Raw genomic sequence first — 72,089 nt, 5'->3', positions numbered from 1 at the left:
ATCGGTATCGGTAAAAAAGCCAATATCGAGCATCCCTAGTTTTAACCCTTTCACTACCACACTACCAAAGGGTTAACCCTTTCACTGCGACAAGACAGCAGGTTAACCCTTTCACTGCCACACCACAAAGGGTTAACCAACCGTCTGTAGCGTGGTGGTGAAAGGGTTAACCTTCTGTAGTGTGGTTGTGAGAGTGTTAACCCTTTGGTATTGTGGTAGTGAAAGTTCTGAGTCATAACAAACTGTTTAAAGGTTTTAATCCTTTCACTACCACACTACCAAAGGGTTACCCCTTTCACAACCACACTACCAAAGGGTTAACCCTTTCACAACCACACTACAGAAGGTTATCCTTTCACTACCACACTACAGACGGTTAACCGTCTGTAGTGTGGTAGTGAAAGGTTAACCTTCTGTAGTGTGGTAGTGAAAGGGTTAACCTTCTGTAGTGTGGTAGTGAAAGGGTTACCGTCTGTAGTGTGGTAGTGAAAGGTTAACCGTCTGTAGTGTGGTAGTGAAAGGTTAACCTTCTGTAGTGTGGTAGTGAAAGGTTAACCGTCTGTGCGAACATGCGTGCGCACACATATACTATCGATCATCTAGCGTTTATTTGAAAACAATTCATAAATAGGCCGACAAATGACAACGTTCTGGAATATTCCAGTAAAAGGCGATTATCATAGACATGGGTTGTTTTTCCCCGGAAAACGGGGAAAATGCTATCAAACGGAAATGAAGCGATAAAAATACAATCTGCCTTGCCAATGTTGACTGGAAAATGAGTCTTTGATAAGCGACGGGCAGATTAGACACATAGCCATAATTTAAAACATAGATTAGGCGATATTAACCTTAACATTGGGAGTGGATGGTGGCATCAGGGGGGTAAAAAGGAAAACCCGGCGTGGCATACAAAGTGTTAACCCTGTATCTGCATGTTGTGGTTTTGTTTTGTTTGGAGGTGGTAACCCTTTATCTGCATGTTGTGGTTTTGTTTTGTTTTGGAGGTGGTAACCCTTTATCTGCATGTTGTGGTTTTGTTTTGTTTTGGAGGTGGTAACCCTTTATCTGCATGTTGTGGTTTTGTTTTGGAGGTGGTTAACCCTTTGCCTGCATGTTGTGGTTTTGTTTTGGAGGTGGTTAACCCTTTACCTGCATGTTGTGCTGTGGTTTTGTTCTGGAGGTGGTTAACTCTTTACCTGCATGCTGTGGTTTTGTTTTGGAGGTGGTTAACCCTTTACCTGCATGATGTGGTGTGGTTTTGCTTTGTTTTGGAGGTGGTTAACCCTTTACCTGCATGATGTGGTGTGGTTTTGCTTTGTTTTGGAGGTAGTTAACCCTTTATCTGCATGTTGTGGTTTTGTTTTGTTTTGGAGGTGGTTAACCCTTTACCTGCATGATGTGGTGTGGTTTTGCTTTGTTTTGGAGGTGGTTAACCCTTTACCTGCATGATGTGGTGTGGTTTTGCTTTGTTTTGGAGGTGGTTAACCCTTTACCTGCATGATGTGGTGTGGTTTTGCTTTGTTTTGGAGGTAGTTAACCCTTTATCTGCATGTTGTGGTTTTGTTTTGTTTTGGAGGTGGTTAACCCTTTATCTGCATGTTGTGGTTTTGTTTTGTTTTGGAGGTGGTTAACCCTTTATCTGCATGTTGTGGTTTTATTTTGGAGGTGGTTAACCCTTTATCTGCATGTTGTGGGTTTTTTTTGTTTTGGAGGTGGTTAACCGTTTGCCTGCATGTTGTGGTTTTATTTAGTTTTGGAGGTGGTTAACCCTTTACCTGCATGTTGTGGTTTTATTTAGTTTTGGAGGTGGTTAACCGTTTGCCTGCATGTTGTGGTGTGGTTTTATTTTGGGGGTGGTTAACCCTTTACCTTTAACGTTTTTGGTTTTGTGACCCCGTTTCTACCGTTTGCGCCCTGTCTAAAGCTCCCCGGTTCGCTCAGAACCCGGCCAGAACTCTGACCACCAGACTTGGTAAGTGAGTTAATAGCTTTGCATCCACTACACACTACTGGCAAGAGTTTCCTACAACTTAATGTCCACAAATCTGAACTATCCCTTTAAGCCATTACATTATCATGTGACGGGTCACAGGTCATGACCTCTGACCTTATTGTTCTTATAGCGTTTACATGCTTGACTTCACCTAACCCCAAACGTTTTTTTACTTTCATTTGACCCAAAGGGGAACTCTTGGACTATGCTTTCACTGAGGAATTGACTTAAATCCCACGTCATGAATGGAAGCGGAAACGGATCAGCTAACCAAGCTGTTGGCCAAAAACACCTCTCCCGGATTCCACATCCGCTTCCATTCCTTTGTGCTAAGCTAGGCTAGCTGGTCCGTATCAACTTCCATGCCTTTGTGCTGAGCTAGGCTAGCTGGTCCGTATCCACTTCCATTCCTTTGTGCTAAGCTAGGCTAGCTTGCAGCCGGATAGCTTCCCACTGAACGCACAGAGAGGAATTTGGTATCTATCTTCTTGTCTGACCCTCGTGAAGACGGCAAGCGCATCTCCCATAATGTTGGCGTGTTCCTCTAACTAGTGTACATCATATGAGTTTATACCCCCCCCCCCCCCCTCCACACACACACACAGGGTACGTAATCTCTAGGGACATTTAAGCCTGGATATGAAACATAAAAGCTTCTTTGCAGAATGACATCAAAATGACCAGGCTGCTCTGAGTAGAACGCGGCCTGAAGACGCTGATGCATTTTGTTTTAGGTCAAGAGCATCTTTAATTATTCAAGGGCTCATATAATGCAAGACCATTATGTTGATCAAATCACAATAAGTGCATTTAGGATGGACACGCTGAGATTCATATAATTCTGTTATCGATTGTGACCGATGCTACATTATGACAAATACTAATATTTCCGTCATGAAATAATTATGAACAATCTCATTCAAATGCAGATGCAGACTGATGTTTAAATGGTCACAAACGTGTTTTTAAAGTAATGATACCTTAATAGAACCCCCCCCCCCCCCCCTTTTCCATGGGGAACACCTGCATTCCTCCTACGCAGAGAGTTGGATGACGTTCCACTTCTGTTTCAACTGTCTATCATCTCTGTCCAAACAGGAAGTAAACTAATCGGTGCTTCCTTTATTATTATTAAAAAACGATTAACATAGAATAAATTATATTATATTATCTTTCCCCCATTTTTTTTGCCTCTTTTCCTCTTCTATAGATAAGAACCGAAAATGTGTTGTAAAAGGTGTCCATGGAAACAACGATGAACGCAGCCATAAAGGTATGGTTTCCTTATGCAGATGATTCAGATCACTGCATAATTCATAAATGTTCAGACAAGATGAATGAATGAATGAATGATCTTTATTGTCATTGTCACATGAATGGTACAACACATTTTTAAATGCAGCCCTAGGTTCGTTCTAACAGTCACACAGTCCTAGATAATAACAACACAGTCCTAAAATACACAGATAGATACATGTTTGGTTACTTGTATATTCACCCACTTCAAAGTAATCGTCACATTCTCCGTCAAACTAATTTGATCGCGGATGTCCCGGATTTGGTACCGACATTGGCGCTCTTGGGCAGGTCGTGACACACAGGCGTGGAAACGTCGCAGCTTACGACTAACTGTATGGAATGTGGTTGTAATTTCATAATGTATTGCATGAGACTGGGATTATGTCTAGCTTTGTGTAATCCTCATTGTCTCTCATGTGGCCAATTATGAAACGCGACACAGCCAGGCTGGTATTATGACCAACAACGTGCAGCACATGTGACTGGTTTAAAGGTTAGAGAAATGGAAAGAAATCATATGGTATATGTGTGCATGCTTACCAACTGTTTCGCCTGTTTTATTGCAACACTACTATCACCGACATCTAAGAAGGGAGATCCCCCCTTGAATGGCCCTTCTAAGGTTTCTCTCCTCCACATTGCCTGTGGTGCATTTTCTTCTATTGCTAGGTTTTAGTGAGTTTTTCCTTACCTTCGTGTGGGGTATGTCTGGGTGTGTTGCATTTATTTTAAATCTGTTGGACTTCATGGTGTTTTTGTTTTGTTCTTGATTCATTGTGATGTTTCTTCTTGACTTGTTTAAAGAAGACGTGTCCGGCCCATGGGGACATTAACGTGTATTGTCGGGCCTTACAAATACATTTTATTTGAAATTTGATTTGGTATGTTTATCATAAATTAATAATAATAATAATAATAATAATAATAATAATAATAATAATAATAATAATAATAATAATAATAATAATAATAATAATAATAATAATAATAATAATAATAATAATAATTCATTACATTTTATATAGAGCTTTTCTAGACCCTCAACGCACTCCCCACAATGTAGGGTGGAAATGGCCTCCTTCACCACCCCTGGTAGCACCCAACCTTGGGCTATGCAGGCTCAATGGCTGCCATACATCACACTACACACTGACTACCATACATTGGCACCAGGCACGCATCACACTACACAATGGCTGAACGATTCAGGAGACAGGGATTGATATCAGCCAATTAAGGGGGAGGGATGATTAGGTGGCCTTGATGTCAGAGACCTGATTGGGAATTTTGCCAGGAACATCGGGGAACCCCCTACTCTTTGCGATAGGCGTCCTGGGTTCGTTAACGACCAAATTCAGTCAGGACCTCGGTTTAGCGTCTCATCCGAAGGACGGCATTCACAGCTAGGATTTTTTTAGCAGGGGGGCACAGGGGGGCATGAGCTAGTATGGGGGGGGGGGGGCAAAAAAAAGTAAGACTACGTATGACCAGTAAGCAGGGGTGTAGCTCCAGATTCTGGGCCCCATGAAAGAATGTATTTGTAGGCCCCCAGTGAATGCGAGCGCGCGTAAGCGTGCGAGCGAAATTTTGTTTTGCCATTTTTTTATTGATGAAAACGCATAATATGGTTTTTACCTATACATTCGGATCAGCAGTTCAGCACCTGCACTGTTGGTGGGTGAGCCTAGTAAAGGATGTCGCATTGCGTTCATCTTCAATTAATGGACCAATGCAATAGTCTACCAAAGTCCCCCCTCTCTCTCTATATATCTCACACACACACACACACACAGACACACACACCTCACACACACACACACACACACACACACACACACGCACACACACACACACACACACACACATTTTCAGCCATTGGGGTTCATAGAAAATATTGTATTGGCACCACTGCTGTACCAGTCTCTTTTTTTTCACATGAAAGACACAACAACACAATAATAATAAAAAGAATAATAATAATAATAATAATAATAATAATAATAATAATAATAATAATAATAATAATAATAATAATAATAATAATAATAATAATAATAATAATAATAATAATAATAATAATAATAATAATAATAATAATAATAATAATAATACATAAGACATTAGGACAGGACATTAACTTATTACAATAATGACAAGACAATAGAGATCAAATAGAATAAATAAAATAAAAACAGAATATAAAAATTTAATTATATTGCCAGACATTACAAAAGACATTCCTAATTACAACAATAATTGTTCAACCAAGGGCTGTCTAGCCAACCTAAAACATGTTAGCCATTGTAGTGCTGTACAAGTATTTTAAAGTGTTTTATCACTCAATAAATTAAATTAATAATAAACTCAATTAATTGTATCACTCTATCAAGTTGCCCCATGGGCCATGGCATGAAATTATTCATTCATATTAATTCAAGTATTTGCATGTGAGTGAAAGGTACATGCATCGTTTCAAATATTGTACTGCCACCAGTGCTGTGCTTATTTACATTTATACAACTGGTTACACTCACTCAATTATCAAGTTGCCCCATGACATGAAAGGGATTCAAGTATTTGCATGAATGCAAGGTACACATTGGTTCATACATAATAATATTGCCTCCACTGCTGTCAGACCAGAGTTGGCGCCAGAACCAATCTAACGGGGGGCATATGCATATGGTAACAGCGGGGGGGGCATACATTCCCATTCAAGAACTCAAACAGTAAAAAAAAAATTAAATAGGCTTCAGAAAACGAATTTCCCGCAAACCAACACACGCATTTCAAAACATGAGTGCGCATAAGAGATAAGACAGTCTCTCTCTCTCTCTCTCTCTCTCTCTCTCTCTCTCTCTCTCTCTCTCTCTCTCTCTCTCTCTCTCTCTCTCTCTCTCTCTCTCTCTCTCTCTCTCACACACAAACACACTTGCGCACACACACACTGAGTAGCCTATACTGTGCACCGTAAATGTCCAAACCCACCCTTCCCCCCACACACCCCCTCCCAATGTGCAGTTTCCTCCCCATCATATATTTTCTGTTAGGATCTCTGTTTAACAGTACTGTATATTTGCATATCTTGTATGTCACAAATGTAACAGTACTGTATACCTGTATGTCATAAATGTCATGATATATATCTGTATATATGTAGGTTGTGTATGTCATAAATGTCACCATGAATTGAAAATGGGGGACCCTGATGTAAACAAGACAAACATCTTTCTCTGGTCTGCATCCCCTTAACACATCCACCGCTGCCATAACTCAATAATCGATATGATTTGGGCGTTTATTTCGCCATACAAACCGGAAATGGATCTAGTCAATCTACGTCAAATAAGTGGGATCTTCTTCCTCCAGTCTCATCGGCGAACGGTAAGAGGACAGTAACGTTACTTTCAGCGTGATTGTTTATTATTATTAATGCAAACCTCTCTGATCAATATATCACCCATACTACATAAAGCATTTACTGACGATCACGGAATTATAAACAACCCCCCCCCCCCCCCCCGTTCATCCGCGCATGATGAGTCATAACGTTTAGGATCATGTACAGTTGAAATTTTTAATGAAGAGTGTATCGGCAACAAATGGCAGTTGATCATCTATATATGCGTTTATGCCTATAACTCACGTTCTAGGAATTACTGCAGAAAACGATAAAAACATATTTATATTCTAGGCGGTATTTTCGTATAAATCTATGAATGAAAAAGTATAACGTTCCTACATCCTGAACGATAGATAATCGATGTTGAATGGACCATACTAATGTCAATTTAGCAATACAATTTAAAAAGTTATAGCCCTGCAAAGAAGGTGAACACCTCCATAGGCTTAGAGTGGTGGCAGAGAGTGGTATGAGAGGGGCAAACTGCGTGGCAGTTAATGTGTTAACAATAGACCTATCGCTAAGCCACGCCCCCTTTGAAAAGTCGGACAAACAAAGTCGACCGTGAATGACTGTTGACGATGGCCGCAGGTAGCCCCTTTCCTGACTGTGATGCAAGCCTTGCTTCACAGTCACGAAAGGGGCTAGGCCGCCGGAGATTTACCACAGCAAGTAATAGACCTGTTTTTTAAAGATAACACAAATATTTTATCTAGAAGCAGACAGAGAGGGTTATAATATGCAGTGGAAAAGTATGTTCATGAGACACATTTACCTTAGACCTCCATGGTGATGCAAGCATTAGCTATATATAACGTTAGCTAGCTACTCTCAAGCATTACTTAGTTGACTTGATTGAAGATTACAAGAACTATGACGATAATGATTACTACTAGGGCTGTCCCCGACTAAGGATTTGGATGGTCGACTATGATTGGCAAAAATGTGCCGTTAGTCGACTATTGGTCGACTAAAAAAAAAAATATATATATATATATATATATATATATATATATAGTATAATATAAAAAATATATATATTTAATATATATATATTTTTTGTATCATTCCATTTGGGCTGTGGGGGGTGCTTAATGTCTGAAGGAGTCGACTGAAGGCTTCTTGTCCTCTGCAAAAGCATGCAATTGGTCCACTGATGGATACATCTTGATATTTGTCTAGTCTAGTGTGTTCATTAGATGGGTGAAATCCTCTTTCAGTGCCTCTGTGCCTGTTTTCGTAGGCAGTTATCTTCTGGTATGCGTGCCATTAGCGTTAGCCACACTTTTTAATATATTCGACTAAGAGGTTGGCTGGTCGACTACGGCTCCTTTCGACCGATTAGTCGACTAATCGACTAATAGGGGTCAGCCCTAATTACTACTATTGCTGATACATTTTAGTGGAGAGGGAGGAACTATATTCAAGTAGCAGCTAGTACGAGCAGTGTTCTCAAACAGTAGCCTATTTCTTTTCTCCCCTTCTCATTTCTGTTGAAACCATAGGGCACCAGGGTACTGTGCACACATCATTGGGCTCATGTACAGTTTAGACATTTCTCGTGCATAAAATGAAGACACTGCCTCCTGTACAAGTCGGCCACAGCAGTGGCATAAACCCAGAGGGAAGAAGGTAGCAGGCCAGCCTATAACCTCTGCAGTGGTGGCAAAAGTTATCCCCACCTACACTCCTAACAGGTCGTTTCAAAGCACAATAAAAACACAGATACATTTGGTAATAAAGGCAAAATGGTGCTCATTCACAGTTTATTGGAAAAAGATATTTGCACTGTCATGCAGTTTGATGTGAAAGAATAATAGCCTAGGCACAACATCCGATACATTTCTACAGTGAATAGTTAATACTATGCATAACACAGTTAACCGTAACATGTATCTTTCTGCCTTTAGTAAAGAGTCAGGAATCAGTGAGGAAATATATAAGACAGAGGAATGAGAGGCACACCTATAAGCTACATCGTTAACCAGACCCCTATAGGGAGAGCATCCTGACTGGCAATATCACCTCCTGGTTTGGGAATAGCACCGCACAAGACCGCAGCAGACTACAGAGAGTGGCCCGTTCAGCCGAACGCACAATTGGAGGGGGGCTTCCCACTCTCCAGAACATTTACAACAAGCGGTGCATGGGTAAGGCTAAGAGAATTATCAAAGACTCCAGCCACCCAAACAACTGCCTCTTTGAACTGCTGCGGTCAGGCAAGCGATACCGGAGTCTCATGGCAAGCACAGAAAGACTCAGAAGAAGCTTCTATCCCCAGGCCATCAGGTTGCTCAACGAACAATAACACTATGCAACAACCATCAAAAGCACTCACAGCACACACATCCACATGCACACACTCACTTTAAACAAACAACTCACTGCAGCACCCACTCTACACACTTTAGAACACCTAAACACACTTTATATTTATTGGCAAAGAATTTGCACTACAACCCATACCTCAGTACACCTTACTGTAAATTGTACCTAAATTGTACCTCATCCCATTTCTGCTTTGCACTATATAGTATATTGTAATTAGTATATTGTATAGTATATTGTATGGTAACTCAGTTACTTCTACTCTGCATTGAGCATTGTACATATGTACATACTGAACACTTGTGTCTACGTACGTGACTTCTATTTTATACTTGCTATACTTATTTTATTTTATACTTATCCTTTTGTCTAGCACAGTCTCTGGAGCGTAACAGAAAGAAGCATTTTGTATAAAAGTATTCTGTACTTCTGTATGACAACTAATAAAGAAACTTGAGAAACTTGAAATAGGTAGCAGTAGGTGGAAAGGACTACCCCATTTGTTGTGGCTTGAGCTATCAGGTAATGGTATTCTTGGCTGGAAGTTAGACAGCATGCTCACAACATACCAGATCTGGTTGATGTTTGTCAACCTTATGTTAGGGATCCTCTCTGACACAATTTTAAATTTCGTTATATTTGATATAGCACGTTCAACATGTATCCTGTGTGCAGCCACTTTTTTTTTTGTCAGGCAGACATCTGTAGAGGGCATCTGCCTTTTTCCTCTGACGAAGGGTGGGATGTTTATTTCAAGTCCAATTTCTTGTAGGTAATTTTCAATTAAAAATCCTTTATCTACCATAAGCCTATCCCCTTCCTGCAGATAGCCATGTTTAAGCAGATGTTTCATTAGCTTAATAAAGTTGCTCTGCCTAACTATTTCTTTGTCAGACATAGATCCAGTGAAAAGAGTTGAACAAAATATTACAGAACCTCGTGGATCACATGCTATGACGGATTTCAATGTGTTTGCAGACTTGTAGGTTGAGTAGCTTTGGAAGTTGGGGTTTGAATTTTTAACTCTGTACAGTCTAATATTGCCATCGTTGTAGGAAATTCCTCTCTGTACTTTCCTGGCATTTGTGCCATTATTACGTCTCTATGAGGCCATGCGGGTAGTTCCCCTAGAACTGTGAACATGTAGTCCACCCATGCGTTGAACAAAGTACCAACACTACGTTCATCAATCATAAATCTAAATGCCAAATCTTTTAAATCATAATTTTGTCTCAGTTTCATAAGAACAAGCAAGAGCTGCACACGCAGGGGCATTGTGTTAATTTGCCAATCACTTCTGCTATATGGGACTGAAGTTTATGTGCTGTTTCACTGCTAGGTATACTAAACACAGTACATAGATTGTTGAATTGATCATAAGTGAATCCAGTGGCATATTTGAAATAGGCTGGTACACGGCTGTGCTGCAAGACCTCTGGTGTTAATCTATTTGGTACTTGATTATGTCTCAGAACAGTATTTATACTCGTCAGTGATTTGATTTGTGCTTGTTGATTTCTCAATCTTTCATCTCGCTCCTCTTGTCCACCTTCCATTGGGGGAGCCTGCTCCACAGGCAGGCACTCCTCATCTGGAGGCTCCTCCGCACCCTGACCTTCTTAGAGAAGAGAGAAGAGTAAGAGGGGAGGAGCTGAGGGGGAGAGGTGAATGAGGAGAGAGGGATGAGGGGGAGAGGTGAATGAGGGGGGGAAGGAAATGAGAGGAGAGAGGGATAAGAGGAGACAAATTACTCCTTGATGTTTCAAATCTTTTCTCTCGCTGCAGCTCCCACTGTTGAAGCTCCCACAGACCAACCCAGCAACATCCCTGCCTGTATCCTCTTCCTGTACCAAGACCATTCATGTACCAAGACCAATAATATGTGATAAAGGTCAAACAGGCTTGCTTGAGGTGAAATGTCCCTTTGCAGCAAGGGACATGACGGTAGCAGAGGCAGCCACAGCCATAAAAGATTTCTATGTGCGTAAAGACGGAGAAGAAATGCACATCTCATAGAGGCACAACTGTTATTACCAAATTCAAGGGCATGCAACTACTACTTAGTGGACTCAACTTCTGTGACTTTGTACTTTTTACAAGAAGAGATATATATATTGAGAGAGTGCACAGAGATATTCAGTTCATCAATGACATGATTGTAAAGCTGCACACATTCCATGATGCTCACTTTAGTCCAAAAACATAAACCAGACCTCTTTCATTGTCACTCATGTCCTGTCTTGGGTTGACCTGTGTCGTCTCTGTGAGGGCAGTAACATCTCCAGCACACCTCATTCTGTGAAGAAAAACACAAAAAGCTGAGTATTAGCTAAGCATAGACAGATAATAATAATAGTTCATTTATGGAGCATATTTCATACATAAAATGCAGCTCAAAGTGGATTTTATTGACAACAAACATAACAACTTTGACAGATCAACATTTGTATTTGCCTTGTCAGGGATCAAACGAAAAGTCCAGGACTTATTTACATCGTTGTCCCTGTTGTTACTGGTTTCAAGTGGCACTATGGCATCTGAAGTGCATCGAGCATTCTTAGTGCATAATCTAAAGTGCATGTAGTAGTATTCATGTTTCAGTTTTTTTTATTATAAAAAAAAGCATCATTCATGCTCATTGGTGCATTAAAAACAATTATTTTCATCAACAAAGTGCATAGAGACATTACTCATCGTTCACCAGAGGTTCACCAGGTTCACCAGAGGTTCCTCCGGTGGTTATAACAAGTTTGTCCTCCCTGCTTAGCCTTATTTTTGAACCCATTAATATGGATTCTGTCTTGTTGCCTAGATGCAGTGACAACCTGTTGTCTGTTAGCCAGTTCTTTATACTATCAATGGTGGTCACTACATTAAATCTATAACTATAACTGTCCTTGTTGGTCATCATTTTCACTGTTATGCACCTGGCTGACTGTAACGTTACCCTTTTTTGGGTGAGTGTATTTTCTGAGCAGACACGAGAGGCAGGATGGGATCTGGATTTTCCAGAGTTGGCTTCCCATCTCTGAAGTGCTTTGGGGGGAAAAGACAGTTAGCAAAAGTTAGCTAAAAACACCAGCTAACTAGCGAGGACAAAAAGTCAGACAGCAAACCTTGATGTTGATAACACTGTAGCTAGCTAGCTGGCTAACAAGTTGGCAGCTAACGTTAGCTAGCTGGGCTGGATATACGCTAGCTAGTTGGCAGTCAAAGTCAAACGTTAGCAAACTAATAGTTTGGTCTACGTGTCTAATACATGCCATCAAATATTATGTCTTTATGAATTGACCTTACCTTTGAGCAAACATAAGTGTTCTTGGTAATGGTCTTCACATTCAGTTGTGTATGTGGTCGACGACACAGTATAATCCACCGCTTGCATTTCCCGAGTTTTCTTTTGGGCTTCAGAAAAGGTATGAAATATACTCCTCCATCCAGTCTTTCAGGGTACCTGGTGTCCAAATTACAGGTACCCCACGCACAGCGTTTCACCATCAGATATTAGGTAGATAATAACATATAAACTGAACTCTTCATAGTGGTTTCGATCACAGACGTTTGGTTTGATGCGCCCCACAAATGGCTTTTCTGGTGATGTCCGACTTTTCTGCCAGTGGGGATTTTCGCTGTGATATGATTGGACAAATTCTATTTGGGGCGTGGTTTAGCGACAGGTCTATTGTGTGTATTGAGCCGTACTGTATTGTACCCATTCTGCAATCTGTTAATAAAGTTTTCAATCAATTCAATCAACAGTGTCAGAGCATCTGCAAAATGAAACCACAAGTGACAAGCCTACGCATATTTAAGTAGGTACAGTACAACTATCACCATTGCCATCAATAAATATTCTTAAATAATAGCCCGAGGCTGGGCTTAACAAGTCAAAATATTCTTAATAATAATAAGGGCCAAGGCTGCCATGGCTTAAATTAAACATTATGACTTACCATTAGAAGAGTTGGAGGCGCGCGAGTGGCACTGAACCTCCTCGGGATGGTGTCCTTCCACTCAGTTGTACATCTTTCTCAAACGGCAGCTGAACCAATTGGGCCTTTCGTTTGTTGAGCATTGTCCGTCTGTGGTCCGAAAAAACATTCCGTAGCATTGAGAACGAGTTCTCGCACATTGCGGTGGAGGCGCAGAAAGTTAATCCATGCTTGAACGCAGTCAATAGTACACTGGGCATTGCCCCCACTAAAATGCTGGCAGGGTATGGTTGTAAAACCATTTGTTTGGGTTGCTCAGTCCCGAGATCATTTAACGGTGTGGATCATGATGGCTAACCTGCCATGTTAGCTTCTGCTGCATTAACAGATGCACCTGCACCGGGCGCTTCTTGGCAGACTTCATGGCACCTTACCGAAAGCTCTTCAGAGGTGCTGGTTTCTCCAACGTTAGATGTTGGAGGACCAGGAGGAGGCATTGGAGGAGGCAGTGAAGAAGGTGCCCCTGCCCCACCATTTTCGTATGTCCATCTCCTTGTGTCATATTTTACCATCCCTGACGGTGACAGACGGACCCTCTATAAATTGTAGTTTACGCGCGCACTCACGCAGTCATGCTCTGACTACCCATCAGCCATCAACTCAATGTGACAAATTACGTAATAACAAATTCAAACACACACCAATCAGCAATCAAACATACACTTCTTTTAAGACTTTTTTTTTGTTTAATTTCGTTTAATAATAGGCTAAATAGCCTATTTATAAAGGAAAACATCTGACTTTTACTATAATAAAAATGATTACAAAAAAAAGAAAACACTATTAAATTAAATTTCAACTGGGGTGGCACCTCAGGGGCACCTGAGATTTCAGGGGGGGCACGTGCCCCAGGTGCCCCAGTGATAAAATCGCCAGTGTATACGGTGTCCCTATTGTTTTTTTATTTTAAAAGCTGGTTGCTACATTTGTGCTTCTATCAGACCTAAATATAATATACTGGTTACGTTCACACTATATTCTGCAGCACTTCACAACACTATACACATCAAACAGCCCAGAGGCAGTAAAAAAAAGACTAAACTGCACCAGCACACACACACACACACACACACACACACACACACACACACACACACACACACACACACACACACACACACACACACACACACACACACACACACACACACACACACACACACACGTGGAGGCTGCTGACCAAATTTTTAGGTGAAGCACAAATTATCATATTATATTATATATTAAATTATATTTTGTATACATCCCCAACGCTGCAACACCCCCATTCCTCCCAGGTGTCAGGCTCCTCACTCGCTTCCATTCATTTTGGGGACCATGTTTAAATATCATACTTCTGAAGTATAAACAAACTATACTGCTGTGACGATTTCAATAAAACAGTCAATGGTATGCAAAACTGTACATTGGAACATCTAACATGTATTATTTACCACCTTCCTCTGCACGAGGCCACAGATGGGTTTTATGTAACACAAGGACAATGAATGAATGAATGAATGAATGAATGAATGAATGAATGAATGAATGAATGAATGAATGAATGAATGAATGAATGAATGAATGAAAACTTTATTTAACAGATTGCAGAATGGGTACAATACAGTACGGCTCAATACACACAATTGTTAAGGGGATGCAGACCAGAGAAAGACTTTCGTCTTGTTTACATCAGGGTCCCCCATTTTCAATTCATCATAACATGCCATACAGATAGACAGTACTGCTACATCTATATATGACATACAGAGATATAGACAGTACTGCTACATCCAGACATTTATGACATACCAGATCTACAAATATACATTACTGTCAGAATGCAGGTAGGTGAATTCCAATGGTTGAAGGCAATCACAGAGACAGAGAGTGTTTACTCTTGAACAGGTTCGACTTTAATAGTAAGAACACAGAGTAAATTCTAAGAGAGAGCAAGTGCTAAAAGCACAAGAGTAAAATAAGGTAAATGGGAGCTTATTGGAGGTCCAGAGTAGAACCGTCCGCGTTATCCCCGAACGCAATTAGTGAAGACCTGACAATGGACAAGCAGAAGAGAGGTATGTTAAATAGAGACAAAATACCAACATTCCACACACACCCCCGTGACAGCCAATCAGGAACCACCCCTAAGTGACAGCACTAATTGACAGGGAAATGACAGGTGACAAGCCCAGTGACAAATGCCAGGAATGTGGGTGGTCACCGACCGAGGTCGGTGTCCAGAACGTAACAGTACCCTCCCCCGACGAACGGCACCAGACGTTCACCTAGGAGCCTCGGGATTCAGCCGCCGGAAATCAACGATCAGGCTGGGATCTAAAATATCCCTTTGAGGCACCCAAGAACGCTCTTCTATCCCGTACCCCTCCCAATCCACCAAGAACTGAAACCCCCTACCCCTCCGCCTACAACCCAGTATCCTCCGCACCGTGTAAATGGGTTGACCGCCAATAAACCGGGGCGGAGGAACCACAGGCAGTGGCGGGGCCAAGGGCGATGAGAGGAATGGCTTCAACAGGGACACATGAAACGTCGGATGAACCCTCATAGAGCTCGGAAGTCGTAGCTTGTAAGCCACTGGATTAACCCGATGAATCACTTTAAATGGTCCTATAAAGCGAGGAGCCAGCTTCTTGGATTCCACCCGGAGAGGGAGATCCCGGGTGGAAAGCCAAACCCGCTGCCCTGGGCGGTAAACTGGAGCCGGACGACGCTTACGGTTAGCCTGCCGTTGGGTACTAACCGAAACCTTCTGTAGCGCCTTCCGAACCTGTTTCCACGTCCTGCGACAGCGAGCCACATGTGCCTGGGCCGAGGGCACCTCCGCCTCCTGCTCCTGCTCGGGAAACAGAGGAGGTTGAAAACCATACTGGCACTGAAAGGGAGACATACCGGTAGAAGAGGAGAGAAGGGTATTATGCGCGTACTCAGCCCAAGCCAACCTCCTACTCCACGTTGCCGGACAACCGGCAACGTAACACCTCAAGACCCCCTCCAAATCCTGGTGGACCCTCTCCGTCTGCCCGTTCGACTGTGGATGGAACCCAGACGACAGACTGACAGAGGCGCCGAGGCCGGCGGCAAACGCCTTCCAGAACCTGGAGGCGAACTGAGGACCCCGGTCCGACACGATATCTACTGGCAGCCCGTGGACCCGAAAGACATGCTGTATAATTAAATCAGCAGTCTCCCGGGCCGAAGGAAGCTTGGGGAGAGGGACAAAGTGAGCCGCCTTAGAGAACCGATCCACCACCACCAAGATGGTGGTGAATCCGTCCGAAAGGGGAAGACCAGAAATAAAGTCCAGAGATATGTGTGACCAGGGTCGTTTAGGAATAGGAAGTGGTCGGAGGAGACCCGCCGGTGCCCGTCGAGAGGTCTTACTACGTGCGCACACCGGACAGGCCGCCACAAAGGAACGCGTATCCCCCTCCACTGTCGGCCACCAGAACCTCCTACGGATAAATTCCAGGGTCCTGGTTGCCCCTGGGTGGCTGGTGAGGGATGACACATGTGCCCACTGTAGCAAGCGTGAGCGCGCCACCTTGGGAACAAACGACCGTCCCGGAGGACCCCCACCAGGATCGGGCTCCCGCGTTAGCGCCGACCTTACCACCCCTTCTATGCCCCAAGACACGGGTGCCAAAATCAAGGCCGGTGGAATAATGGGATGGGGCTGCTCCTCCCGCCCAGGAAGATCAAACTGGCGCGACAACGCATCAGGTTTGATATTCTTGGAGCCGGGTCTATAGGAGATGGTATATCGAAATCGTGTGAAGAACAACGTCCACCTGGCCTGGCGAGCGTTAAGGCGTTTAGCCCCTTGGATGTAAGCCAAGTTCTTATGATCAGTCCAAATAATGAAAGGATGTGCCGCCCCCTCCAACCAATGTCTCCACTCCTCCAGTGCCAATTTGATCGCCAATAACTCCCGATTACCCACGTCGTAATTACGCTCGGCTGGTGACAGACGGCGAGAAAAAAAAGCACACAGGTGCACTTTCCCATCCTTTAAGCATCTCTGAGAGAGCACCCCCCCCACTGCGACGTCAGAGGCATCCACCTCCACAATGAACGGAACCTCCGCGTCATGGCGGATCAATACAGGAGCGGATGTAAAACGACGTTTAAGATCGCAGAAGGCCGACTCAGCCCTAGGCGACCATTCAAAGCCAGGGAGAGAGGCCTTAGTGAGAGCTGTTAAGGGATTGGCTAAGGCGCTAAAATTGCGAATAAAGCGCCTGTAAAAATTTGCAAAGCCCAAAAACCGTTGTAACCCCTTGAGCGACGAAGGCCGTGGCCAGTCCAAAACTGCACTCACCTTGGCTGGATCCATGCGCAGATCGCCCTTCGTCAACACAAAGCCCAGGAAGGACACGGTGTCCGTGTGAAACACACACTTCTCAGCCTTAACGAATAGTTGATGCTTGAGGAGACGGTCTAGCACCTCCCGAACGTGCATTTGGTGTTGCACCATATCGCGAGAAAAAATCAGGATATCATCTAAGTAGACAAACACCGACACCCCAATCAAGTCTCGCAGCACGTCGTTAACCAGGGCTTGGAAGACTGCCGGAGCATTAGCCAAACCAAAGGGCATGACCAAATACTCATAGTGCCCATTGGGTGTGTTAAATGCAGTCTTCCACTCGTCTCCCTCTCTAATCCTGACCAGGTTGTATGCATTACGTAAGTCAAGTTTAGAAAAGACCTGTGCCCCCTGTAAGCACTCAAAGGCCGTGTCCATGAGGGGTAAAGGATACCGGTTCTTGATGGAAACGTCATTCAATCCCCTATAATCAATGCATGGGCGCTGATCACCATCCTTTTTATCAACAAAAAAGAAGCCAGCGCCGGCAGGGGAAGTGGAAGGGCGTATGTGCCCCGCAAGCAATGCCTCCTCTATGTAGGTGTTCATGGCCAAGGTTTCGGGGCGTGAGAGAGAGAACATTCGCCCGCGAGGCGGGGAGGTACCGGGTAGAAGATTAATGGGACAGTCGTATGATCTATGAGGCGGAAGTGCTTTAGCACGCGTCTTGCTAAAAACGTCCGCCAGGTCCCAATAGATCTCAGGCACCCCTATTAAATCGAGATTAGAGGGTAGATCAGAATCTGCCACGCTCCCCACCATCCTGGAGAAAGAGGGAGGAGACAAAAGAGAAGAGGGGGGGGAGACAAGGGTTTGGGCAAACTCCCGCTGACGATCGACTTGACGTCGGCCGCCGTTGAGAGTTCGCCCGTGCTCCAATTAATGACACGAACACATGACGACAACCAGGGATGACCCAACACCATAACAGAATAGGGGGAAAAGATGACAAAAAAAGTAACCCATTCCCACTCCCCACCCTCCACCCGGATGTGTAGGGGAACTGTGCGCTGGGTGACGCTCCCACTGCCCAGGGGCCGACCGTCCAGGGCATAAACTGGTAAGGGAACCCCTAAATCCTCCACTGGGGTTCCCCACTCCTTCACCAATCCCACGTGAATAAAATTGCCCGCCGCCCCTGAGTCAATGAGAGCCTTAGTTCCCCTAATGTCACCCCCACAGTTGATCGCCACCTCAAAAAATTTACGAGAATCCGTGGTTTTGGCAGGAATGAGCCCACCTGCTGGCGCCTTTTCGAAGCCCGACGGCGCACCTTCCATCCCCGATTGGCGCCGAGCCGATACAGCCTGGACCCGACAGCTGCCGAAGCGGTGACCGGTGCAGCCGCACCGGAAGCAGCGTCGCTCTTTGATGAAGCGCTGCCTCTCGTTGTCCGAGAACGACAGCGCTCCAAGCTGCATGGATTCATCACCCAGTGGCCCACTCGTGTAATGCATGGAATTATCAACACCAGGAGAAGAAGGAAAACATACCTGGGGCTGGGTGTTGTTGACATGCTCCTTCTCCCTCTCCCGGTGCCGATTGTCCATCTTGATGGTGGTGTTGATCAGCACTTCCAGCTGCTCGGGGATCTCACGCGCGGAGAGAGCATCTCGCATCCGCGCTGAGAGTCCCCTGACGAACAGAACCACGCAGACGTTCTCCGCCCAAGCTGTCTCCCGAGCCAAGATCCGAAAATTGATAGCATAAGCTGCGACTGTGCGGAGGCCCTGCCGGCAGTCGAGAAGACGACCACCAGCCTCGAAGATCGAGAGTACCCGGGAAGTATCGAATACTCTTCTCAATTCCCGGGTAAAGGCGTCCAGACTGTCGCAGATTATCGCCCCTGCCTCTAATTCCGCCGTAGCCCAGGAGAGAGCTTGACCGGTGAGCAGTGTGATAATATACGCTACCTGCGCTGTCTCCGATGGAAATGATCGTGGTTGCAGCCGGAAAACGAGTAGACACTGGGTGATGAATTCCCGACAACCATCCGGTGATCCGTCATAGCGAGCGGGCGCCTGCAGATGTGGTTCGCGGGACCGCTCCTGGACCCCGAACACCCCCCGACTCTCCTCTGCGTGGAGCGCTGCTTCTCCCGCCGCCGACTGGACACCAGCCACTCCTTCTTGGGCTTGTCGGGCTGTAGCCAACGCCGACTGCGCCACCGCTTGGGATGATCCGACGACCCCATTGAGTCGGATTAACTCGGCGCTGACCAGCTGCTGATGTTCCTCCATCCGTGTCTGGGCTGCTCCCTGCGTCCGGAGCATCTCCATGATGGCCTCCATGGAATTCTGATGGTCAGGTCTTCTGTCAGGATGCAGGTAGGTGAATTCCAATGGTTGAAGGCAATCACAGAGACAGAGAGTGTTTACTCTTGAACAGGTTCGACTTTAATAGTAAGAACACAGAGTAAATTCTAAGAGAGAGCAAGTGCTAAAAGCACAAGAGTAAAATAAGGTAAATGGGAGCTTATTGGAGGTCCAGAGTAGAACCGTCCGCGTTATCCCCGAACGCAATTAGTGAAGACCTGACAATGGACAAGCAGAAGAGAGGTATGTTAAATAGAGACAAAATACCAACATTCCACACACACCCCCGTGACAGCCAATCAGGAACCACCCCTAAGTGACAGCACTAATTGACAGGGAAATGACAGGTGACAAGCCCAGTGACAAATGCCAGGAATGTGGGTGGTCACCGACCGAGGTCGGTGTCCAGAACGTAACACATTACTGTTTAAGAGTACAACGCCTGTCATATAGACCTATAGCGTTGTAAACTCTGATTAAGGAGAGGAGATGAGAGGAGAGGAGAGGAGAGGAGAGGAGAGGAGAGGAGAGGAGAGGAGAGGAGAGGAGAGGAGAGGAGGGGAGAGGAGAGGAGAGGAGAGGAGAGGAGAGGAGAGGAGAGGAGAGGAGAGGAGAGAGGAGTGTTACAGTAACGTTACACAAACTGACATTCTAAAGCCAAGACACTTACCCATAAAGACGGTATCTCGATCGATCTCATCTTTCGTTGAATAGTGGCGCTTCTCCATGTGACAAGTCCGACTCGAGCCGCGTGCATTAATCCCATGGAAAATGTAAACAATAGCCATGTGCATCGCGAGCCAGCTTGTTGCATCAAATTGATGTTTGGCTTTTGTCTCCCGAGTGAAGTTAGAACTACACTACTGTTACGGACACGTATTGTTCTCTAAACAATTCGGCTGGCTAACGTTAGCTCACGTTAGCTTCCAGGCTAAGCAAGCTTTCGTTTTACAAACACTACAACTTACTTTTTTCTGATCCAGATACATAAGTCTACTTCTTCATGTTGCTCAGTTGCTAATGTTGGCGCAAAGTTTAATTTAGCCTACTGAGTTGTTACAGCTGTACAGCTTACAAAACTACTAGTATCTTGCTCTTTCAATGCTGCCTTGCGCACAGTCAAAACAGTCCAGCTGCAGTTCTGTAGGTTAGGTTTAGCTGGGGCCAATCTCAAGTTTCTCAAGTTTCTTTATTAGTTGTCATACAGAAGTACAGAATACTTTTATACAAAATGCTTCTTTCTGTTACATTTTGTATAAAAGTATTCTGTACTTCTGTATGACAACTAATAAAGAAACTTGAGAAACTTGAGATTGGCCCCAGCTAAACCTAACCTACGGACCTGAAAGCTGGACTGTTTTGCCTGTGCAATGCAGCAATCTCTGATTGGATTTTCAAGGCTGTCAATCATTCAACCTCTGTGTATTGGATTGCAAGGCTGTCAATCATTCAATCCCCCATTCAATGGCAAGAGTTTAAATGCACAGACCGTGCTTAGATGATGTTAATAGCCTATTTTGATTGGCTATTATTTATTATTTATTTAATCCTGGGTCAACCTGTGCAGCCATCTGCATGAATATTTACTGCAGTCATTACTGCAGTGCAGGCCTGCTCAGAGCTGTACATTTTGGCCATTTATGAAAAAAAATTCACTGGCATTTTTTTACAGCGGAAAACATTTCTAATAAAAATAATAATAATAATTTTAAAAATATTATATATATATGTAAATTAATAATAATTATGAATTATGAGTGAATTTGTGTTTCACGTGTTGTCATAGAGAAACCTCCACTGAGTCACACACACACACACACACACACACGCACGCACGCACGCACGCACGCACGCACGCACGCACGCACGCACACACACACACACACACACACACACACACACACACTCACACTCACACTCACGCACACGCACATGCACACACAGAGACATACACACACACACACAGACAGACACACACTGTCCTACTAATGATGTTATTCAGTATCACCTTTGTGCTTGCCTTCCTTTTCTTTTTTTGTTTACATAATATTGGTTCCTTGCCACCTCTTCCTAAACATCTACTATTTGAAGTGAAAACAAACTTGGTGATTTATTTAAAGTTAAAAAATAAGTAGTTGGGTTACAGGTATGGGCAGGGTAATAAATGAAAGACATAAACATAAGCGATAAAATGTAATCTGAATATAAAAATACGAGAAAAATAAACAGTGTAAACAATATAATTAACACTTTAATCGCCATGGGTTAAATTCATAATTTACCATCCCTCGCCAGCTCTATTTGTCTATGGAGAAGTTCCCCTTCTTTGCAGGGCTATACCTTTTTAAATTCTATTGCTAAATTGCCATTATTATGGCCCATTCAATGTCCTATATGTATTGTTCAGGGTGTAGCAACGTTAAACATTTTCATTCATATATTCATACTAAAATATGGTCTAAAGTATAAGTATGTTTTTATCGTTTTCTGCAGCTTTCTTCAGAACGTGATTTATAGCCCTAAATGCATTATATTGATGATCAAATACAGTTTGGTAGGAATCTGTGCGAGATAAAAAATTTCAACTGGACGTGGTTCTAGAAGTTTCTACGCATCATCTGATGATGACCGGATGGGCGGGGGATCGTTTATAATTCCGTGGGCAGCGTTAGATGATTCATCCAGAGTGGGTCATATGTTCATCAGATCAGTTAGTATAGAAGACGTTAGAAAGTAACGCTGAATCTTACCGTGGCTTCCTCGCGCCGCTGGCAGATGAGCGTGGAACAGAATTTTTTCTATTATGGGATGGAGAAATGCCCGATCCATTTCCAGGTTGTATAATAGTATATACGTCCAAATCATGTTGTTTTTTCGAGTTATTTGCACCGATCGATGTTCACTGTGTCAATACGGAGTCTCTCTAACGATAGCGAGTGCCCGGACCACATATGGATGAGCACTACCGGTTCAAAGGTTAATTTCCGGTTGGCGATCTGCCGATCGGCCACCAGATGGCGCTCTTGAACCGCTAGAGAGTTGAGTGGATCTTTGCAGTGTGTCTCAGGGCTCCGGAAAGGAAATATGATTTCGATGACAGATTTTTGAAATATTGACATCAAAGACAAGTTACGGCGTCTTCGGCAGAATGAGCATGGCTAGGAATGACGTGTAAACTCGTTCACGGCGATCATAGTGTTAACTCTGAATATTAAAATATGAGAAAAATAAACAGTATACACAAGGGTGCAGATGTGAGGGTCTGTACTGTATACCCTAACTGGCATGAGATACGTCATACGTTATGTTACCCATTCATAGATACTTTAATCGTTGGTGCGCTCAGGAGAGGGAATCCTATATCCATTCATATATTCTAAATTTGGTACATTCGAGAGAGCGAGTCCTAAACGGTCTATTCCTCGAGGTCGTGGTTCTTGGTCCTCCTCTCGCCTGAACGCCTCTCACGTGTTGTTTCCATCACAAGTGGTTGCAGTGAAGCCGGGCGCTGCAGGGTCTGGCTCACATGGTGGGGGGAGGGAGGGGGGGGGGGGGGGTGCGTGAGAAGTCAAATGACTCTGTGAGCTGAGCTGCTGTGTGATCACACTCTTTATCACGTTTGAGAGTCTTATTATCGAAGCAGGTAAATTCCCTGATGGCGTTGTACAACAAGGAAATGAAGGAAAAAATAAAACTCAGAGCGTGTTTTTATAGTCACATATTTGTCATGTGTAGGTGGGTTTTCCAGCAAACTCACCACTCTCGCTGCCGTTGAATTCGTAAGGGCTGCTACCACGTAGTAGTACTTGGTGGCATCCGCGGTAATATCCCTGAGAGCGAATTGGGCTTCGGCTTGCGCGAACCAAGCGTTGGCACTCTGCGCAGCTTGAGTGAAACTGCGTTCAAAGTTCTGCGATCTGCGTTCTGTTGTTCAGTTGACATGTTCGATATAATCTCCGAAATACGTCCAAGGGTCACAAATGTAGGAATGCAGTAATGATAGCGTAGACAGAGTCGTGTTCCGATGCAAAAACACTAGTTTATTACGCACAAACAACACTTCCATTCAACTTTCACTCGTCTGTCTCTCTTTAACTACGTCATCCCCCGCTAAGGGTCATGGGAGATGTAGTAAACCCCACAGAAGGCTAGAATGCCGTGAATTATGTCCCAGTAAGTAGCCACTACACGCAAATCATTAATCATACATCCAAAATAGCATACGTTTATTATTATACACGATGATGATACAGAAAATTACAGAAAAATGAGAAATGCATGGCAAAAGTAGCATTTATTTTCAGCAATTTAGAGACCCCCCAAAGATTCACAAATCATGTTTTCAGGGGAGCTGGTGTCTGATCTAGGGGAGCTATAGCGGACCCAGCTCCCCCCGTGGATCGCACCCTGAACGACACACACACATCGGTGCCAAGTGTGGAAACTTTCAGTTCGGCCGTGTGGTGCCAAAATCTTACCCCTTGCCATAATTTTACCCCACCCCAATTCAATAACTTGCGTGTGACTGCTCCCACGGGCCATTGAGTTGAACGGGATCATCAGCCGTCTCCTCGTTTATGACCTCGGATGTCAGAATCTTCTGCGATTTGTTGCATTGTTAACTAAAGCTATAACGTTTGATATATTGGTTGATGTATATTTCCTCAGATAGCTGGTATATTTAGAATTGAAATACAGGCTTCAATAGAACTGGCACCAAAGTCTGACACCAAGCAGAGCAGAGAACAGCTGCTATTCTGACGGGATGACCCTTCCTTCCTTTATAGTTTCCTTGGTGTTGTACATAATGGGTATGCAGCCTGTTGCTTGTTGGATCACAGACAAATAGACCTAAATACTTGTATATCGAATATTATGCAGAATGGAAAAACAGAAGACACGTATTTGGTTATAAACCTACAACAGTGAATACTGTAAACAAGACATGTAATATATTCCTGAGCTGTGGCACATATGATGAAGTAGACACCGACACCAACCATCATGGTGTCCTTTGATCACACCTGCCCATCCGGATTCTACATGGCAACATTCCATTACAACAGTGGAAGACTAGTCTAGCGGCCATTAATTTGACAGCTAATGGGATCCTAATAAAACAACAACAACATAACATAACATAAACACAACATAAGGGCCCGCGTCCACCTAGCGCATATTTAGGACCGCACGCGTCTGTTTTCAATGTATTACAATGGGGAGGGAGCGCATGCGGCCCCATGCGGCCGCCTCTAGGAAGTGCGCTGCCGTCGGCTTCTTTTTTCAGCGCCTTTATGCGGCCGCACAAGCCAGAGAGTTGAAACTGGCTGAACTTTTCTAGAGCGGTGCGCCGAGCGCATATTCAAACAACCAATCACAGCCAGTCATCTACCACTCTGCTTGTAACCTGACACCGGAGCTGCCTGCCTGTCTGGCTGTCTCCACACAGACCATTGAGATCCGCGACAAAACTAATAATAATAACTACACGAATACACTACTAAAAAGCTAATAAAAAGCAAAGGGCGAACTGTGGTGTCAGGCAATAACTATATATATAATTAATATACAATAAAGTTATTCAAATATGCTATAATATGTGCAAAACCGCGGCATGGCTGTAGATTTCTTTCTGTCATCTACAAGATGCGCGTCAAGCCAGCTCTGCCGGCGCACTCCCAGCATGTTTCACGGAGAAATATGCGCTAGGTGGACGCGGGCCCTAAGGCATTTGAAAACAAGTATTAACAAATTGCCATTGTAATTGAAAACAAAATGCCACAAATTAAAGTTAATGGTCATTCCGCAGTAACTATAATTTATTTCAAATGTCAATTTAACTTCTCAATGTCTATTTTATCTTGTGACAAAGCTTCAGAGTTCAATCTTGCTCTGTTTAAGAGAAAAGGGGTATACAGAATTGCAGTAACTAGAAAATCACTGGCCATCACAGCCAGTTTCTCAGTTTCACTGTTTGCATATTCATGTGGTTAGCTTCTGCAGGGCAGTGTGAGATAAGGCAGCATTTTAAAAAGAAATTATAAAAAAGAACACAGCAGATTATTATAGATGCCTCTTTCACAACCTTGACGTCTGTTTTAAAATAAGTATATAAAAGGCCTGCATGATCATCATGATATTAGACTATTAGATTAGATTAAAATGCCATTATAATGCTATATTGCCGTTATACAATGTATACGAATTCCTCTTGTTTCTTTGATTATTTATTGCTTACAGCTTGTGTTATATTACGTTTTATTGTATTTTCTTTTTTTTGTGGCCATCTTGGTCTATATGTCATAATTTGTCAAATCATTTGTCAAATACTATTATATACTTATTGTTTATGTGTCTTGTAAATTGTAATCCCATATGGGCTGGGCATATGCCTACACGCTACACCTGTAGACACGAAAATAAAAAAAACATCAAATAAAATAAAATCATGTACGAAGTATAAGAAGTTATGATTATTATTATTCCACTTTCCCCAAACGGAGTTCTTTGCTAAACTCGGGTGTGTCTCTCTCTCGGCGCGTGAAACGTGGTGCATGACTGAACCCCATGCACGGTGCTCTCGGCCCGGTGAAGAAATGTGATGGTGGTCACATGGCGGGGAGTCAGACAGGCCGGGGTGGTAGACTAGTCATGCGCTATAATCCGGTATTTAAGGAGGTTTTTCTGGAGGTTCACTTGGCTGGTTGTGAGACAATAAGAACATAAGGTCTGGGCGCACGGGGAAGTGGAGGAGGGTTGACTTTGAAATTGTCTTGGAGTTATTATGCGCTTTTTGTTTGGTGGAAGCAGACCTGCAGTGTAAAGTCAGTGCGTAATTCCTGAGAGAAATACCGTTTTTTGGGGTGACTTCACTTGAGTCTGTGATTTTAGCCACAGGTGCACGCGTAATAACTGTGCGTATTTTTGCGGTAATTCCTGAGAGAAATACCGTTTTTGGGGTGACTTGAGTCTGTGATTTTAGCCACAGGTGCGCGCGTAATAACTGTGCGTATTTTTGCGGTGATGTGGATCAAGTGCGGCCTCCTCCTCGTGGGCGCGCTCCTCTCCGTGCGCGCTCAGTTCCCCCGGGAGTGCGTCACACCGGAGGGGCTGCGGAGCGGACAGTGTTGCCCGTCGCCGTTTGGCCTCCCCGCCGCGAATGACGCGTGCGGCTCCAGCTCGGGACGCGGAGAGTGCGTGGCGTTGACAGCGGACGCACGCCCGCACGGCCCCCAGTACCCGCACGACGGACGCGACGACCGGGAACGGTGGCCGGTCCGTTTCTTCAACCGCACGTGCCGGTGCGCGGGAAACTTCACCGGTTACAACTGCGGCCGTTGCAGACACGGGTGGACGGGGGTCGACTGTGACCAGCGGGTCGCTGTCGGTAAGTATGCAGCATCCTCTATGCCAGGGGTGGCCAACCAGTCAGAGACTAAGAGCCACAAAAATTACTGTGGTACCACAAAGAGCCACACCATATACCAGCGTTTCTCAACTTTTTTTTCACTCACGGCACCCTTCATGTGTTTATAGGTCTCACCCTCTGGCCTCTGAAGTTGCTAATGTCTTTTTTATTTGGGCCTCACAGGGTTAAAAGTACCCTGTGAGACCCACGGTTGCAAAATTACAAAATCACTTTTAGCCATTTAAAAAAATAATGTTTATTTAAAAAATGTTAAAGGGGAACTATTTTACTATTTCTTTCACTATTTGGGCACTTTTACACAATGCCTGTGGGTCTATGGAACACCTAGGTTTATAAAAAAAAAAAAAAGAAAAAAAAAAAAATGCATTGTTTTGTATTTCTAATCAAGTACTCAAAAACCGCATTTTTCTACCTCAGAATCTTAAGCCGTTTTGAGGCTGGGCTCCAACCACTGTGTAGCCTGGTGCCAACTGCCACATCAACTGCCACATTATTATGCAGCTTAGAAATCTCTGACATCACAGATATGCACATTTTCAGATGACTCAGTTCAGTGAGGGTGAATATTGTGAGAGGAGAATTGGAAGAATGCGCCAATATGAGAATTAGAGACATAGATCCTATTAATATAAGTCCACATAGCTAAGAAACAATGGTAAGCACTGAAAAAGGCCATTTATAAGATAGTTCCCCTTTAAGCACATGTATAGTCAATTGGTCCTGTTGTTCAGCCTCACAATGCTATTTGATAGTAAATGTGTTTATATGTCCCACCCTCTGGCCTCTGAAGTTGCTAATGTTTTTTTTAATTTGGGCCTCACAGGGTTAACCTCTTAAGCCCAGAGATATACAGTAAAAGTGTATATTTTCAGCATTACGTTTGTTTACCAATGATTTTATGTTATTAGTGAAATATAAGATTATAGAAATCTCAGGGCATTGAGTCGGAAACCGGCGCATATTGACAGGAGTAGGTGGAGCAGCCAAAAGTGAGTGTAGTCTTTTAAACTAAAGGAAGAGACTCAGGGCTTTCAAATTTTGAAAAAATACCCTACCCAGCTCACGCCAGCCCCTGTCAATCATCTGACTTCTGGGTTTACTTTTTTATTTCTCTTATTTTTTGGGATTATCTCCCACAAACCTGAACGTTATTGCCATAAATCAGAATGCAGTTAGTTTATCTACCTTTCTGTGAACGTCTAGCAAAAAACTGTGTTGCAATATGATGAAAAATGGTGGAGAAATTGACATTATAAAAAATATGGCAGAATTCAGTACTGTATCTACAAAACCTTCTGTTTAATCATCTTCCCTTTATTAATTTGCTTAGATTTTTCAGGTCTGGTCAATGTTAGCATGGTGTTATTCACAGTAAATATAATTGATATTCTCCTTTGGTTCATTACAATTTACTCAAGCCTAGTAACAATACATTCCCTGAGATCCATAGATGTCCCTAGATTCAGATACCAAGAAAAATCTGTAATGTTTATTCTACGTCCTTATGGAATGAGTGACATAATTATTTTTTAAATATAAATTATTTTTTTATGGATGGAAGAGCCACACATTGACGGGCAAAGAGCCGCATGCGGCTTGCGAGCCGCGGGTTGGCCACCCCTGCAGTATGCAGTATGCAGCAAATTGCAGCATCCTCATATCGTCACCCTCTTAAAATAATGGCCTAAGTAATTTTTTGGGGAAAATAATTTTTTTGCCTAACTCATCTCTTCATGATGCTGGCCACCCTCTGGTACAATCGCCTACATCCTTAATTGAAAGGATCATGCTATTCCTACCCTGGAAGTATATATTGCCTATGTCAAGAGTGTGATTTTTTTTTATTATCTTTTGCCTAAGTCACAAGACATGCAAAATTGCTTAGGCAATTTTACAAGTTTTCAAGATAGCAGATGCTTCTATAAGCAAGAAAAGCTACAGTCTGGATGAAGTAATTTCCATGATTGAGGGCTCGTCCCCTATTGGTAAGTGTTTAGGTTTACTATAACATAGGCCAGGCTATACATGTTGTGTAGTTATTTAGTCTTTTACTGTCACAAATTACAGTTGAATTACAAACACAAAATACATAGCTCTGTGACGCTACAATAGCAGTGTTTGGCAAGTTACTGACAATTTGATTAGATACAAATGTATTGTCATGATACAGCACAAGTACAGTACAACGGAAATAAGTTTAGCATCCAACCAGAGTGCAAATGTAACCGTGAAGTGCAATAGTATGTACAATGTACAGGTGATTAAACCGGGTATATAAATATATAGAATTAATACTACGGAGTGCTAATTATACATATATACAGAGTTATTGTATAATGTACAGTAATGTACAGTGATACACTATGGTAGAAGGGACAGAGGGACATACAGAGGGACAGACAGAGGGACAGACAGAGGGACAGACAGAGGGAGAGACAGAGAGGGAGAGACAGAGGGACAGAGGGACTCGGGAGAGACAGACAGACAGACAGAGGGACAGACAGAGGGACAGAGAGAGAGACAGAGGGAGAGAGAGAGATATAGAGAGAGAGAGACAGAGGGAGTTGTTAGTTCAACTCTTCAAAGTTTAGTCCTCTGTAGTGTGGCAGTGAAAGGGTTAACGCGGGAATGATTCTAGCTAATCCTGTGTTCTCTGAACCCTCCCCCCAGTGAGGAGAAACGTGATGCAGCTCAGCTCGGAGGACAAGAGAGCGTTCGTGGACGCGCTGGACCGGGCCAAGCGCACGGTGCACCCCGACCTGGTGATCGCCACGCGGCGCTACCAGGAGATCTTCACCCCGGATGGCCTCACCACGCAGTTCGAGAACATCACCATCTACAATTACTTTGTGTGGTCTCACTATTACTCGGTCAGCAAGACCTTCCTGGGCGCGGGCCAGCCAAGCTTCGGCGGGGTGGATTTCTCCCACGAGGGGCCAGGCTTCCTCACCTGGCACAGGTTCCAGCTGCTCCAGCTCGAGCGCGACATGCAGGTGAGACGTATTGATTGATTGATTGAACATTTTATTAACAGATTGCAGAATGGGTACAATACAGTACAGCTAAATACACACAATTGTTAAGGGGATGCAGACCAGAGAAAGACTTTCGTCTTGTTTACATCAGGGTCCCCCATTTTTTATTCATAACATATATGACATACATGACATACAGATAGACAGTAGGCCTACTGTTACATAGACATTTATGACATACCAGATCTACAAATATACAGTACTGTTTGTGATACAAAAATTGTCTAAAAAGAGAGTATTGTAGTGCTGAGAGAAAGGAGTCGGAGGCGGTGTCTCGAAGCTGAACGTACCTCCTTTAATATTCATCAGTAAAACAACATGTCGACGTACTTGACTCAATAGATAGAATGAATGCCGGTGGCAGGAAGTGCCACCCCATAAATCGTTCGGGGGGAACTAATATTCCCAACAACAGTTCTGTGTGAATTATGTACAATCACTACAATATATACATTTGAGGGGGAAGACACTGTACATTGGAGGAGGTTGGGGCGGCGGTGGGGCGGCGTGGCTCAGGGGTAGAGCGGGGTGTCCAATGATCGAAGGGTTGGTGGTTCGAATCCCGCTCAACCCCATGTCCATCCCATTGCCGTTGTGTCCTTGGGCAAGACACTTAACCTACTTGCCTCGTATGAATGTGTATGCATGTGAATGAATGTTGGTGGTGGTCGGAGGGGCCGTAGGCGATGATTATTCGCCACGCTTCCGTGAGTCTGCCTCAGGGCAGCTCTGGCTGCAATTGTAGCTTACCACCACCGGTATGACTGTGTATGAACGAATAATGGACTCTGTGAAGCGCTCTGAGTCAGAGAAGAGCGCTATATAAATCCAATCCATTATTATTATTATTATTATTAAACGCCTCATATTTATTATGGGCAGGTGGAGCTGTAATGAATCCTACCGTCCTCGCCGCCGTAGTGTTGTTAAGGCTCGAGACGACGCGGAAATATTTTGCGGTGTCATCAACAATTCCCCGTAGGGCGAATTGCGCCTCCGTTTGGGCAAACCATGCTGCTGCCGACTGCTCCCAAAATTCTGGCAGTCTGAGAAAAACGGCGTTGTTTGCCATGTTTGTCGTATCTGTCTCGGAAACTTCTTCGAGACTAATGTCGGGGTCACCAGTGTAGAGCTGAGAGAAAGGAGTCGGAGGCAGTGTCTCGAAGCTGAACGTAACTCCTTTAATATTCATCAGTAAAACAACATGTCGACGTACTTGACTCGATAGATGAATGAATGCCGGTGGCAGGAAGTGCCACCCCATAAATCGTTCGGGGGGAACTAATATTCCCAACAACAGTTCTGTGTGAATTATGTACAATCACTACAATATATACATTTGAGGGGGAAGACACTGTACATTGGAGGAGGTTGGGTGGGTGGGGTGGGGGGGGGAACTGTACATATCCAAGCAACTGTATCCAAGCAACTGTATCCAAACAACTGTATCCAACTGATAACATCTGCAATTAAGTTATATATAACCTATATATAGGCCATTTCAGTTCACAAACATAATTGTCATTATCTAAAATCATTGTTTTACTTAACGCTCTGCCTTTTACTGGAAAGGAAATAATTGGGAAATAATAGACCATGCGATTTAATTCCATGCCTTAAAGCAACACGTTATTTATAGTATCAATGTACAGTATTGTTGGCAGATTGTCAGTTGCATTTAAAATGAGCGATGTTCTCAACATTATTGTGTTTTACAGTTTGCATTTTTACCAATCTAACCATATTATGATGACTAGGAGCTTATGCACTGTTTAAAGCAGAAATCCGCCCTAAAACCAGATTAGCACGGTTACATTTTTTTTATTAAACCTGATTTAATTCCATGCCATAGCCTAATGAAGCAAGACGTTATTTCTTGTATCAATTTACAGGGCAGATTGCCTGTTGCATCTTAAAGGATCAGCTTACTGTTCTAACCATTATTGTGTTTACATAATTGCATTTTTGACAAAAGACACATTTATGATGAAGCAGTATAGCCTTGTCTTGTGTACTCTGACTTATAAAGCAAACCTGACCTAAAACCAGATTTACAAAAGTTAAATCATATAATAACATAGTCACAGCACACATTTGTAAAGTGATCAAAACAAGCACTACTTCATGGAGCTACTTCATTGACAAGAGACCTACTCAGGTATAGCCTAATTAAAGGAGCAAAAGGCAGCAGAACTTGGAAATATTTTCAAGTCCAGCCCTAGCTATATTTTCAGAATTCGCCTAAAAGTACATACCCAAGTAAATGGAAGATTGCTCCACTTCCATTTGCATGCTCTTGGTATCTAGGGACATCTATGGACTGTTACGGTTGGTGGTGAGGACATAGGACCCAATTGCATACAGGTGGATGAGGTTATAAGTCCAAGGAGGTATTTAATAACAAAACAAGGACTAAAACGTATAACACAATACACAAACTCAAAACTAACACTGGGAACACATACCAAACACGAGGATACAGGAGACATCGAACGAGAGGACAGAACAACCAGGAAACAACAGCTAAATACAATGAACCCACACAGAAGCAGGTAGCTAGATAGCTAGCAGGTAGCTATGTGTCAGCAGCAGGTAGCTAGGTAGCTAGTAGGCAGCTATGTGTCAGCAGCAGGTAGCTAGCAGGCAGCTATGTGTCAGCAGCAGGTAGCTAGCAGGCAGCTATGTGTCAGCAGCAGGTAGCTAGCAGGCAGTTGTGTCAGCAGCAGGTAGCTAGGTAGCTAGCAGGCAGCTATGTGTCAGCAGCAGGCCGCTAGGTAGCTAGTAGGCAGCTATGTGTCAGCATCAGGTAGCTAGGTAGCTAGTAGGCAGCTATATGTCAGCAGCAGGTAGCTAGCAGGCAGCTATGTGTCAGCAGCAGGTAGCTAGGTAGCTAGCAGGCAGATATGTGTCAGCAGCAGGTAGCTAGGTAGCTAGCAGGCAGCTATGTGTCAGCAGCCGGTAGCTAGCAGGCAGCTATGTGTCAGCAGCAGGTAGCTAGGTAGCTAGCAGGCCGCTATGTGTCAGCAGCAGGTAGCTAGGTAGCTAACAGGCAGCTATGTGTCAGCAGCAGCTAGCTAGGTAGCTAGCAGGCAGCTATGTGTTAGCAGCAGGCACCTAGTAGGCAGCTATGTGTCAGCAGCAGGTAGCTAGGTAGCTAGCAGGCAGCTATGCGTCAGCAGCAGGTAGCTAGCAGGCAGCTATGTGTCAGCAGCAGGTAGCTAGGTAGCTAGCAGGCAGCCATGTGTCAGCAGCAGGTAGCTAGGTAGCTAGCAGGCAGCTATGTGTCAGCAGCAGGTAGCTAGCTGGCAGCTATGTGTCAGCAGCAGGTAGCTAGCAGGCAGCTATGTGTCAGCAGCAGGTAGCTAGGTAGCTAGCAGACAGCTATGTCAGCAGCAGGTAGCTAGCAGGCAGCTATGTGTTAGCAGCAGGTAGCTATAGGTAGCTATCAGGCAGCTATGTGTCAGCAGCAGGTAGCTATAGGTAGCTATCAGACAGCTATGTGTCAGCAGCAGGTAGCTAGCAGGCAGCTATGTGTCAGCAGCAGGTAGCTAGGTAGCTAGCAGGCAGCTATGTGTCAGCAGCAGGTAGTTAGGTAGCTAGCAGGCAGCTATGTGTCAGCAGCAGGTAGCTAGGTAGCTAGCAGGCAGCTATGTGTCAGCAGCAGGTAGTTAGGTAGCTAGCAGGCAGCTATGTGTCAGCAGCAGGTAGCTAGCAGGCAGCTATGTGTCAGCAGCAGGTAGCTAGGTAGCTAGCAGGCAGCTATGTGTCAGCAGCAGGTAGCTAGCAGGCAGCTATGTGTCATCAGCAGGTAGTTATAGGTAGCTATCAGGCAGCTATGTGTCAGCAGCAGGTAGCTAGGTAGCTAGCAGGCAGCTAGCAGGCAGCAGCAGGTAGCTAGCAGGCAGCTATGTGTTAGCAGCAGGTAGCTATAGGTAGCTATCAGGCAGCTATGTGTCAGCAGCAGGTAGCTATAGGTAGCTATCAGGCAGCTATGTGTCAGCAGCAGGTAGCTAGCAGGCAGCTATGTGTCAGCAGCAGGTAGCTAGGTAGCTAGCAGGCAGCTATGTGTCAGCAGCAGGTAGCTAGCAGGCAGCTATGTGTCAGCAGCAGGTAGCTAGGTAGCTAGCAGGCAGCTATGTGTCAGCAGCAGGTAGCTAGCAGGCAGCTATGTGTCAGCAGCAGGTAGCTAGGTAGCTAGCAGGCAGCTATGTGTCAGCAGCAGGTAGCTAGGTAGCTAGCAGGCAGCTATGTGTCAGCAGCAGGTAGCTAGCAGGCAGCTATGTGTCAGCAGCAGGTAGCTAGCAGGCAGCTATGTGTCAGCAGCAGGTAGCTAGCAGGCAGCTATGTGTCAGCAGAAGGTAGCTAGGTAGCTAACAGGCAGCTATGTGTCAGCAGCAGGCCTTTGTGTACCGCAACTGTTATGCGGATGGGTGACACTAGAGGGTTTGATAGACAGCTTGCACTCTCCAATCGTTTGACTTGGATGTTTGTTTGATTGGATGTTGTTGTTTTAGCTCCTGCCCCTTACCAGAAAGACAGATTTATTTCCATTTTGGCGTCAAACGTCTTTTCTTTTTAGTACTATGATTACTGTCGAGATGTCAGTCTCCAAAACACACCGTCAAGGTCCTGCAGCGGCTCCACAAAATGTGTCTCGATGGAACCAGCGGTTATATTCTTTGTGGGTCCATGTTCGCGAAATTAAACCGATTTTAAACGCTAATACTTTCTTTTTTTTCTTATCAACCAGGACATGCTGCAGGACCCGGCCTTCGCTCTGCCCTACTGGAACTTCGCGATCGGCGGCAGCACGTGCGACATCTGCACGGACGACCTGATGGGCGCGCGCAGCAGCTTCGACATGGACTCTCTGAGCGCCAACTCCATATTCGCCCAGTGGAGGGTGATCTGTGAGAGTGTGGACGACTACGACACCCTGGGGACCATCTGCAACAGTGAGTCTCGATTACTAGACTAGATTAGATTTAGTGGTGCAGTGGTCATCATGGGACAGGGTTACACGCCGTTCCATCTGCTTTTTGAGCAGGAGCACGCACACGCACATCGCACTAGGGCTGAGCCCAAACGTTCGAACGTTCGAACCTTCGTTCGTTATGTTGGCATTCGAATTCTAAATCAACATTTGAATTTTTTATTTTTAATAAAAAAAAAAAAAAAAAAAATCATTCTGTTTAAACCAATGGGGTTTTTCTTCACAGTTGCAGATAAAGATTAGACTACACTAATATTATAGTATTAAAATAAACTGATGAGTTATATTCATTAGAAAGTTGATTTAATTGATTTAGTTGGGCTGGGGCTTCTCCCTGGGCTGGGTCTGGGGCTGGAAAGTTGATTTTATTTTTTATTTTTTAAGACCAATTTAATCAGATTAATCACTTTATTCAAATTGAGGATTTAGTTTGAGGATATTTATAAAAAGAATAATAATACTTTTTTTTAAATAATTAATTTTTTTTTTTTTTTTTTTTTTTTATTAAAAACAAAGGTTCGGACGTTTGTTCGAAAACCCTGACGAAGTTCGAATCCCAAAAACAGGCTTCGGGGGCCAGCCTTACATCGCACACACATGCACAGATGTGCACACGCATGCACACAAGAATGTCCACTCTACTGTGCGCCAAGTACCCACCTGGCTACTTTGCATAACAATAGCTCAGGTTGTCAGGTGTGTTCAAATACTACAGTTGGACCATTCACACAAATCCTGTGAATAAAATGTGTTACATTCTCCATTCCTAGAGGCAATTAGGCATAGTCTTTATTCGCGAGGGAACATTTATGCGCATGTGCGGGAGCATACACGTGACGTTATTAAAACACAGTGCAACCCCTTATGAAATCACCACTGCACCACTGATTAGATTAGATTCAAATGTATTGTCATCATCATGCAGCACAAGTACAGTAACAACGAAAATAAGTTTGGCATCCAACCAGAGTGCAAATGTAACAGTAAAGTGCAACAGTAAAATACAATGTACAGGTGATTAAACTGGGTATAAAATATATGTAACAAGGATTATATGCAGGTATGTATAGACAGATGTGGGTAGACATCTTAAAGGGGCATTTCAGAAATTTTAAAACCTGAATAGCCTACGTTCTGTTGTGATGAGGACATGTGATAATCTGACATAAACCAACATGTTCCGTGTCTCTGATGCTTCCGATCTCTCTCTCTCTCTCTCTCTCTCTCTCTCTCTCTCTCTCTCTCTCTCTCTCTCTCTCTCTCTCTCTCTCTCTCTCTCTCTCTCTCTCTCTCTCTCTCTCTCTCTCTCTCTCTCTCTCTCTCTCTCTCTCTCTCCCTCCACCCTCCTCCCTCCTCCCCTCTCCCTCCTCCCTCCACCCTCTCCCTCCTCCCCTCTCCCTCCTCCTCTCTCCTCCCTCCTCCCATCCCCTCTCCCTCCTCCCCTCCCCCTCCCTCCTCCCCTCTCCCTCCTCCATCCTCTCTCCTCCCTTCTCCCTTCTCCCTTCTCCCTTCTCCCCCTCCCCTTTCCCTCCTCCCCTCTCCCTTCTCCCTCCTCCCTCCTCCATTCTCCCTCCTCCCTCCTCCATTCTCCCCCTCCCCTCGCCCTCTCCCCCCTCCCCTCTCCCTCCTCCCCCCTCCCCTCCTCCCTCCTCCCTCCCCCCTCCAGACACCGAGACCTCGCCCATCAGGAGGAACCCGGCGGGGAACGTGAACAGGCCCATGGTGCAGCGTCTGCCCGAGCCCCAGGACGTGGTCGACTGTCTGCAGGTCAACACCTTTGACACGGCGCCCTACTACTCCACCTCCTCCGAGAGCTTCAGGAACAGCATCGAGGGTCAGTCACGTTAGAGCATAGGACTTTTTTATACCACAACCCCATTTTATTTAGGATTTTTTTTGGCAACCGACTCCACACTTAATGTATCGCGTAATTTCAATGTGGAATTAAGGAATATCAAAATAAAAGCAGATCTGTTGTTGAACTTGATCATGCATATTTATTAGACATTTTTATTACAGCACTATGTTATAAATACACATTTATAAAACGAGGCGTATTTACCCAAAATATGTTGCCAAAAAAAAAATATAATAATAATAATAACAATAATAATAATAATAATAATAATAATAATAATAATAATAATAATAATAATAATAATAATAATAATAATAATAATAATAATAATAATAATAATAATAATAATAATAATAATAATAATAATAATAATATTGCTTTCTTTATTTTTTTACTTGCCAATGCGCAACCCCACTGTCACCTACCCACGACCCCAGTTTGGGTCGCGACCCGTAGTTTGAGAACCGCTGTGAAAACGGAGTTATATAATAGACCTGGGCCCTATTCCCCGTACCTGGTTCAACTAAGTCGATCAAGATGTCATTATCCAGATTCAGTTAACCCGATGTTTGAAGCCGGGATTTTCCTGTTCCTCGAAGGTGGATTCAGTCTCGTTAACTCGATTCAGACTTGAGACCCAGGCTAAGTGCGCGTGCCCGCCTCAGCCGAGAAGGCAGCAAGTTTCGAGAGCAGAGATCCTGATTCTCTAGCGGCATTGATTGATTAATTGATTTAAAACTTTAGTAACATATTGCAGTACGGCTCAATCGCCTCGCCGACAAGTTAAATGCGTTATCTATAGGCTAATTTTAAGTCCCTCATTACCTCAATCAATCAGATTATATTTCTTTAAACTTGCCTGCTGGATTGAATAATCAAATGAGATCCTGCTAGCGAAAATAATTAGTAAAACTGTTATACAGAATAACGATACGGCTCCCTTACCCATTGATTGATGTATGGTCGATCTTTTACTTATCTTCTCTGTGGTGTAACGGGTTCTTCTTTTGACTTTCACGCAGACGACCGGGGTTCGAAACCCAGTCGTCTCCTTCTTTTTGCAATATAGGAATAATTCAATTTGGTGCACGTTGAGAGCTATATAAAGAATGACATCCTCAATGCATGTAGACTTATAATATTTTAACTTAAAACCAGGCTACCTTAAATAACCAGGCTCATGAATATTATATTCCAAAAAATTATATTGGAAACATGGGGTTTCGAACCCCGGTCGCCGGGTTGCCAGGATTGAGCACTACCGCTGAGCCACTGTGCCAGATGGGATAAATTCATTGTTTATACATTAATGAACGAGAGACCCGTGTTTAGAATATTCTTTATTTTGTTGTTGTTGCACCGAGCGAGCGCCACGGTATATAACGTGCATTATTTAGGACAAAGTGAATTTAGTATCAGCATTTTGGGTCTATTTTACATTTCAAAAGACCCCTCTGGAAGAATGGAGCACAAAAACGTAATTCAGAATGGTATAACGCAGATCCTAGACTGTGGGAATAATTTCAGGAAACGCGCTGTCACTCCTTTGCGGGGGCGTGGCGATGGTTGATCCGGCTAACTTGAACTTAAACCCTGCTTTCGACCAGGCTCAAACTTTTGGATCTGTTGTCATGGTGATTTGGAAAATCCAGGTACGGGGAGCCGGAAAGTCCGGCTTGAGTCAGACTTAACCGAAAGTTATCCGGCTAACTCAGTTATCCAGGTACGGGGAACGGGGCCCTGTTCGCTGTTTACAAACAAACCGTGTTCGAGCCAACCGGCAATACCAACTGAGTCACGTGACTAAGTTAGCCCGGACCTGCGCGAGCTGCTGCACTAAAAGCAGTGGAGTCGTTTCAGTAAAAGCCAAGGTATGGCAAGGGAGGGGGTGGGGGGGGGGGGGGGGGGGGGGGGTGTACATATACACACATACAGTGTACATATACACACACATAGAGTGTACATATACACACACATACAGTGTATATACACACATACAGTGTACATATACACACATACAGTGTACATACACACACACACATACAGTGTACATACACACATACAATGTACATACACACACACATACAATGTGCATACACACACACATACAGTGTACATATACACACACATAAAGTGTACATATACACACACATACAGTGTACATATACACACACATAGTGTACATATACACGCATACAGTGTACATACACACATACAGTGTACATACACACATACAATGTACATACACACACATACAGTGTACATATACACACACATAAAGTGTACATATACACACACATACAGTGTACATATACACACACATAGTGTACATATACACACATACAGTGTACATATACACACATATACAGTGTACATATACACACATACATAGTGTATATACACACACACATACAGTGTACATACATATACACACATACAGTGTACATACATACACACACATACAGTGTACATACATACACACACATACAGTGTAGATACATATACACACACATACAGTGTATATACACGTACACATACAGTGTACATACATACACACACATACAGTGTACATACATACACACACACACATAAGGTGTACATACATACACACACATACAGTGTACATACATACACATTACACACACATACAGTGTACGTATATACACACACATACAGTGTACATACATACACATTACACACACATACAGTGTACATTAGGGGTGTAACGGTACGTGTATTCGTCCCGCGAATTTACGGTACGGCCGTCACGGTGCGGTACGCGCAGCCATGCGACGAATACGCCCCACAGCGCAAACACACCCACGTGCAGGCACTCGCGAGGTCCGTGCAAGAACAGCGCGTATGGCCGGGCACACAGAGTCAGACTTTAGAGCGGTGAAAGTGCACGGAGGAGAAAGGCACATTTACAATTGGAACAGCTGCAGGGTTATTACAGTTTCCTTTCGTTTTCTTGTGCGCCCAATAACGTTAACCAAATTAAACCAATGGAAAGAAAGTTAAACACACACGCGTCGCCGACACACACACACGCACAATCAAATAAAAAGAAGAAACCTACTTTTCCGGACAGATCATCTGAGCTCCACTGTGTTTAAATCCAAATAATCCTCTGCCATTGTTGTAATAATATCATCTGTTCTCTAGTTCAGTCTGGTCGTGAAGTAAAATTCTCTCTGGAAGTGAAACTGAAACTTAGCAAGGATAAGTTTAAAGGGGCAGTAAGCAAGTGGATGCCTGAACACAGAATGACACCAGTATCACTAATTACCACGGCAAGCCTATAGAAAAGTATTCTATTTAATAATAATAATTATAATAATTATCATAAATATAATATATACATTTAAAAAAAAAAAAAAAAAAAAAAAAAAATTATATTAATAATTATTATAAATATTTTGTTTCTGTTGTACCGAACTCGTACCGAACCATGACCCCAATACCGAGGTACGTACCGAACCGTGGCTTCTGTGTACCGTTACACCCCTAGTGTACATACACACACATACAGTGTACACACACACACACACACACACACACACATACAGTGTACATACACACACACACTTCCTGTATGGAAGATGCATGTCCTCATCATGTCCTCACCGACGTGTGTTCTAACACTGTGTGTCCGGCAGGCTACAGTGCCCCCCAGGGGAACTACGACCCCGCGGTGCGGAGCCTCCACAACCTGGCCCACCTGTTCCTGAACGGGACGGGCGGACAGACCCACCTGTCTCCCAACGACCCCATATTCGTCCTGCTGCACACCTTCACCGACGCCGTCTTCGACGAGTGGCTCAGGAGGAACGCTCCAGGTAAACCAGAGGCACTCGTTTTTTTAAATCTTTTTCCTCTTTCTTTTTTCCGTTTTTCTCCCCTCCCAATGTTAGTCGTTATGCCAATTCCCAATCCCCTTCCTGGTCGTTGCCCACTCTACCCCCTACCGTCGGTCTGGGAGGGCGGAGACTATCACATGCTTCCTCCGACACATGTGTACCCAGCCCACCACTTTTTTTCACCTGGCAGCGCGGACTCTCACTGGGAGAGTGTAACGTGTGGAAGGTCACACTAACTCCCTCCAGATCCTTCCCTCACTGTGCAGGCGCCCCGACCGAACTGTAGGAGTCGCTGTCCACAACGACCCAGACCCACCGGCTTCCCTCCCGCTTGACTCTGCCAATCGAGCTAGTATGACGGCCGGCCAAGCCGGAGGCAACGCTGACAGCTGGATTCGATACCAGTGTCTCTTGCGTTGGTGACGAGCGCCTTGTCCACTGCGCCACCCAGAGGCACTCGTTTTTACATTTAACCCTTTCACTGCCACACTACAGAGAAAAAGGTTAACCCTTTCACTACCACACTACAGATTGTTAACCCTTTCACTGCCACACTACAGAAGGTTAACCCTTTCACTACCACACTACAGACGGTTAACCCTTTCACTGCCACATTACAGAAGGTTAACCCTTTCACTGCCACACTACATCATGTTAACCCTTTCACTACCAAACTACAGAAGGTTAACCCTTTCACTGCCACACTACAGACGGTTAACCCTTTCACTGCCACACTACAGAAGAAGGTTAACCCTTTCACTGCCACACTACAGAAGGTTAACCGTCTGTAGTGTGATATTGAAAGGGTTAACGTAAGGTTATGTATATAACCAAGTTCTATGAATTCTGGTGACGCTCAGCGTCAGTCTGCACTGACTTCACTTCGTGCACGTGCACTGAATAAAAAATTCCACAATGTACCTTTACATACCAACATCCGTCTGGCCACACCCCTATCCGCTTACCTTCATAAGCAGGTCTGTGGTCACCTACTCGCCTCCTTCCCAAACTTTCACCACAAGGCGAGATCAAGGGCCGCAGCGGCGTCCTGACGCTGAGTGTCACCAGAATTCATAGAACTTGGTTATATACATAACCTTATGTTCTATTTCATTTTGGCCTCCGCTCAGCGTCAGTCTGCACAAGAGGAGCTGAGCGGAAGCCAGAGGCTCGACAAATGTACCCTGTTGAGGCCCCCCACAACCATCAGACCGGGGAGGACCGAGCCCCCCGACCCTCCCTAATGGAGGGATACCCTCCCTATTGGAGGACGGGAGGGAGACGGATCCGACCGTGCGAAGAGGAACTCGAGCAACTCAACGCACAGGGTGAGCAGACCGTGGCTTGACCCCACGACTACGCACACGCACAACCCGCATGCCACCAGGGAACGAACGGAAGGAACAACCCTCGTTACTGCCCCCAAAATCACGGGGTCAAGAACAAACTCAACCCTGTGGCAAGGCCGTAGCAGCGGAGCGCGAAGGAAGACCCAGACACACTGAAGGGACTGGATCCCCTGGAAAAAGGGGGCCCGGAGAGGTCAATGACGCCAGGCATCAAGACCCCACCAGGCGGTCACTTAGTGACACCGCCCCCCACATCGCCAGCGTATTCGGACAGGGCCCCTCCAAGAGCGGGCCCTTTCCCCCCATTAGTACGCCGCCTGGCACACTGACCCTGCAACACAGGCAGTCAGCATGGCCGTAAAGCATTCAAAAGGTTAACCAACGGAAGCAGGCAGCGCACCGGGGAAACCAGGCAGCAGGCTGTAGACCCGAGCCTGGAGCACTGCGGACGAGACAGGCACCAAAGGTGGTCAACTGAAAACAGCCCCCCGGCGGAAGGGGCGTATGCTGGCATTGTTGCGCACCATGACAAAGCATCCATCAAAAAAAAATCACCCAGAGGGGTCGAGGCAGAGAAGGCTGACACGATTGGCAGACGTCATGAACGTGCAGGGGCACACTCAACCGGGTAACCCGGGAGTCGACTCTGCTCCAACACACCAGGGAATCAACCACCCTCTTGGTACCACATACGGTGGTTGTTCCTATAACCCCTCAAGAAAAACTCCAAAACACACCTGCGGGTATACACCAGCTATACCGCAGTACAAGTGTTTCAGTTTCCAAAAAAGGGTTATCCCAGGCCTACGGTTTCAACGAAACATTACTTCGGACCGGGCCCGGCGGCTCGGGAAGCACACAGGGTTACCAGAGGAGGTCCAGAAGACCACCCCAACAGCCCCCTCTTCGCTATGCGTGAGAGAGGAGCGAAAGAAAGGAGAACCAGCCCCTTATGATAGTGTCAGGTACAACCTGTACCCAACAAAGGGTTTCCATAACGCCTAACCCTGTGACACCCGGGCCGACCCGGCATTTTTCCCCCTGAAAAAAGCACAAGTCCCTCAGGGTACCAGAACAGCAGATCTGCGTCCCTGGCGGACAACGGGTTAACTGACCTGGACCAGCGCGACCAGAACCAGTCCCGTGCCCTAACCACGTTGACATGCCCACTTCAGGAGAGGGGGTAGGTATGCGTGTCGATCTAAAACATGAAAAGAGGGTGCCACCCAGACGGTCCCATTTGTACCGCGCTCAGTGGCCCACCCCAAGGGCGTGAGACCCCTCTACCTATGTTCTGATCTATTCCGTTAACATCTCCCAGATATGAACGAGAATTCATCGAGACAACCTAGTAAACTGGCGCTCGGAAGAGACATAACTCCATGCCAGTTGCCCTATAAGAACGCTGTTTTAATAACGAGCAACCAAGGCATACTTAGCCCCCTGCGTGATTCTTAACAGAAACACCCCGAGCCAGCACTATGTAAGCGTCGAGACCCAACACATCAATGGATAGTCTAGCAAGACACCAGACATTGTTCCTCCAAGTCGCCTGGGAGAACGACACGGAGCCGTCGTGCTTCATGTTCTTTCCTCTTTTTATTTAAAAAAGAAAGAAACACAGACTGACATGAATCCCACGTGACGCAGCTGAGGGTAAATTTTTTTTACATTTTTACATCCCGGCACCCTCGCCACAGGGAGGAGACGGAAATCCCCAGAGAGACTTCCCACGCGAGCTGTATAGATTGAAAAGAATATATTGCAACATTGAGCTATGTAACACTTGGGTTAGAGCTCTCCGAGGAGGAGGCACTGAACCAATACACACTCAATAATCGAATTGAATCGAATACACACACAATAGAGCAGAATTCCTTTTTTGAAGTTCTACTCACCTTGACACTCTGAGGAGGAGGCTCTGAACTCTGAGGAGGCTCCCTCACTGGGAAGGAGAGTCCGAACACACAGAAGGCACTTCTCCCTGAGGAGGAGCTTCGTGAGGAGGAGCTCTGACAACTCCCTGAAACAGATCCATAACATGGACCTGAACAACCCACGGAAGCCTTACCAATAGAGACGCGCTCAGTGACGTACTCTATGGCGGGGGAATTTCCGCGGTGCACACGCCCAATCTTCCAGGTGGGACCAGGAAACTCCCCCCCCCCCCCCCCCCCACCCTGTAACGTGCCGAACAGCAACGTGACAAGAACCTTGAAGGACAGGTGGTTTTAACCCCTGACCAATCAGAAAAGGGGAGGAAAGGATTACCAGTTCACCCCTTTACGACCCCTCACCCATGATACGATATAATGACAAGTAGAGCATGACACAGTCATAGCATGCTACATGAAGCATCTAACAGCCTCACATAGCTCATGCGCTAACCTGCTACCTGAGTTTTACTAAGGAAAAACACAGAACAGAGAGTGCCCCTTTAAGAGCCCCGGTCCAGACTTACACATGTGCTTCTGTGGGCCAACCCTAACCCAGTTGTAGATCACAAGACACACACAACCCTTCATCACAACAAAAAATGGCAAAAGTACACTCTTACTACAGAGGAACGCCGTTTTTCATAACGAGAGAAGACAGAAGTCCTCGATTATGTAATGGCCACAGACCTTGCTAAGCACACATGATGACCAAACAACCTTTTCTTTAGGAAAAAATAGTTTCTCAAGCGGAAAGCACAACCCCAGCAATTAAGCTGAGGGTTACATCGTATCCCCACAAACACAGTGACACAATATATTTTAACCAAACATGTCTGAGAGGAGGGGGGGGAAGCCCCAGGGAAACCGGGGGGTCACCCCTCCTATCTTACCCTTGATACGACCAAGGCGAACAGGCACCTCTGTTAATGTGTGAACATTCTGTTCATTGTCATCACAGGCTGAGAAAAAAGATTCATTCCTCAATCACATGTCACTAAGCATAGCTTTACAGGTTAAATAACCCTCTTAGTTGTGAGTTCACCCACGGTACAACGTTACATGAACACACATGTTCTCATCACAACCAAACCAGTTCATTTTTACACATGTAAAAAACAACGCCGATTTACTACAGAGAGAAAAGCTATACCAGTGACAAGACAATTCACACACAACACGCGTTGTATCCTCAATGTATTGCAGCAACACATGTTTTGGAAACATCGTTATTACAAAACATTTAGAAGGGAAGAAAAGAAGAAGTGTTTAAAGTCCGGTCAGGACTCCTACCTTCACCCTGAACGCAGGCCGAGAGAACTGCAACACTGGTTAACGGGATACTGAGTCGAACCCAGCATCTCCTGCGTTGGTGATGAGGGTATGTCCGCTACACCACCCAGCCGCCGTTCTCCATGTTGACGAAGTCCTCGCCGGCACTGGCACCCGGGTGTAGGGTCGACTAACATCCTCTGTCAAAGATGACGTCGTAGTCAGAGTGTTAAAGGCATGTTATAGTCAGAGTAACGTTTCAACAGTGTAGCATTAAGCTAACAGCCGTCCGACAAGCCAACGTTTACTAGCCTAGTGAAGACAACGAGCTAGCGCCGCAGCTAACAGCTGACTGGCTAACAACAGTAGGCCACAACTAGCACGCCAGCTAAGCAGCTATCACCTGAACTGTACACAACGACATAACAAGCCACACTTCAGACAGGCCGCTGTCCAAGTCCCTCCGCATCCTAAGAGGGAAGAGAAAAAGAAATGTCAAACACAGTTTTCAACGGTGATTTACCAGACATACAGCGGAGCCGGCACAAATTCCCATCCGGGCTGCAGCCGACTTGAGCATGGAACTCCCGATAATGAAGATCCTATGCCCACATTTCCTCGTTAGGGTGTACTTCCACATTTAAGTGAAAGATGGGGCCTGCACGGGACAGAGAAGCATCCGCTTGTCCAGAGAATCCTGGGTTCACCAGGTCCTGGTCGCGGCCCACTAGGTTGACCATCATGGGCGTCAGACCAAGATCCTCCGTCCGCCGCTTAAGAAGCCGAGCAGAGGACCCCAGTCCGGGGTCTGCGTTTGTAAAATTGTCAGCTAACCCCCATAGCATAAACAGACAACCAGTGCTCGCAAGCAAAACAGTACTTACCCCACCCGGAAGCAACAGATTTCTCACAACAGCCGGTGCTTCCCACAGTCCAGCTGTATGACCGGAGGGCCAATACCCATCCAGCCGCAGCAAGGAGGACTGCAGTCGGGGAGTATGTCAGCGGCGCGAGCCCCTAATACGAAAAAGCCGGTGGAGGTCAGAATGATCATCATCTTCCAGACACTCCAGTGACGAAGACAATATCGCCGTATTTTCTCGAAAATAGTGAGAGAGAAAATAAAGATATGATGTCAACGTATCTTCCCGTTCTTTTGTTTTCCAACTTTCTTCAACTAAACAACCTCGTCAAGTGTGGGTATCTACTGAAGGCACTTCCTTGTGGTGAAAGTGAAGAAGGAGGCGAGTAGGTGACCACACACCTGCTTATGAAGGTAAGCGGATAGGGGTGTGGCCAGACAAATGTTGGTATGTAAAGGTACATTGTGGAATTTTTTATTCAGTGCACGTGCACGAAGTGAAGTCAGTGCAGACTGACGCTGAGCGGAGGCCAGAATGAAATAGAACATTCTGTAGTGTGGCAGTGAAAAGGTTAACCGTCTGTAGTGTGGCAGTGAACGGGTTAAATGTAAAACCGAGCGGGTTAATCTGTAGTGTGGTAGTGAAAGGGTTAAATGTAAAAACAAGTGACCCGGTTAACCGTCTGTAGTGTGGTAGTGAAAGGGTTAACCGTCTGTAGTGTGGTAGTGAAAGGGTTAACTTCTATAGTGTGGTAGTGAAAGGGGTTAACCTTCTGTAGTGTGGCAGTGAAAGGGTTAACCGTCTGTAGTGTGGCAGTGAAAGGGTTAACCGTCTGTAGTGTGGCAGTGAAAGGGTTAAATGTAAAAACGAGTGACCCGGTTAACCGTCTGTAGTGTGGCAGTGAAAGGGTTAACCTTCTATACTATACTACTATACGTCATGTTGACTCACGTTGACTCCTGACAGTGGAGGTAGAGCAGTCGCCTGATTCCCACTCCTCCCGGGGCAGCGTGTCGAAGTGTCCTTGAGCAAGACACTTAACCCCTAACTGCTCCCGATGAGCAGGTTGGCACCTTGCATGGTTGCCTCCGCTGTCGGGGTGTGAATGTGTGAGTGAATGGGTAAAATGTGAGGAACAAATTGCAAAGCGCTTTGGATAAAAGAGCATAAAAGTCTGTTTACATTTACCATTTGACTCTCCTCCAGATGACACAGTGTACCCTTCAGAAAACGCCCCCATCGGTCACAACCGAGGCTCCAACATGGTGCCCTTCTGGCCTCCGGTCACCAACGCAGACATGTTTGTCACGGCCCCGGAGAACCTGGGGTATTCATACGAAGCACAGTGGCCAAGTGAGTGTTTAGAATTTACATCATCTCCTTGTTTAAATTAGATTAGATTCACATGTATTGTCATCATACGGCACAAAGTACAGTACAAAGAAAATAGGTTTGGCATCCAACCAGAGTGCAAATATAACAGTAAAGTGCAATAGTAATATATAATCTACAGGTGATTAATGGATATAAAATATATAAATCAGTACTACTGAGTAATAGTGCTAATCATATGTATGTACAGAGTTGTAGTATTAATATGTACAGTGATACAGGTATAAAGACACTATGGTAGTAAGTCATACTGGCCAGCAGTGTAACTAGTCAGAGTAGGTAAGGGATATGTACAGATATAGATATAGTATCTACAGATATGTACAGATATAGATATACTATCTACAGATATGTAAAAGGGATTATATGCAGGTATGTACAGACAGATGTGAATAGATATACATACGGTAAGAATAAATATATATATACAGTATATACAGCATTATTGTACATGCTATCATACATTGTTATGGGTTATATGCAGGTGTATATATATGTATGTATATACAGTAGAAGGATTATATTGTATATATATTCAGACAAGTATGTATATATATTTATATATAGTGATATCATCCTGGACATCTCTCGTTGCATGCTATAGGCTACTACAGTACGGTTTAAAATAAATATTGTATAATTCTGTCATTAGTGGTTTTACCTTTGTATCACCTTTATATCCAGATGACAGTATAATAATCTTGCAGATTTTTGTCTCTAGTAGTAATTAGGCTACATTCTGCACGTTCACACTTGAATACTCACTGAAAATCCTTCCTTCCTACAGGTCAACCTTTAAACCTGACCGAGATGATCACCATCGGCATAGTCGCCTCCCTCATGGTCGTCGCGGTCGTCTTCGCCGCCACAACGTGCGCCGTGCGCGCCAGAAACAAGATGGAGAGCCGCCAGCCGCTGCTCGGAGATCAGTACCAGCGGTACGACGACGACAAGAGCCAGTCCGTCGTCTGAAAGGAGCCCCCCTGTTGAAAAATGTTGGCCTCAGCCAAAGTGCCTCTTTTTGTTTTCTTATTTTTATATTGAAATGCAGCCGTGTTCCTTTTGCAGAAGCACGACGACGCTGAGATGTTTCAGAGTATACTTCGCTTCAGGATAATGTATTGTGCACATACGATTATTGAAGGGTATAGGAGTTGCAGATCTCTCTCAAATAACCTCTGAAACGTTTTTCATCATCGTCATCATTTTTATTTATTTGTACATGGAATTGTTACAGTCCAACAGTGTCTTCTTCAGTACATATCACTATGCATTGAAAATGAGGGACCCTGATGTAAACAAGAGGAAAGTCTTTCTCTGGTCTGCATCCCCTTAACAATTGTGTGTATTGAGCCATACTGTATTGTACCCATTCTGCAATCTGTTAAATAAAGTTTTCATTCATTCATTTATTCATTCATTCATTCATTCATTCATTCATTCATTCATTCATTCATTCATTCATTCATTCATTCATAGTTCACTTACTATGATCCACAAAATTCCATGGCCGAAAGGAACAGGAAGAAGAAAACTCTTATTGTACCTACCTACACACATACAGTACACTGATCGACTGTTCATAGTGCAATGTTTACCAAACCAAACTAAATGTACGTACTTATTTTGCAGAAATGAAAACATCAACACAATTAAATTTACATAAATAAATAAATAAATACATTTTGTGTATCCATCAATTAAATTGCATATTTACCGAGGTTCATACATTTTTATGATGTTTTTAAATCCCACTGCAACTCAATACGCCGGTCCACTTTGCTCCAGTGTTTGTAATGCAACAAAGTGAACAAATCATGTACAGCTTAAAAATACACTACATTTAAAACGTGCTTAGTTGTCATATATTGTTCGTCCCTCATGTCAAGAGCTCAGTTAACCCTTTCACTACCACACAACAGAAGGTTAACCCTTTCACTACCACACTACAGACGGTTAGCCTTCTGTAGTGTGGTAGTGAAAGGGTTAATCAATTTCAGAGTGAAGCTTCTTTCTTTTCCTTCTTCCAGTACAATAATATGAACCCAGAACCCGTAGTGGGTTTCCATGGCAACAGAGATGGGCCTTCAATCCAGAACCGAGAGTGTATATTGTGTGTGTGAAAGTGTGTACTAAAGCAATAACATACAAGACTCAGTACTGACTGTACTAAAGCAATAACATGAGACAGAGTACTCTAGTCATTTATGACTGAGTGTGTACTAAAGCAATAACATGAGATTTGAGTACAGCAGTACGTCCTTCACGGCAGAATATGTACCATCATACCTTTACAACTTTAAAATCTCACCCTAACTCTAAATATACTGCGCTTATTTCTCAGGTGTTTACAAATTATCACAACTTTACAAATGGCTCAGTCACAAACTGGATGTAAAATGTCATTCCAATGAAATAAACAGTCGAAACACTTTCAGTGCCCAGCAGGGGGCGCACATTTAGTGCTTGAATGCCCACCATCCACTTCAATGTTAGCATTAATATCGCCTAATCTATGTTTTAAATTATGGCTATGTGTCTAATCTGGCCATCGTTTATCAATGACTCATTTTCCAGTCAACATTGTCGAAGCGGATTGTTTTTTTAATCGGTTCATTTCCGTTTTATAGCATTTTGAAAAGCCCTCGTTTTCAAGGGGAAAAAAGAATCTGTGATAAACGCCCTGTACTGTAATATTCTAGAACGTTGTAATTTTTCTGCCTATTTATGAATTGTTTTCAAATAAACGCTAGATTATCGATAGTATATGTGTACGTATGCACGCTGGTGCCGCGAGCTGAAAATCGATTCTCTTAGTTCCTGATCGCTCGCACAGTCAAACAGCCATATCACATATAGGGGAAAAGCTTATATCTCCGTGAAAACAGGTCTGATTATCCTAAGACTGGTAAAATAGATTACTTACCTGAGATCAGATGGTATCCAAATGGATTATTCCAATTCCTGATCGCCATTCCAAAAATCTGTCCTTTTATTGATCCAACGCGTATACTGTAAAACACATATTACACGCTGTGCTGAGGGTCCACAATGAATCTGATCGGCTCAGGTTACATGCGTGAGAAGTAAAATGTGGATTCCGGAGTTTTTTTTTCTCATCCATTTTCATTGAGTCCAATCCAAAAGGGTGCATTACCATCTGGGAGATGATAGGGGGCGCTTTTTTCACATCTGAGCGCCTGATGAGGCTGGTTTACCAACGGTAGACTCGGTTGATGAAATATTAATTCAGATTGCTAATAAAAAAAAATCACGAGAGTTCTCGTGATGGGCATTCAGGGGGCGGGCTGATAACCCGAGATATCTCGTGATGGGCATTCAAAGTGGTTATTCTTTGCTAAAACAAGTGGTCTACATCTTAAAATAATAGCTTGTAGTGGCTACTGGGACATAATTCAAGTCATCCTAGCCTTAGGTGGTGTTGACTACATCTCCCGTGATCCTTAGCGGGGGATGACGTAGTTAAAGTGAGACGAATGAAAGATGAATGACAGTGTTGTTGTGCGACAGTAGAGTGCGTATTAAAATAGTATTATTGCATCGGAACACGACTCCGTTTTCACTATTATTACCTGCATTCCTACAAGCTTTACAATCTTCAGCCATCACTGATATAGAGTGTCTGGTCAGTAACATGGGTCTCCCAGTCCCTCCTCTCTGCAGTAAACACAAAATACCTTTCCTGGTATCCTGTACCAACTGTATCCAATAAGGAGAGAGAACTCCACACTGCAAAAATAAGAAATAAAAAAAGATTACGCAAATATGTGCTTGAAACAAGTAAAATAATCTGCCAGTGCAATAGGCACATTTGGCTTGGCAAGATTTCTTGAAATAAGTACAAATATCTAGGGTTCTCTCTCCTGATTGGATAAAGTGGGAAGGGATACCAGAAAATTTATTTTGTGTTTAGTGCAGAGAGGAGGGACTAGGAGACCCATGTTACTGACCAGACACACTATATTATACAAATAAATATCACTTACAGCACTTTTAATGATGTCAGAGAGATGCAAATATCAGCGCTTGCGTCCATTTAATATCAGGGTTTCTGTGCCGTCGATATATTTAATCTGCTTCTCTTGTTGACTGTATGATATGCATGTTTGTTTTATTGCTACCTACAGAGTGCCTTGATGTGTATAAAATGTGACAATAGACCGTGTAGACTATGACAAGTTCAACAATCTTCTGTACATTTGTAAACATGTTTCAGTCTAAGGCTTTAACGGCAGTGCATTGCAATTATGAAAGACCTACCCATCACTCTAACGTTCTTCCATTTCCTGGATGTATTTTATAAACTCTTCTACTGAAAAGCCAAAGCATGTCTTCACTTTCTATGTCAAAATGAGTATTCCTTCATAATAAAGGAGAACCTGGGCTGGCGGGAATGGCCTAGAGGTCGACCACTGAAAGGTTGCTGGTTCGATTCCCAGTGCCCCCACACTGTTATGTCAATGGTTCTCACAATCAAGTCAAGTCAAGTTTGATTGATTTGATCTTTATTTATCTCGAACATTTTCAACCATAAACACACATACTTTTGTATCACAAACAGTACTGTATTTGCAAATCGGATATGTCATAAATGTATAGATGTAGCAGTACTGTCTATCTGTATGTCATGTATGTCATATATGTTATGATGAATTGAAAATGGAGGACCCTGATGTAAACAAGACGAAAGTCTTTCTCTGGTCTGCATCCCCTTAACAATTGTATGTATTGAGCTGTACTGTACTGTACCCATTCTGCAATCTGTTAATAAACTTTTCAAAAGTGTCATAGCAGCACAGGGGTGTACAGGTAGGATAGATAGTAATAATAATAGAACATAGAACAAAGTGCAAATTGTAATGATAATAGTGATAACAGTAGTAGTAGTGAACAGTAGTGAGTGGCAGTGTTTAATCAGATAGTAGTACTAGTAATGATGGTATACAATTATACATGGTCCAACCCGTAGTAACAAGTCAATAATCAATCATCTCTGCCCAAGTGCCGTTGAGCAAGGCACTGAACCCCAAAAACTGCGCCAGGGGTGCAGCACTGTGGCTCTGTGGGAGACCCTGCGCTCTGAAGAAACTCAGACGTGTAGGAAGTTCTGGGCACGTGTGACCTAAGACTAAGAGGGATCTATGCAAAAAGCCACAGTTCAATTACCCCGTATAAACCACAAGGGGGCGCAACGGTGCAACCTGAAACAGCCCTGGCACAGCCTGGATTCATAATTTCCACATTTCCTATAGTTAAGAATGTGCACCTGTTGACGAGATGAAAAGTTAATGACGTGCCTGCTTTATTAGGCCTATTATTTATTCATCTCTTTTAGACGGAGTGATTATCATGCCACAGAAACAGCCCGATTGTTTCTAAAAGGGGGAATATTACAAATGGAGATGTTTTGTCACTGGAAATGGTGAACACATTGCTGAAATGAGGATTGTCTTTAACCCTTGTTCTAATACTGTGCATCGGTAACACCGGTTGAGGCAGATTTAGTCAGTTATGAGTGCAGTGTTAGTGGAGTTACTCAACACACTATGAATTGAAATGGGGGACCTGATGTAAACAAGACAAACGTCTTTCTCTAGTCTGCATCCCCTTAACAATTGTGTGTATTGAGCTGTACTGTTGTACTGTACCCATTCTGCAATCTGTTAAATAAAGTTTTCATTCATTCATTCATTCATTCATTCATTCATTCATTCATTCATTCATTCATCCATTCATTCATTCATTCATTCATTCATTCATTCAACCAGTGACATTTAGTCATTCAAAAAGACACGCACTCTACTTTTACGCACCAATCTTTACGCGCAGACTTCAAAACATCGCCGCGCGTTAATAAACCAAACTCGTCCCGTTATTATTATAGGCGCAGCAGCAGCAGCAGCAGCAGCTCGGATGTCCCGCCGGGGCGGGGTGGTGGTGGCCGGGCCCACCTGTCCGGGGTGTCTGGTTTCAGCACCCAGGACGCTCCTCCGTGTGGGTGGGCCTTAAAAAGCAAAGCGCTGTCATCTCAAACAGTCTGTCCAAAAAACAACAATCCTACCAGACGAGTAGAAGCGCGTAGGTGGAGCGCAGCAGCCGAACACCGACCGGCGCACTGGAGGAAGAGAAGACTGCTGGCGATTCTTCTGGATATTAAGCTTTTACATTTTTATTTTTTATTATTGTCGCTGACTAGACGCAAGTCGCACGGTGTGGATGTTGTGCCTCGTTACTTTTCAAAGTGCGTCTCTGAGGAAGTGCGTTCCCATCTTGGATACTATATAGTCCTCATCCTGGGAGAGGCTCTCAGGTCTCTAGTCCTCATCAAGTCTCTGGGAGAGGCTCTCAGGTCTCTAGTCCTCATCAAGTCTCTGGGAGAGGCTCTCAGGTCTCTAGTCCTCATCAAGTCTCTGGGAGAGGCTCTCAGGTCTCTAGTCCTCATCATCAAGTCACTGGGAGAGGCTCTCAGGTCTCTAGTCCTCATCAAGTCTCTGGGAGAGGCTCTCAGGTCTCTAGTCCTCATCAAGTCTCTGGGAGAGACTCTCAGGTCTCTAGTCCTCATCATCAAGTCTCTGGGAGAGGCTCTCAGGTCTCTAGTCCTCATCATCAAGTCACTGGGAGAGGCTCTCAGGTCTCTAGTCCTCATCATCAAGTCTCTGGGAGAGGCTCTCTCAGGTCTCTAGTCCTCATCATCAAGTCACTGGGAGAGGCTCTCAGGTCTCCAGTCCTCATCATCAAGTGACTGGGAGAGGCTCTCAGGTCTCTAGTCCTGATCATCAAGTCACTGGGAGAGGCTCTCAGGTCTCTAGTCCTCATCATCAAGTCTCTGGGAGAGGCTCTCTCAGGTCTCTAGTCCTCATCATCAAGTCACTGGGAGAGGCTCTCAGGTCTCCAGTCCTCATCATCAAGTGACTGGGAGAGGCTCTCAGGTCTCTAGTCCTGATCATCAAGTCACTGGGAGAGGCTCTCAGGTCTCTAGTCCTCATCATCAAGTCTCTGGGAGAGGCTCTCAGGTCTCTAGTCCTGATCATCAAGTCACTGGGAGAGGCTCTCAGGTCTCTAGTCCTCATCATCAAGTCACTGGGAGAGGCTCTCAGGTCTCTAGTCCTCATCAAGTCACTGGGAGAGGCTCTCAGGTCTCTAGTCCTCATCAAGTCTCTGGGAGAGGCTCTCAGGTCTCCAGTCCTCATCATCAAGTGACTGGGAGAGGCTCTCAGGTCTCTAGTCCTCATCATCAAGTGACTGGGAGAGGCTCTCAGGTCTCTAGTCCTCATCAAGTCTCTGGGAGAGGCTCTCAGGTCTCTAGTCCTCATCATCAAGTCACTGGGAGAGGCTCTCAGGTCTCTAGTCCTCATCATCAAGTCACTGGGAGTGGCTCTCTCGGGTCTCTAGTCCTCATCAAGTCTCTGGGAGAGGCTCTCAGGTCTCTAGTCCTCACCAAAAGTCTCTGAGGTCTAGACTAGAGCGCTGCTCCAGAAGTGCGCGCACAGTTACGCATCATGTCTCTTCTTGGCACTCCATCGAGACCTCCACACACCATGGACGAGGACAACAACAACGTCCTGCCCGACTTTAAGGACATAGAGACCAAGTTGGGCCGCAAAGTGCCCGACAGTCTCCTCCGTTCTCTGGCGGCGGGGGGGAAACATCTCGACAAGAACAAACATGAGGACAGTTGTTCCACTTCCACCACCAAACCGAACTTTGGAGCGAAAAGCAGCCGGGCGAATTCCTCCACCGACTTGAAAAGGCTGGAGAGCAAAATGTTATTTTTGAAACAAGAGATGGTGAGTATCTCTCTCTATACTAGGCAGATGGTAGAACTACCACTGCCGGCTGTTTGCTACTTGAGTACATTATTATAGCGTATAGTGGCTGGTGCCAGGGACCTTTTCCAGGAAAAGCTGGACCTTATAAACCCATAAATTACCTCTCTTTACCGTGCGCCATAATAAACCATATGGCTCGTAGCCTATAAATAATGACACGCATGTGGTGGTCCCCCCCCCGCCCTTTCACTTTTCTATTAAAAAAGTCTAGGCTATTTTTTTCACTTTTCTATTAAAAAAGACCAGGCTATTAAAAGTTCACTGACCTATGATTTCAACAGCCAACATTATACCAGTGAGGCCAGCGGCAGTCTGTCAGGACGTCCCGACTGTGGGATACTGTATACTAGTATAGTGTCCTCTGACCACAGAGGCGCGCAGACATGTAAGAATACAAAGGGAATAAATATACAGGCTAACCCTTCTAATCTAAGGCCTAATCCCTTAACGCTTAAGTAAACCTATGTGGGGTCGAAGTTCAAATCACTAAACTGTCAATTTGCTATACCTGTAATGGGGATACTCGATTCAGTTTCATTTTACATTAGAATCAAATGCATTGTCGTAATCATGCAGCACAAGTACAGTACAACGTGAAGAAGTTTAGCAATTGGCATCCAACCAGAGTGCAAATGTAACAATGAAGTGCAATAGTTTGATTGAAAAACTGTATTAACAGATTGCAGAATGGGTACAAAATACAGTACAGCTCAATACAAACAACTGCTAAGAGAGGATGAAGACCAGAAAAATACTTTCGTCTTGTTTACATAAGGGTCCTCCATTTTCAATTAATCAAGACATTTATGACATACAAGCAGTGATGCCACAGATTACTTGTAAAAATAATCTGATTACTGATTACTCCTTTAAAAAGTAATCTAATTACTTTACTGATTACTTGATTATCAAAGTAACGTAGTTACTTTGAAAGTAACTAGGTTACGAAGTCGTTGTCGTCCCCCCTGCTGCTGCCACAAGAATGACAACAGTTATTATAATTTTTTTTTTGAATAATGCTTTATTGAAAGTGCATAATGTCATAAATCATGATTGGCTGCTCAGACAGGTCATCATGAGACGTCATCAGCCATCAGGCCATACTCCGGTCTAGCTGACTGTACCCCTGGCTCTCTTATCATCAGCATTATGAGATAGTAACTAAATAGTAACTCACAGCCACTTGGAAAAGTAACTGTAATCAGATTACTGGCTTGTAAAAAGTAACAAGTTAGATTACTATTTACTGACAAAAGTAATCAGATTACAGTAACTAGTTACTTAGTAACTAGTTACTGGCATCACTGCATACAAGACATACATAAATATACGGTACTGTGTAAGATACAGACACTGTGTAATATACAACGTGAACGTACAGGTGATTCAACTGGGTATAAAATAAATATATAAAATGAGTACTACTGAGTAGTAGTCATAGTCAAGTAGTCAAGTCATACTGGCCAGCTGCATAACTAGTATGAGTAGGTATGGTACATGTACAGATATAGAGTATATAGATATGTAAACGGGATTATATGCACGTATAAAGACAGATGTGTATATATACAGTAAGAACATATATATATATATATTCACATGTCCTCCAGAGTTAATTATATTGATTTGTTCTAGTTTACACTGCTTTTTTTATACCTGTACCTCCCCCTCCCCCATGCTGCTATGATGCCTGAATTTCCCCAAGGGGATCAATAAAGGAATATCTTATCTCTTATCTTATCTCTTATCTTATATATATGGTATATACAGCATTGTTGTACATGCTATCATACAGAGTTATATGTAATGTAGGTATATAGAAGGGTTACATGCCGCCGCCGGTAGCCTCACAAAGATCTCCATGCTTGATCTCTATGCTTGTAGGCACATTCGGTGTAAAACAGGTCTTGAGGTTTTAGCACGTGCTCGCTAAACGTAAAAAAAAAAAACTCCATTGGCGAGTGACGTGGTGCCTCGTCCTCTCGACAAGCGTTTGCGAACCCTCCTATTCCTCCCAGTTGAGGAGAAAGTCATTCACACTTGCTTACTACAGCCATGCTCTGGGCGCTCACTTGTTGACAGACCGTTCACACCTCTCTGAATGACACTCTCTCCCCTGTGGTTCCAAAGCAAACATAGAGGGGGGGAACACTAGTAGCCGACATGAAACACAGAGTGTGTATTCGCTGTTTCCCTTTTGTTTACAATGCTTTCTGATTGGATTCATTATTTCACCCTAACACCAGTAATGCTGCTACTCTGAAAAATGTTGATGGTTAGATTGCAGCCTCGGGGTCAAAGAACCCCCCCCCCCCCCCCCCCCTTCTCCCTTAATGGGGTATTAGGATTCCTAAGCAGATGGTCACGTTGACAGCGTTCTCCCGGTCGAGCTGACCGACTGACCGACTTACAGGAAATACAATATTCACACGAGTCTTAGGCTGAGTCGGTCCGAGGGAAATGCTGTATTATTCGAGATCGTATTCAAGGAGCTCGTCAAGTAGTTTCCAAGCTCGTTTCAGTTCGCTGTGTCCTTTTGTGACCCAGCGTTTACCAAATTATTGTAGAGTTTTTTTTTTTTTTTTTTTTTTTTTTTTACTCCAGGAGGTCTGGGAGTAAACACGTAATGTCATTACAGGAGTGCATATCCTCCCGCTGTCAACAAGCAGGCTAGTGTTCACTTGGTCCATCCGGGGCTGTTGTGCGGCTATCACTGAGTAAAACCTACGTCTTAATCTGTAATCCCAACGGACAGCTCTTCTCCCACGTCTCTGGCCACGTTCTGGTCACCGGCAGTCAGGCCCATATGTCACTTAATACCGCAGCACTTTTTCTTATAAGTATAAGTCTTTATTTGTCATCAGATTAACACACACACACACACACACACACACATGCGATGGGCAACCCACAGGAACACACGCACACACGCACACACATGCACTGAGTCACTGATGAAATGTTCTCTGCACCTCCCATCCCGCCCCCCCCCCCCCCCCCTCCCCCCCAAGGGCTGCAGCGTGGGGCCACGCCCAGGGATCAATCCAAGTGCTCCTGTCCGTCTTCGTCAGGGACGCGACAGCGTTAGTGATCTGTTGTGCATGTTTTTCCATTGATGCAATGGAATGCAATGGTTTCCCATGAGTCTGACAAATACACCAAAAAACCTGCCAAATCAACAAATAAAAACAGATTATCTCTTAATAAATATAGGTAGTTTTGGTCAACTTTCAAATGGAATTTAGAAAACCATCATAGCGTAATACATTTTTGTATTTTATTATTTTAATTATATATATTTTTTTTTAAAGGAACACAACAACATTATAGGAAATAAGCTTACCACCTTCTCCAAGAGTCAGACCGGAAGATGGATACCATTTCCTCTCTGTGCGTTCAGTAGAAAGCTATCTGGCTTAGCACAGCTAAGCTAGCCTAGTTTAGCACAAATTAATGGAGGGTATACGGACCACTAGCATAGCTGTTGGCCAAAAACACCTCTCCCGGAGTTTATTTAAGCTAGGCCAGTGGTCCGTATCCGTTTCCATTCATTTGTGCTAAGCTAGGCTAGCTTGCAGCCAGATAGCTTTCTAACATGGCACCTGTGAAGTTTGACACCTATAGAAGACAAAAAAAACAAAACACCAGTGGGCTACTTCATTAGCCAAACTTGTCCTGCGGTAACACCTCTGGGTATCGCCAGCTCATCTCAACTGAGACAGTTTAGTAGAATTGAGTAGAACTGAGTAGAATTCCAGCGTAGCGGCCTCAGCTAGACATGCATATGTATATACACACAAAGAGGGGTGGCTCCATAACGTTTAACATTTAATCATTTAGCTGAACGCTTATAGCGACTTACAAGTTGTGTACAACAAGTCAGCAGGAAGGGTACAACTCTGACAGGTAAGGGTAAGTATGGATTGTTCGTCAAACAGTGTTGAACTTGACATAATAGCATAGTAGGTAGTAGTATAGACATAGTAGCATAGTAGGAAGAAGTATAGACATATTAGCATAGTAGGTAGTACTAGTAGTATAGACATAGTAGGTAGTAGTATAGACATATTAGCATAGTAAGTAAGTCAAGTAAGTAAACTTTATTTGTATAGCACCTCTCACAGATAAAATCACAAAGTGCTTCACAGAAGTAAAACATAGCAACAGTTACATAGAGATGAACGCACTACACATAAAACAATTCTGACACAACGTAAGCATAGGCATAACATAAGTAAATTAAATAACTAAATATGAGTAGGTAGTAATAATAATAGTAGGTAGTAGGCTAGTATTAGATAGTAGCATATTAGGTAGTAGTATAGATTTAGTAGCATAGTAGGTAGTATAGGCAAGGTCGATTCCTTAGTAGCAAAGTCCATAATATTAAAAGACAGTACAGAGGTAGTTATTATTATTATTTTTAAACTACAAAGCAAACACACTGGGCTGCATTAGGAGCTAAACGGGGGTCTGGTTGTGAATCCACTTCCCCCCCAAGAAAAGGCTGTTTCATTAAGCCGTCTCGTCTAGAACATTGTATCGGCACCCGTCAGCAGCCGTCCAGCCTAATGCATTGTGACTTCATGTTGGCTGCTACCGCCGTCCCATCTACGTATTCCGCTGGCTACTTATCGCCAGAGGCTTTTCAGTGACACAACACACTGGCCTGACTGCTACCTCCCCCCACTCCCCTACCCTACCACACCAATCAGTGGTTTGGTTGTCATGGTAGGGAGTTTTAATCAATGGACATAGTGTTCATACTGTGCTAGCCAGATACTGACCACGCATTGACAGGAGGAAAGGGGGGAAGACCTGTCTCGTGCCAACGTGTTATGTCTCTCTTCCACAAATATGCCTGATAGTATAAACAAGAAAATGGTACAGTGTCTTTCTGAGGCTGTAACGATAACCGCGTCACAGCAATTCCACTGTGATAGGAAGTATACCACGCGATATCACTGTGATAGAAAGTATACCGCACGATATCACTGTGATAGGAAGTATACCGCACGATATCACTGTGATAGGAAGTATACCGCATGATACCACTGTGATAGGAAGTATACCGCACGATACCACTGTGATACTAGGAAGTATACCGCACGATACCACTGTGATAGGAAGCATACCGCGCGATACCACTGTGATACTAGGAAGTATACCGCACGATACCACTGTGATAGGAAGCATACCGCACGATACCACTGTGATACTAGGAAGTATACCGCACGATACCACTGTGATAGGAAGCATACCGCACAATACCACTGTGATAGGAAGCATACCGCACGATACCACTGTGATAGGAAGCATACCGCACGATACCACTGTGATAGGAAGCATACCGCACGATACCACTGTGATAGGAAGCTCTAACTAACTACACACCCTACCTACGCTCTTCATCTTCTGGTCGCCTCAGACCCACTCCTATCCGAGCCCCTGGAGGGTCATCAAAGTGAACCAGACTATTCTCAGTCCTCGCTCCACAGTGGTGCAACGAACTTCCCACCGACCACAGTCAGGACAGCTGAAAACGGCCCAATTTTCAACCTCTTCAATCAATATAAAAAAAGCTAACCTTCTTAGAAAATTAAACTGTCTTTTTACTATTATGTACCTTACTACTATACTATACTACTACCTACCATGCTAATATGTCTATACTACTATGCGTAACACTCAAGTTCAACACTATTTGATGAACAATGCCACTGACCCTTAGCTGCCAGAGATGTACCCTTCCTGCTGACTTGTTCACAATTTGTGAGTCGCTTTGGATACTATCGCACTTTACTGTTACATTTGCACTCTGGTTGGATGCCAAACTTATTTTTGTTGTACTGTACTTGTTGACAATAATGACAATACATTTTTAATCTAATCTAATCTACTATTGTCATACAACCGAGGCCATAGTGTAGATTTCATCAATGCAACAACAACCCTTTATGACTTGCCAGTAACTCAAATGGTCTGTATGTGTAGCTTAATGTATCCGTGTAACGTCTAGACACAATCTAAACATTGTTAGTAGTCGTTTCAGTCAAAACTAAAGAGAACAATGAAATGTCTCAAAACTATACAATTGCATGTTCTCCCCGTGTTTTCCATGGGTTTCCTCCTGTACCAGAAAGACACCCATGCGCTGCTAGGTACAGACTCCTTCCTGCCTTCGCCCCTTGACGAGTTACTGGCGTTACAACTGGAGCTGGTCCCCTGGGCGCCTCGCCTGTGGCTGCCCTAGTGCTCTTAAGTGGTTAGGATGGATAGGGCAGCAATGGCCTAAAGGTTAGAGAAGCGGGTTTGTGACCGGAAGGTCACCGGTTCAATCCCCCGGACCGGCAGGAGAAAATCTGGGCTGGGGAAGTGAATTAATAACTCTCTCCCATACCCTTAACACCAACCACTGAAGTGCCCTTGAGCAAGGCACTTAAACCCCAACTGCTCCAGTGAAGTTGCTCAGTGGCCAACGGTGTCAGACTGTGGTTGTACTGGGCAGCTCCCATGTGTGAATGGGAATGTGTGAATGTGAAGCAGGGCGTAGCGGAAAAAGAGCATCCGTACTCAGCGAACCTACCAAAAAAAATAAAAATAAAAACAATACTATACAATAACAAGGTAATTCGTCGCCGCAACATAGAGGATTCCATTCCACTGTAGTGCCAGAGTAGTTTTAATCTAATCCGTGAGCGTGGAATAAAAAAACAACATCTCTTCCTCTTTTATTTTGGAATAAATAAAATTGTGTCGCAGACAGAATTTGTAAGTCGCTTTGGATAAATGCGTCCGCTAAATGACTAAATGTAAATGTAAATATTCGCTGCTCATTTTCTTTGGAGAAAAGTCTCTACATTCATCTTCATTCATCCTCGGTTAGCGTTTGTTCTAGAAACGGAGGAATGCACGAGACAAGCTTGTTTTTCAGTTCACCGAATTCCAAAGCGCAAACATTTTCCCTTCATTGTCACAAGTGTCCTTTTGAAGATGGAAAAAAAAACATATTCAAATGACAATTGTCCCAGGCGGTCGGGTGGCGTAGCGGAGATTGCGCTCGTCAGTTGCGCCCGGAGTCAGCATTGCCCTGCGGCTTGGGCCGGTCGTCATACTAACTCATTTGGCTGAGTTAGGGGGAGGGAAGTCGTGGGTGGTAATCTGGCGTTGTGGACAGCGACGTCTACAGGTCAGGTCTGGTGAAGGCAGCATGACCTCCCACGCGTTACGCTTCACCAATGAGAGTCCTCGCTGCCAGGTGAAAAAAGAGCCACTGGCTGTCTCCACATGTGTCGGAGGAAGCATGTGGTGGACTTCAGGGTTCCCTTGTACCGACCAGTAGGAGAACATGCGCACAACAAGCAGGTAGGGGAGGGGGGGAATTGGCACAATGACAAAAAATTGGGATGGGGGAAAAATAGAAAATCAGGCGGAGAAAAAGAGGATAAAAAAAAAATATATATATATTACAATTGTCCCAAGTATGAATTAAAGGCTTAGCCGCCGTGTGAATCATCTGTATGTTCTCTCGATGCAAACCCTCTCCCTCTCTCTCCCGACACACACAGGCCCACCTGCGAGCCATCGACCTCAAGCTCATGCAGCAGCTGATGACCATCAACGAGGGCATCGAGTCCATCCGCTGGGTGATGGAGGAGAAAGGGGGCGTGGCCAGCCGCGAGGGCAGCCTGACGGGCAGCCTCTACAGCCTATCGGACAGCCAGGACGGCACCTCGTCGCTACAGGGCAGCTACAACAGCTTGAACGACGGCAACAGCGACGGACTGGACGGTATATCCGTGGGCAGCTACCTGGACACTCTAGACGAGGACCTCCCCGACCGGCCGTCGCCCACGGACCTGGACGACGACCTGGCGGATAAACCCGTTATCGACGGCGGCGAGGGGTTCAGCAAACCGGCGCTGAAACTCAGGGTGGAATCGGACGAATACTACTGCTTTGGATAACGACGACACAAAAGCGAAATATGGTCCCAGTGAGGCTAGTGGGATATTTTTCTTTCTTTTTTTTTGCAAAGGAGAAATAAAAAGTTTTAAAATGTGTTCGTCTTTTGGGGAATACACGCCGTTGATGTTTCTTGACTTTTCCCCCGACCTGCTTCCGTAGCGTTCTGCTGTCGTGACGCAGAGGCACTGGAGCGCGGCCCCCACGACTTCCCTAAAGACTTGTGTTACTCTCGACCTTGAAAGCGCCTTCCTTATCCCTGTGGACACACACAGCACATCACAGTTTTTTTTTGCCAATTATCGTCGGACCAGAATGCGGGAGAAAGCGGCTTTAAATAATGTCATCGTCCTAAATGTTTAATTGTGCAGCTTTAGTCAAACTGACAGGAGACATTGGTGCTGTGCGTCAGAATTCTATTTGTCGCTAGAACAGTCTTACCGTTGCAATACCTCCGCATTGTTGACGTCATTCTCGATATTTTATATTATATTAGGTAGCTACACCTTTTCACTACCGACACTGATTCTACTAAACGACTAAACTTTTAATCATCCATACGGAGAACCGATGTGATCCATTACTTGTACTGAACAGTATAAACACGGGCCTTTAGTTTTGGGTCACTGCACGAAGATTATTGAGATGTTTTTCTTGTATATATTTTTTTACCAGTAGAGAGATTATGATGAACCCTTTCACTACCACACTACCAAATTGTTAACCCTTTCACTGCGACAATACAGAAGGTTAACCCTTTCACTACCACACTACAGCCGGTTAACCCTTTCACTACCACACTACAGATGGTTAATATCTTGATATCAGCCCTGATTTAGCCCGGTATCAGCCCTGATTTAGCCCGATATCAGCCCCGTTTTAGCCTGATATCAGCCCCATTTTAGCCTGATATCAGCCCAATATCCAGATTCAGATTTCTTTATTCACCATATTGTACAGGAACAAATGGAACGTGATTTGACATTTCAGTGCATGATTGATTTTTTCACAAATAGGAACAACATAATAATAATAATGATAAATAAATAAGTGCAAAACAGGACAGAACAGTGAGACAACAAATAAGACAGTAAAGTGCAGTGGTGGGGGACATGGATATAGTGCAGCACAGTTCAAGTCCAGAGGTCCAGCCCTAGCAGCTCGCCATAGAGGGGGGGAGCAGGGGGACACCTGACTCATTTACCAGGCGAGCTGCTGAGGGGAAGAAACTGAGTCTATGGCGGGACTTTAATGTCTTGGGCAGCCGAAGCCGCCTGCCGTGGGGGAGCATAATGAAGAGGCTGTGACCCGGGTGGGCGGGGTCTGCCATGATCTTCCTCGCCCTCCTCAAGGCCCTGTTGGAGGGTAGGGACTCGAGGGAGGGAAGGGAGCAGCCGATCACCCTCTCCGCGCCCGGTATCGGTGCATCCCCAGGCCTAACACGCCGAGCACCAGTGGATAGAAGCCGTGTTTTTACTAGTGTTAAACACAACACAGAAACCCAAGTCATGAGCCGCTAGCAGGGAAAGATAAACCCCACCAACAGGTCCACTCATGGCCCCGCACACTAATCCCACTGTGTCAACAGTCTTTGAAAAACACCCGCTCCTTCGTTATCTTTCAGTAAATTCAATTGGGCCTTGTATCAGGTCGGCCGCAATCAGTGGATCTAAGCGCCGCCGGGTGGACGAGGTGGATAAGGACTTAGCCGCCATTTGGGAAATTAGGAGATTTGAACGCTGAGAAGTAGAAGAGTCTGGAGTTTTTTCTTTTTTACTTAGCAAAATATACAAACTGCTCACTAGAAAGGTTACAGCGTCTCAAGTGCAATTTCGCTTCCATGCCAAATGTTGAGCACCACACGCATGTTCACCTGTATCTGTTGTTAACTGTCTTGAGTAGTTGAGTTGTCTTTGACTGGTGGCTTCATATACATGTCATATACCTCTGTTGATTGGTCACCCGTGTCTGATCTGACATGGTTTCTGGTTTACTTTTGTTTTGTTTTGAACTACCAAGCGATTAATTTGCGAAAACTACAGGTTCCAAAAAGCACGACCACTGACTTGACTGAACGCTGGAGTGGCGTCTTTAACTCGTGAACCCAAGAGGACACTTGTAAAAACGCTGAGACGTGAGTTCTGGACGCTCTGGGCACATTTCTGTTAAAAACCTGATCACTTTTTTGTCTTGGAAAAAGGTTTGACTGAAGTTTTAGCAAAAGCCATTCATTTAAGTACTAAAAAAAAAGATAACGATGATTTTTTTGCTTTAAATTCCGTGTTGATTTGTATACCAGGCGTGTGTTGTGTTGTACATGTTGCCTACTTTTTAACTTTCTAAATTATTGTTTTCACGTGTTGTTGAAAGGCGTGTTGGGGAAAAGAAATAATATATTGTGATTTTCTTCCTCTTATCTCACTTTGTGTGCAGTAGTTTTTATTTCAAATGATCCTAATTGCTGTGTAATTGTCCGTTTTGCGGGTTTAGACGATTCTCACCAACTCCCATTACAGATGACGTAATAAGACGTCAGTGTGCATTTCCCCTCTTGCTACATTTCAGCGTGAATAAGAATAGTCTCATAATCAAGTGGTCACTTGTGTATGGAAAGCCAAAAGTACCATTAAGGCGTAAATGTGGTACTTTTGGCTTTCCATACTTGTGGTCCCGCGCCTAATGAAGCGCAGACAATTTCGATCGTTTAGACGCGTTTGTCTAACCCCCTCCCCGCCTCAGATTACTCGCAAAGTACACACAGTGAAGAGAGGACGATTACACGTTCTAAAGTTCAGGAAATGGCTCTCTCATTTTCTCCCTCTGAGATCCCCCCCCCCCACCCCCCCCCCCCCCTTCCCCGACTATTACCGGGAGGAAAAGGACCATTTGGGATAACGCTTAGGAGTGACACACGGCGAGACGTCTCGCTCAGATGAGGCGTCGGATTACAACACTATACGAGACCTCTAGTGTCCGTGTCTTCCATCGTGTGGAAGACGAGTCGATGAAAGCTTCCCACTAATCAGAACTGTGACCTAAAAAGGAGCAGGAATGACAACCATGTGGTATTATATATATACAGTATATATTTATTTTTTAATATTCCTCTGGCTGGCTTGTTGCTCTGCTCCGAGGGGTGATTGAGGATCCAGACGCTGTATAGAGAAGGGAAAGTTGTCCTTGGAAAACCGAGAGCCCTGTTCTCCGCGGCCAGCAGATTAACCGCGAACGACCATAGGGTATATACCACACCGGTTCCCAGACTAGGCCGCTTCCTATAGCTCGACACCCTCCTGTAGCAGGGCACGCGTTAACCCGTTTTATTAGTAGGTATGTAGACACGTACTTCATATAGGATTTGTATGAATGCAGAAGAATCTTTTGAATTTGCCTCGCTCAAACCCTGAGGATTGTCCGCGTGTGATCAGTGACGGCCTTCTTGCATTACGTGGAGTGTCCTACACGGTAAATTAAGTTAACTCGTACTTTGTTAACCTTGTCACTGCGACCAATACAGAAGGTTAACCCTTTCACTGCCACACAACAAAGGGTTAACCCTTTCACAACCACACTACATAAGGTTAACCCTTTCACTACCACAGGCTAACCTTCTGTAGTGTGGTAGTGAAATGGTTAATCCCCCTCGGGGGGAAATGATTCCTCTGCGTTTGATCCATCCTAACCACTTAGGAGAAGTGGGCACCCACCGTCGAGGGACCCGCTCCAGTTGTGATGCCAGTCAAGGGAGATGGCAGGAGCCTGTAACTAGCAGCACATCATAATAATAATAATAATAATAATAATAATAATAATAAATCAAATTTATATAGCGCCTTTCAAGAAATCCAAGGTCGCTTCACAAGTCAAGAGGGCTAGGGAAAAGGGGCAATAGGGGAAAGGGGGGTGATGAGGGGGCAGGTAGAGGAATAATGAAACCTAAATCTAGTCTAAACTAACTAGTGGGGAAAGCCTTGGTGAAAAGGTGCGTCTTGAGAGCTGTTTTGAAGGTGTCCAAGGTTGGGGTGTTGCGGAGTTCGGGGGGAGTTCCAGAGGGTAGGGGACGCCACACTGAAGGCTCTGTCACTGAAAGTCTGCAACCTGGTGCGAGGGATGGAGAGGAGACCCAGATCAGAAGATCGTAGGTTCCGGGATGGAGTGTGCTGGTGGAGGAGATCAGACAGGTATCGGTGGGGGGGGGCGTGTCTTTCTGGTGTGTCAACGAATTTTGCGCGGCCCGCGCTATATAGCCTACTCTAATGTCCGGTTGAGGGATTATCAAGCTTTTAGGATTTCATGGGTGCCTTAAATGTCGTTCATAAAAGGCACCTCGTATATAGGCCTCCTCTCGCTGCAAATGCAAAGCAGCTTTATTTGGTTTATGTTGCCTTATCGCTCCCTGGCACACTTTAGCTGCTTGTCAGGCTAAACAAAGCTAAAGGCCCTAAAGAGAGTGAGAGAGAGAGAGAGAGAGAGAGAGTTTTGAATGATGCCATGACCTCCGGTGCCTCAGTTTAAAACACAGAAGCTGCACGCAATTCCCCGGCTTTACAGCTCTTAACTATGACATCAAGGACTCACTTTCTCCCTTGAGGAAATATGTTAAGACTAGACCCAGTGGCCCTTAAAGTAATTGGATGTAAATAACAGGTTCTGCAAGTCGGTCATAATAGCCGTCTGACTCAGACTTCCTTTAGAGAGGTTCATGGTACGCTACACATGTACAGAAGTTGCCTTTTTGGCCTTTCTGTGGCTTAGGTTACAAACTTAGCCTACTTCCCCCCCCTTTCACTCAGGGCACATTTCTGTAGAACCGCGTCGTCTTTGAGACAAAGACTTAAAATGCACTCTTTCACTTGTCAAGTGTGGAAAACACTGACGCAGCCCAACAGTCGCTAACTCATAGACATGGCGTTGAAAGGATTTGTTCCAAGCATCGCGTCTCACTTTTCATCATTTTGAAAGTGTTCACCCTGAAACTTGAAAAAAGAGAAATATCCTACATACTGGCCTGGGCAGTTCGAGTATCTTGCTATCGGTACCATATTATGTATAGATAAATCAATACTCTGTTAACCCTTTCACTACCACACTACAGAAGGTTAATCTTTCACTAGGTTCACCGTCTGTAGTGTGGTAGTGAAAGGGTTAACCATCTGTAGTGTGGCAATAAAAGGACCTTGAACTTGGTAGTGAAAGGATTAACAGTCTGTAGTGTGGTAGTGAAATGGTTAACCTTATGCAGTGTGGTTGTGAAAGGGTTAAGTGCAGGGGTTCCCAAAGATTTAAAGATAAAAAAAAAAAAAAAATGTTGTATGCACTGAACTTAGAAGCAGGCCAGGCCAATAGTTAGATAACCTAGGTAACCTAGGTGGGGAACAACCAGGAGATCACTGCAACTCACACAAGTTGGAGAACTATCTCTCTATCTCTCTCTTGCTCACACGCGCACACACACACACACACACACATACACACACACACACACACACACACACACACACAGGGAGCCGCATGTGATTGGTGGAGGCGGGACCCTTACAAAAAACTGAAAATCCATCAAAATCACTGTTGTTGCTAATCATACATAATGCTAGCCTGTTTTTTAACAATAATTTGTGATGCCATCACAAACACTGGCATTTAAAGGGTACAAATAAAAAAAATTCCTACACCAGAATACAGGAAATTATGTCCTGGTGGGGGACCCCAGACCCCCTGCTTAAAAAGTGGCCTGACTGGGGCTATATTTCGCACTATATTTCCTGGCCTGAATGATTTTCCCAGTCCGGCCCTGGTTAAAAGCCTCCAATGCTTATTAGTGTGTGTGTGCGTTTGAACGTTTGCATGTTTCAACCATAACTTTTCCATTTATAAAAAAATTATAATAATAATAATAATCATAATACATTTATAATTTATATTTTTTACCTCCTATAATAGTGGGGGTTGGGGCTCTCTGACACTGTTATTTCGGGGGTCGCGGCCTGAAAAGTTTGGGAACCCAGTGGTAGTGAAAGGGTTAACCTTCTGTAGTGTGGTTGTGAAAGGGTTAAACCTTTGTCATGTGACAGTGAAAGGGTTAACATTCTGTATTGTCACAGTGAAAGGGTTAACCTTCTGTATTGTCACAGTGAAAGGGTTAACCTTATGTAGTGTGGTAGTGAAAGGGTTAACCTTCTGTAGTGTGGTAGTGAAAGGGTTAATCTTATGTAGTGTGGTAGTGGAAGGGTTAACCGTCTGTAGTGTGGTAGTGAAAGGGTTAACCTTATGTATTGTCGCAGTGAAAGGGTTAACCTTCCATAGCATGGTAGTGAAAGGGTTAACCTAATGTAGTGTGGTTGTGAAAGGGTTAACTGTCTGTAGTGTGGCCGTGAACGGGGTAACCCTTTGTCGGGTGGCAGTGAAAGGGTTAACCTTCTGTATTGTCACTGTGAAATGGTTAACCGTCTGTAGTGTGGTAGTGAAAGGGTTAACCTTTCGTAGTGTGGTAGTGAAAGGGTTAACCATCTGTAGTGTGGTAGTGAAAGGTTTAACCATCTGTAGTGTGGTAGTGAAAGGGTTAACCTTATGTAGTGTGGTAGTCAAAGGGTTAACCTTATGTAGTGTGGTAGTTAAAGGATTAACCTTATGTAGTGTGGTAGTGAAAGGGTTAACCTTATGTAGTGTGGTAGTGAAAGGGTTAACATTCTGTAGTGTGGCCGTGAACGGGTTAACCATTTGTTGTGTGGCAGTGACAGGGTTAACCTACCGTATTGTCGTGGTGAAAGGGTTAACCTTCTGTAGATGGTAGTGAAAGGGTTAAGATAGCTGGGGTTAGCCTGCTCAAACAACTGAATTCCTGTTGGCTGAGTGGTTAAGCTAACTGGAACGCAGACTCTAGCTAACTCCTCATCTAATGCCAACAGATGTTGAGCCGCGTCCTCCTCCGCATCATCCTCGTTGGAGAAATGCTTTAGGCAGTAAAACGGCACTCCATTTTGTCTTTTTAATATATTGCCACACGGACGTTTTGGCGCCAGGCGGCCTCCTTCAGTGTGTATATTCAGGCAATTTAATACCCGCTGAATAACGGCGTTTGGCCCAGAAACCACCACGTGGCAATATATTAAAAAGACAAATTGGAATGCTCTCCCTAGTCGCTCTTTATTATTAACTACATTGAGGATCCAGTGGCCACTCTTCAAGGTTTAATGGTGAGTGTGTTATGTGTTATTATTTGCTATTATTAGCTATTAGCTTTAGGTAGCCCACTGCTAACTCAGATATGCTAGCTATCACAAACCTGTTGATAAACACCATCCCAAGGGTACCACAGCTTTCCCAAAAATTATAATTGGAACTTGGTGATGGAAGTCTTGTTATGAAAGAGAGCTAGTCTTGAAATGGAAATTATTGTCAGCTTGTCAGACAATTACAGTTAACTTAATTCTAAAGGTGAATGATTAGATTAGATTAGATTCAAATGTATTGTCATGATCATACGGCACAAGTGTACAGTACAACTAAAAGAAGTTTGGCATCCAACCAGAGTGCAAATGTAACAGTAAAGTGCAATAGTAATATACAATGTACAGGTGATTAAACTGGGTATAAAATATAGAAATTAGTACTACTGAATAATAGTGCTAATCAGATGTATACAGAGTTGTAGTATTAATATGTACAGTGATAGAGGTATAAAGAAACTATGGTAGTAAGTCATACTGGCCAGCAGCGTAACTAGTGTGAGTAGGTAAGGGATATGTACAGATATAGATATAGTATCTACAGGTATGTGAAAAGGATGAAATGCAGGTATGTGCAGACATGTGGATATAATGATATATATATATACATACGGTAATAATAAATATATATATATAGTATATACAGCATTATTGTACATTGTACATCACACAGAGTTACATGGATTATGACGAGCAGGCCTGTGGAAAAACAAACAAAAGGGGGAACGGGGAGTGTGCAATCTCTTTGAGTCCCCCCCCCCCCCCCCCCCCCTCCCTAGAACACACACAACGCAAGACAATAATTTATTCATCCGTAGTAGCTTAGACCTCAATTACTTCTCTTCAGAGCAAATAATTACGCCGCCGTACGTTTGCGAGAGAGAGGGGCTTCCTTCCAGAGGGGGAGCCATTAGCAAATTAGACACTGGGGGGCTGGAGCGGTGCCACGGAGACGACGCAAAACCGATACCCCTGTCCGTCCGTCTGGTATCTGGGGAAGCTGTCACCGTGCGACAGAGTGGACACGCCGGGAGCCAGGATGTGGGTTACCAGAGTCCATGGGCGGCGGGATCAAAAGGACCGAGGACAGAGGGCCCTTTTTAGACAAGGAGAGGCCCGGCCCGGATACCGGAGTACATAGACTGTCAAAAAGTTAATTCAGACGGGTTTCATTTAGTAGGCTCGCTCTCTGCAGGCCTGTGGTTATGCGCCGTGGAGTAGCCTACTGTCTGCTATTGAGCTTGTGTTAATTGTGTTAATGATTATCCATATAATATGTTCCAGTTTTTATTTAATTTTTTTCAATTTATTAAAAAAAAAATTGCAAACAACAACACAACATCATAGTCAATAATAACAAC

At 44.3% G+C, this 72,089-nt stretch overlaps 3 protein-coding genes across 3 annotated transcripts; all 3 read left to right on the top strand.

Moving 5' to 3' along the window:
• Positions 1–26,416: 26,416 nt before the first annotated feature.
• On the top strand, positions 26,417–49,095 carry LOC311227178 (5,6-dihydroxyindole-2-carboxylic acid oxidase-like). Its single transcript, XM_084312725.1, has 7 exons — positions 26,417–27,089; positions 29,802–30,124; positions 34,917–35,121; positions 36,826–36,993; positions 40,677–40,856; positions 47,502–47,648; positions 48,475–49,095. The coding sequence occupies exons 1-7, from the start codon at positions 26,726–26,728 to the stop codon at positions 48,657–48,659; spliced, it is 1,572 nt and encodes a 523-aa protein (XP_084168851.1). The 5' UTR covers positions 26,417–26,725; the 3' UTR covers positions 48,660–49,095.
• On the top strand, positions 38,981–39,916 carry LOC311227573 (uncharacterized protein; the record flags this gene model as incomplete). Its single annotated transcript, XM_084313293.1, has 3 exons — positions 38,981–39,052; positions 39,254–39,322; positions 39,848–39,916. Coding segments are annotated over 3 exons (210 nt in total), but the record flags the coding sequence as incomplete, so codon positions are not given.
• Positions 49,096–54,904: 5,809 nt separating the features above from the next.
• Positions 54,905–65,923, top strand: lurap1l (leucine rich adaptor protein 1 like). The gene is made up of 2 exons (XM_084312242.1): positions 54,905–55,495; positions 63,106–65,923. The coding sequence occupies exons 1-2, from the start codon at positions 55,208–55,210 to the stop codon at positions 63,502–63,504; spliced, it is 687 nt and encodes a 228-aa protein (XP_084168368.1). The 5' UTR covers positions 54,905–55,207; the 3' UTR covers positions 63,505–65,923.
• The last annotated feature ends 6,166 nt before the right edge of the window (positions 65,924–72,089 follow it).

The sequence above is a fragment of the Notolepis coatsorum genome (assembly GCF_963971535.1).
Source record: "Notolepis coatsorum genome assembly, chromosome: 4".
NCBI lineage: Eukaryota > Metazoa > Chordata > Actinopteri > Aulopiformes > Paralepididae > Notolepis > Notolepis coatsorum.
The sequence above is the reverse complement of the archived record's forward strand: the minus strand, read 5'-3'. Positions and strand labels throughout refer to the sequence as shown.

What these genes read in the sequence shown, in the direction of transcription:
- LOC311227178 (XM_084312725.1), top strand. Translation starts at nt 26,726, where the DNA reads ATGTGGATCAAGTGCGGCCTCCTCCTCGTGGGCGCGCTCCTCTCCGTG. An exon ending in AGCTCGAGCGCGACATGCAG is followed by an intron (nt 30,125 to 34,916) that starts GTGAGACGTATT and finishes CTTATCAACCAG; the next exon opens with GACATGCTGCAGGACCCGGC. An exon ending in ATACGAAGCACAGTGGCCAA is followed by an intron (nt 47,649 to 48,474) that starts GTGAGTGTTTAG and finishes TCCTTCCTACAG; the next exon opens with GTCAACCTTTAAACCTGACC.
- lurap1l (XM_084312242.1), top strand. Translation starts at nt 55,208, where the DNA reads ATGTCTCTTCTTGGCACTCCATCGAGACCTCCACACACCATGGACGAG. An exon ending in TATTTTTGAAACAAGAGATG is followed by an intron (nt 55,496 to 63,105) that starts GTGAGTATCTCT and finishes CGACACACACAG; the next exon opens with GCCCACCTGCGAGCCATCGA.